At 36.2% G+C, this 72,089-nt stretch overlaps 1 protein-coding gene across 7 annotated transcripts; it reads left to right on the forward strand.

The window, feature by feature from the left end:
• Positions 1-701: 701 nt before the first annotated feature.
• LOC145674852 (uncharacterized) lies at positions 702-47,696 on the forward strand. Of its 7 annotated transcripts, none has more exons than XM_081745082.1 (3): positions 702-858; positions 34,257-34,736; positions 42,581-47,696. In XM_081745082.1, exons 2-3 carry the CDS (start codon positions 34,363-34,365, stop codon positions 43,410-43,412), a joined length of 1,206 nt encoding a protein of 401 aa, XP_081601208.1. In that variant the 5' UTR covers positions 702-858; positions 34,257-34,362; the 3' UTR covers positions 43,413-47,696. The 7 variants fall into 7 exon arrangements, with proteins under 7 accessions (XP_081601208.1, XP_081601211.1, XP_081601207.1 ...); XM_081745085.1 differs by having other exon boundaries at positions 34,328-34,736; XM_081745081.1 differs by lacking the exon at positions 702-858 and adding an exon at positions 29,712-29,846.
• The last annotated feature ends 24,393 nt before the right edge of the window (positions 47,697-72,089 follow it).

Here is a 72,089-nt window from a genome sequence, read left to right on the forward strand (position 1 = left end):
AGATTATTCACAACTCTGTACTGTGCCTTTCCGGCAGTCTGTAGTAGTAGGCGGCCCCCACATCAATTCATTTATTTTCATTTCTACAGACTACTTGTACTCAAAATATAACAAAAAAAGACATTCCCATTCCTCAGTAATTTCTTATTTAATAATTTTTCCCTTTAGTAGTCTGTGAGTAACCCGTAACTTTTCCATGTAATATCGCAAAAGTAATAGTCAGTGTTGCGCCTACCATATTCATTCCATGTTCATAATCAGAAATATCTGCACAACTTTTTTACAACGAATTTCTATTTGAATTTTAAAAAGTTCACATTTTACAAAATGTTCATCAAGTAAATTGCATTTAAAATAAATAAATAAATATTCACATCATTTCTATGCCTCCTGGTGCTTTCATTCCATAATAACCTAAGACACAGTCTGTAGTGGTATGCGTCAACACATTTCATTTATTTTCATTCATTTTTTACAAACAAGACAAAGCATTTACTTTTTCTGCACTTGTAGTCAAAGTATACCAAAAACCACCATTCCATAATAATTTGTTATTTATTAATCTCTCTGAACGAATAAATTCTTCTATTAGTACTCTGTGATTAGTGAATGATTATCCAAGTTTTACTGCTAGTGCTGCGCCCTAACGGGGAAATTCTAAATCAAGCGGTACAGTGCGCGCTCTATCGGTGAAATTCTGAAGTACGCAGTATCGCCGTTGTTTTCTATGTGTGTGTGTGCAATAAAAATATGTAATTTTAAGTATTTTTAATTCAACGAAATATATAGGACTGCATAAATATTAGTTTTCCAAAGTGATTCACAATTTTAAAAGATAGCTGTTCAGGAGCATATCTTGTAAGTACATTGTTTTTACATTTTTTATCATTAATAGTAATCATTGTATTGTACGAGAACTGTCGCACTCCGCATGACCACAAATAATACTGGAATGAATTGAATTGAATCTATGTTCCGTACATTTGTCTGTGCTTTTACGATAAATATGTTAAGATAACGCGGCTCCACTAGCGTTAAAAATCCAAGTACAAATTTTACTTCGTAACTTAAGCGAATCGATTCCGTCTCAAATCACGGAGTTAGTTCAAATTGCTGCTCTCTTAAATTATGTATGTAACCACTAACAAAAATTTTATTTGCTTACTTTAATTCAACTTAAAACATTGAAATCCGTCCGTCAAACACATGTTGCAAAGCATTGTTTGTATTAAACCTTAGATACTATTGCCGAGCGAGCGTGCGCGATTAAGGGCTGGCTAGCATTTAAGTTATACAATATTCTCGCGCAAGCGTGCACAATTGATGGTGGGAGCTATACACTATTGCCGAGCGACCGTACGCGATTCAGGACGGGCTAGCATTTAAGTTATACAATATTCCCGAGCGAGCGTCAACAAATGAGGTTAGGTTAGGTTAGTAATTAATTTTAACAGTATTCCGAGCGAGCGTCAACAAATGAGGTTAGGTTAGGTTAGTAATTACTACAATATTCCCAGGCAAGTGTGCACGATTAATGGTGGGAGCTATACACTATTGCCGAGCAAGCGTCAAGAATGACGTTAGGAAAAGTTATTAAATAATTTAAACAGTATTCTGAGCGAGCGTCAACAAATGAGTTAAGGTTAGGTTAGTAATTAATTTATACAATATTTCCGATCGGGTTGCAGCAAATGAGGTTAGGTTAGTAATTAATACAATATTCCCGAGCAAGTGTGTGCGCAAGTAAATCAATAAAAACATTACGAATAAAGAAAACCATGGACAACTTGTGCTAGTCTGTCCCGTTAATTCATTATTATTACTGAATAAGCGTGTGCGCGAGTGAAGGTCGGTGCGCGAGTGCCAATTACTTTATTATGCAGTATTCACGAGGGCGCGTCAGGAATTGTGGGTAGGTTACTGCCTTGCAAAACGAAAACATACCAATTTTAACAACTTTCAATATGCATTCACGAAGGCGCGTCAGTGGCTGAAGGTAGGCTAGTGTCTTGCAAACGAAAACAAATCAATTAAAAATAACACGAAACAATAAAACTTTCTTTGCGTAAAACACAGAAAAGGTTCCCTGAGCCTGGCAATTACAATAACCATCCGTGATTAGACCAACTAGTTAATTAATTGAATAATCAAACAAGAAATAACTTACCTTTTTTTCAATGTTGAAAATCAGTCAAACTCGCAAAATTTTAGAACACATAAAAACACAATCACTGACTTAGTGTTAATAATAGGGTAGGGAAATTTAAGGAGTTTTTATATATCCCTTTATTTTAATGTGGGCGGGCATTTTTTCTACGTATGGCAATGCACTTTTAACTTTTGGCTGATTAAGAAATCATTTATTGCGATCACTATGCACATTGTTCTTTTTAAATACTGATACAAAATTCAAATTAACTTTAACCAAAAACATTAAACATCTTATTGGGTTACACACACAAAGTGTTCAAATAATTATAAAATTATCTTGTCTATACATAGACCATGCTTGCAATAGTGGGCATATATTTGTAGGGACATTAATCTCTGTATGCAAACCAGAGATGATTAGTATACTTTGATTGATTTATTTACATCCTCCAAAACAGCTTCATGGGGCAAACGAATCATCAAAAACTGCAAATGTTTTTCGTTCGTGATCTGTTGTACAATTTCGTTTTCCAAAGGACAGGGATTTATCTCTGACTAACTTCTTTCTCAATTCACTATGTGTATTACAAACCCAATAAACATTGTTTTTTCTGGAAGATACTGATAAAGCATTTCTCATCTCTTCCTCCTATATCTTTGTGTACCGAGGCTTTAAAAGTATTTTGGTTAACCAATTATCGTGTCAGTTTGTTTACAACCGATTCATCACAAGATGCAAAAACAAGTGATTTCATTAATCTTCACGTGTATATGATAAGCATCGTATCAGTTTGTTTACATGTTCTCATTCAAAAATCAAGATGAGGGAGGTCAAAAGCGTTCATGTGACACATTTGTACATGATTTCATCCTCTTGTGATCATTGCGATTAAGTCACTTAGATATCAGCCATGTAAATACAAAACAAAGTTCATATGATATGTATTTGTGTGTCCTCTCGTGATCATTGCGATTAGATATCAGCCACGCCAGTACAAAGCTGATATGACGTCAACAAACCGAAACTGTGTTTATCTCTCAGATTTTAGATTTCTCACACAATGTTCGAATATATTATTTTAACAAGGAGCTTCTAATGAAGCTAAACAATGAAAAAGATACGAAAGAATAAATAATATGCTTTGCCATTCAATAGTAGGGTCCCTACCATCTTCTTTATAATATTCCAGATAAATACAATGTCATTTTTTAATTCATTGGAGAGGAGGGGGCATTTTTCTATAGCTGATCCCTGGTAAGCAGTGAAGGGTCATGGGGCGTCACGAACCACGGGGAGGGTCCTGTGGGTCGTCCGGTGTGTCCCTGGAAACCAGGGACACTCTTGAAGGACCACGAAGGCCATTCAACTAACTCCAGGAAAAACCCTTCTCCTATCGTAACACTTTTTCATCATCCTCTTTCATCAGCTTCCTGGTTGTGAAATACACTACGTATCAACCTTATCCATATGCAAACAGTAGATTACTTATCTTATCAAGCCGCGGTCTCTTTTGAAGGATACAAAACTAAATGTATCTACTAACTGCCTTTGCTGTGCACAAATCCCCTTTGAGAACAGTTATGAAAATTTACAACTATTTACGTTTCATACTATATATAAGAAATGAAATTTTAATACGTTAGAAACTATGTGATTTAAAAAAATGTTCGAAATGGGTAACATCAATTTCCAGTAATAATCGTAAACTTTTGTAATTTTATTCTGTATGTGACCACATAAAGAAGATTTAAATTTTCATTGTTTTACGGTAAAAAATATTTTGTGAAATGTAACGGAAGCTCTGAAGGGACCTTTGCGAATTTCTTAATATTGATCGATGAAGGTAAAGAATATGATTAATGTTTGTACTTGAAATCCAAAATGTAGTTTGGCTACTACATACACTATGTGATCAAAAGTATCCGGACACCCCCAAAAACATACCTTTTTCATATTAGGTTCATTGTGCTGCCACCTACTGCCAGGTGCTCATTATGAGCGACCTCAGTGGTCATTAGACATCGTGAGAAAGCAGCATGGAGCGCTCCGCAGAACTCACGGACTTCGAACGTGGTCAGGTGATTGGGGCCACTTGTGTCAGAAGTCTGTACGCGAGATTTCCACACTCCTAAACATCCCTAGGTTCACTGTGTCTCATACGATAGTGAAGTAGAAACGTGAAGGGACACGTAGAGCACAAAAGCGTACAGGCCGACCTCGTCTGTTGACTGACAGAGACCGCCGACAGTTGAAGAGGGCAGTAAAGTGTAATAGACTATCCAGACCATCACACAGGAATTCCAAACTGCATCAGGATCCACTTAAAGTACTATGACAGTTAGGCGTGACGTAAGAAAACTTGGATTTCATGGTCGAGTGGCTGCTCATACGCCACACATCACGCAGCTAAATACCTCGCTCGGTGTAAGGAGCGTAAACATTGGACGATTCAACAGTGGAAAAACATTGTGTGGAGTGACGAATCACGGTACACAATGTGGCGATTCGATGGCAGAGTGTGGATATGGCGAGCATATTTTCGAAATACACTCAGCCCTAGCCAGAAGGCATTAGATTTGGCAACATCGCACGGAAATGAATACTGAATTGCATTCTAACTCGTACCTATTATTATTATTATTATTATTATTACTTTTGCTATGGTCTGTATAAGTACAAGGGCAAACTTATTTTAATGAAAGAAGTTTAATGACAATTTAAAAAAATAATCGTTAAATCACTTTTTGAATATTATTTTAATGTTATTTTAACGAAAGAAGTATTATAAAAAAATTTAAAATAGTAAGAAAAACTTTCCTAACGCAGGATTTGAACCCACGCCAACAACGATTTCCTTACTAGTATGTTGGGCTAACCCACTCAGCTACCAGGGCCGACAACACCTGACGTTTACTTTGCGCTATATGTAGGTCATGACTCGTGATCGCGATATAAACGCCATTCATTTTTCCTACATTGTTGCCAAGCGTAACTCCTTCACAATGCCTTATGGCTAGAGTTCAGTGTATTTCGAAAATATGCGTATGGCGAATGCCCGGTAAACGTCATCTTTGCCCTTTTGTTTTATTCCTTCTTTACTCTTGACTTGGCCATTTACTTATGGACTTATTGACACACGCTTCTGCCTCTAACTCTGTTCAACCTCTCTCTCTCTCTCTCTCTCTCCATTTTTCTTTCTTCTCTCTGTAACAGTAATTATTTCACCTTGTAGCGGTAGATCGTTTAACAGTATACGTGGTGTGTGAGGATTAGTAATCGTACACAACACAAACTTAGTAAACGAGCCCTGGTAGCGATAACGCGCATATAAGCGTAATCATGCACACAGATTATAAGTGCTAATAAAAGAACATAGGATATACACTGGAACGTATTTAAATATATTTAGACTATGCAATATAACATAAGACTAATTAGAGTACAGGATGACTTGTATCTTGGCCTATGACAATGGAACCTTTCGCCAATCACAAATACTGTAAGCCATCCGCTTGTACTATGGCAATTCCAAGTAATATATAAGATCACTTGTATAATATAAACTGTTAGGTACAATATATTCACATTTGCGTCTTGGATTATCACTTATTACACCCGATGATAGCAGATAAATACAACGCTACACTGAGAACCAACTCACGGCACCATATGTTTTCGTGAATACATCAAGAATTAAAACTGCTAATGTATAGTAATATAGTAAAAATATATATATTAATAACCTTTGTCACTGAAAGAATACTATATCACGCTTGTATAAGCACTGGCCGAGACGGATTGGTACAGATAACCAATTATTTCATCTTCGCACATAAAGTTTCTGCAAGCAGCACGTTTGTTTCTCTTTCCACCTTACACAGACTATTCAACTGTTTACAGTGTTGCTAACTCGGAGATCTCTTTGCGGGATGAGCAGTGGGACCAAGGTTGGTCACAATATGGCTTCCCAGCGTGGGCGAGCTTAATTTGGTCAGTCCTACTGAGCACTAAGCTCCAGAACCCATGGTGGTATCACCTGTATGTTGATGTTTGTGTGAGCTAGTTCCCCCAGGTTAGCAACACTACTAATCAGTCGATCGGTTTTCACCTGTCGTGTCTAAGTTACTTCTCGAATTCTTGTTTAGGATCTCTATCCACTGTTGCTCAGTTTTAGGTGTAGGATTCCATTTTCTACAATTGTCGACGGATTGGGGTCGAAGATTTTTTCCTGTCAACGGGTCCTTCAAGATCAACACTTTGTCGTCGATCACCTTCTCGCACAAGAAGGGACCTTGGTATACTTGAAAGAACTTGCTTATTTTTCTTCGTGCGAAATCGCTGAGATAATGAGTTCGTAAGAACACCCAATCTCGTGCCTTGATCTCCTTTCGGGAGGCTTGTCTCTCGTTATGGGCTTCATTTCTTCTTTGTCGTTTGGTTAACTTATTCGTATAGGCTTGCAGTAGTCGTCAGTCCCATTCCGCTTTTATGTCTTCCGGATCGAGATTTGTCTGGGTTAGTCCTAAATACCTTTGCACATAGTAGTGTGGAGAATGATTCAACATTAATCCAGCTGGTGTCACTGCTAAGGAGCTTGAAACAGAATTGTTCAGGAGCATGATACATTCCTGCAAATGCGAATACCACTTCTCATGGTTCTCGTGGCAAATATGCCTCAATAGCCTGATAAGCTCTGAATGGTTCCTCTCTGCCCTATTGCTGGAAAGATGATACGCAGTAGTGAAACCTAACTGAATGTGTTGTGCTGCCAGGAAGTCGGAGAGGCGCCCACTTCTAAATATGGTGGAATTATCGCACACTACCACGTCGGGTCGCCCAAGGTGCGTGATGTACGTTGATAGCGATTTGATCACATGGCTGGTTGAGGCCTTGGTGCTGGGATATACTACAATGTAGTTGCAGAAAGCATCCGTAGCTGTCAATACGTATCTATATCCATGAGTTGAAGCTGGCCATGCGCCCAAGTAATCAATACATAGTACTTGACGAGGTCTAGAAGCTTGAAATGCCTTAAGAGGTTGTGCAGGAGGGTGTCTATCTACTTTGTTTCTCATACACTCTACGCAATCTTGTATGAATCTCTGCACGTGTTCTTTCATGTTCCGCCAAAAGAAGTTTTCTGATAATTTCGCGTAGACTTTCCCCACGCCGAATTGTCCTGTACGTTCGTGACTAATCCGCAGCATGTCCGGTACCAGATCGGCTGGAAGGCAAATCCTCCATCGTTGTGGTTCCCGTGGGTGTTTCACCTCCAAAATGCCATTGTCCAGGCGGTAGTTCTCCTTCCAATACTTCCACCTCCTATCATCTTTTGCTACTCGCGGATCCTTGAGGGCTAGGATAATCGGAATTAGGTCTTCATCTTGTTGTTGTTGAAGACTTAATAATACTGGTGTTAGATGTTGGATTTCCTCGCAGAGAGCCTGTACGGTATTCACCCTATACTGGTAAGTTTCCTCATCGATGGCTACCCGTGACAATGCGTCCATGGCTATGTTAGTTTTGCCTGGTATGTGCACTACTTCGTACTCATATTGCTGCAACTCGATGGACCACCTCGTTAGTCTGCTGCTCCAGTTCCGCGCATTCTTCAACCACTTCAACGCTTGGTTGTCACATAATACCTTGAATTTATGTCCTACGAGCCATTTAGACCATTTCCGCACGGCGAACATAACGGATAAGCTTTCCAGTTCGCTGGAGCTATAATTCCTCTCTTGTGGCTTCAACGTCCTGCTAGCATACTGAAGGACTTGTGCTTCACCGTTGTGCTCTTGTTTTAGACAAGCAGCTAACGAAACATGTGAGGCGTCACTCTGGATGATGAATTCTTTGTTCCAGTCAGAATGTGCCAGGAGTACATCTTTTTGCACTTGCTCTTTGAGTTTTGTAAATGCTTGTTCACAATCTTCTGTCCAGGACCACTTGCTGCTTCCTTTCAAAAGGTTAAAAAGAGGTTGCGCAGTCTCCGCAAACTTCTCTAAAAAACGATGTTGATATTGGATCAACCCTAGCCAACGCTGCAACGCCTTCTTCGTCATTGGACGTGGGAAATTGCTGATCGGTCTTACCGCATCCATATCCTTTGTCACGCCTTCTGTTGTTATCACATATCCCAAGAACTTTCGATTTCTTCTGCAGAAGACACTTTTGTCCAGGTTAAGATGGAGATTAGCGAGACGAAAGGCCTGCAGCAACTTCCTCAAATGGTCCAGATGCTCTTCGAATGTATCGTCTAGGATTTGGATATCATCCATGTACTTGATTAACGAGTCACCAAATTTTTCTGATGGGATCACTCGTTGCAGAGCATCATTAAGTGCACTACTACCGTTTATGTAGCCGTAAGGCACGACACGGAATTCCCACTGCTTTCCTTCGAAGGAGAACGCTGTGTATTTTCTGGACTCTGGGTGCAGTAAGAGGGAATTGTAACCCTGCACTATGTCCACCGACGATTGGTACTTCTTCTTTTGAAGTTTTCCCAGAACATCTTCGAGAGGTTCCGTCCTTACTTGCTTCAACTTTACGAAAGAGTTCAGTCCTCTGAGATCGACACAGATGCGAATCTTGTTTCCATCCTTCTTAGGAACCACTAAGATTGGGTTATTGTGGATGGACTGACTGGGTTGGATTATCCCGCTCTTTGAGAGTTTCCTTATTTCCTCTCTCACTTGGTTCTGGTACTTCAGTGGTACAGGATAGGGTTTTCTCACTATGGGCTGATCCGTTTCTACCTCTATCTTGTATATAAAGTCACGGCATAACCCAGGTGTCTCGCTGAACACATCTTGGTATTCCATCAGTAGCTCGTGGAGTTGATTTTGCTCCAACCCATTGAGAACATCAGCGCTCCTGATCGCATCATGGATTCGTGCACTTATGTTTTTCTCACCATCTCCTTCCAAGGCACACACTATACTCAGATAGTTTATAGATGATCCTTCCTGTTCTTCGCACACCTCCATCTCTGGTGGGAGCGGCAGCATGCGGAGAATTCTCCTTACCTTAGTATCGCCCCAACTCAACGTACGTGATCGGAAATCTATCAGAGCTCCCAATTCATTTAACACGTTTATGCCTAATATCAACTCTTCTGACAAGTGCTCTACTATGTACACTTTAACAGAGCACTCGACACCGCACATCGTTAACGGAATCACAGCACTGCCTCTAACTCCGGATTTCTTCCGTCCAGTAAAGTCAACTAGCACCACACCGTCTGCCTTTTCAATTCTAGGCCGGTACACGTCGTGCGTGACTTTCCTCCATGTGTCATAACTCAGGAGGGACGCTTCACTACCAGTGTCGAGCAGAACCGTCACTATTACGTCGTTGATGTGTATTTTAATTCTAGCGTGCGAATGCGTCAGTTTGCCCTTTTCAATTCCCATTTGACTGCCATTGGTTGAGTGAGATGAAGTGCTAGAAACCCCGCACACTAAATATTCTTGAACAGGCCCCCAGTTTGCTTCACTGGTCCAAGATGGGGGGTCTTGGCCAGGACATGTTAGTTTTCCTGCCAAGGTGTTGACGTATAAACGTAACCGTCGCTAGATGAGCATTGGTTTTCTCTTTGGTTCGGGTTCCCTTTCTCCTCTTCTGCTTGTTTTGTTCTGGACCCACTATACGTCTCTCGTCTTTTGCGGCAGCCACATCTTTCGTTCTCTGTCGAGCTGCTAGTCACACTTCCTTTTGCTTGCCTCCGGGTTCGCTTATCCCGGTCCCTCTTCCACTGACGTCTCCTTCTACTTTGATTATTCTGCACTTCGTTTTCACTGGTTCGCTGAGCAGTCTTTTCTGCCTTTACCTTGTTCACTGGTACACTTCGAGCATTAGTTTGTTGCTTTTTCTCACCACTATTCTTGTATTTTCCTTCTGTACGATACAGCGTTTCCAGTCTGTCAACCATAGACAAAAGTTCAATGAGGTTATTGGGTGGATGAAGTATAAGTAGTTCCCGCACACTTCGTGGCACTCGCGATATTAAATCCGCGATAGTTACTTTTTCCGGTACAGTCGGTAAGAGTTCCTTCAGAGTCTGAAATTGTGTTAACACAAACTCACGCACACTACTGTGCACTCGAGGATCGAACACTGTATTCTTACAAGTTACCAGTCGGTTCGCGGTTACGTTATCCGACTCGAAAGTAGAAAGTAATGCAGTCTCAAATTCTGCAAAAGTTTTAAAAGGCTGCGCTTGTAACTTTAGCCAACTATAAGCCGAGTGAGTTAACAGTATAGGTAACATTGGTAATAGATAGTCAGTGGTAACACCAAATGCGCTAGCTTCGTCTTTCAGATGTTGTAAAAATGTTGAAGCACTAATGCTACTAGACTCACCTGAATACTTTGTAAATAATTGTATGTCCTTAGGGTTAAGACTTACTGCATCACGACCTGTCTTGCACCTTGAAGAATTTCCTAACCCGCGTATCCTACAGCATGGTTTCCTTCCCCGATGTGGGATACAGTTTTCTTCACTCCGTCCGTATCCTGGAGAAGCTAACCTCTTTGGTTCGGTGTATTCTTGAGGACTTTTGTTATATTCATCACCTACACACCTACTCTCTGAACCGGTACATTTATATTTCCCGCAGGGCTGGCGTCTTCCTCTCCTTCTACCTCCGTTCTCCTTAGTGGTTAGTTCACCTCTTGCCCTAAGCTTAAGAAGCTCGCTGTCTTCTGACCAGTCCTCCTCCATGCTGGATGACTGCGACACCAAGTCATATGCTAACTCAGTTTCTGATGCGTGCGATTCTTTGCATCTTTGGTTTGAATTACTAGTTAAATACCTGCTTGCCTGCATCGTGCCGTCGCGTGTTTTCACCTCTGTAGCCTGTCCCCTTGTCTGCACGTCAACAAGGCTCTTAACTTCTTTCCAGTCCTTCTCCATCATATAGAACTTGTGCTCGATGGTATCTTGCTTGGCCTCTATGTGTCCAATTTGGATTTCATAGCTCTTCCGTAACTTATCTAGCTCCTGCCGCATACCATTCGTTGCTACTTCTGTTTCCCGCCTTACATCTTGCACTTCCTTGTTGATGTGCAAAATGTCTGCCCGCACTTCTTCTTTAAGTTGTTTCACTTCCTCTGTGACCTGGTTAATATTGTTCTTTACTGTATGTATTTCTCCATACAATTCCGTGACATGTATGGACATGTTTCCTATACTTTCTGTAAGCTTTTCCATTCGGGCATCTGCTTTGTTCTGCTGCGCCGTCATGGTTTCTTTGAGTTCTTTCACACTTTTCAATAGTTCTAGCATCATGTCTTGTCTATCCATCCGTTCTACTGTGTACGACGCTGACTCGCTGTCACTCATCTTGATGGCCCACTTAAAATATACCTGCACGGAACTGTATTGCAATGTTTTTTTTTCTGCACCTTGTAACTGTACGCACTTACAACTTATTTTCTAAGTCTCATAATCTTGTATGTTACGTTAATTATTTCACCTTGTAGCGGTGGATCGTTTAACAGTATACGTGGTGTGTGAGGATTAGTAATCGTACACAACACAAACTTAGTAAACGAGCCCTGGTAGCGATAACGCGCATATAAGCGTAATCATGCACACAGATTATAAGTGCTAATAAAAGAACATAGGATATACACTGGAACGTATTTAAATATATTTAGACTATGCAATATAACATAAGAATAATTAGAGTACAGGATGACTTGTATCTTGGCCTATGACAATGGAACCTTTCGCCAATCACAAATACTGTAAGCCATCCGCTTGTACTATGGCAATTCCAAGTAATATATAAGATCACTTGTATAATATAAACTGTTAGGTACAATATATTCACATTTGCGTCTTGGATTATCACTTATTACACCCGATGATAGCAGATAAATACAACGCTACACTGAGAACCAACTCCCGGCACCATATGTTTTCGTGAATACATCAGGAATTAAAACTGCTAATGTATAGTAATATAGTAAAAATATATATATTAATAACCTTTGTCACTGAAAGAATACTATATCACGCTTGTATAAGCACTGGCCGAGACGGATTGGTACAGATAACCAATTATTTCATCTTCGCACATAAAGTTTCTGCAAGCAGCACGTTTGTTTCTCTTTCCACCATACACAGACTATTCAACTGTTTACAGTGTTGCTAACTCGGAGATCTCTTTGCGGGATGAGCAGTGGGACCAAGGTTGGTCACATCTCTTTAGTTATTTTTAACCCAAACGCCAGGGTGGAGCTTTTCCTGATCTGAGTTGTAATTTCTTAAGGTCTTTTTATGCATTTTTATTATTTTTAAGTGAAATGCAATTATAATTAATTAATACAATTATAATACAATGAACAAACAAGACAAGACAAATACATACTACTACCACACAGTAGCAATAGGACACATTCTCACCAATAATTTTGATATAATTTTGATATCAATTTTAATTAAACTGATATCACGCTATATTACGGGCTTCTAGCGCTGCGGTGTTGCCAAATTAGGCCCTAAAGGGTTGAAATTTCCTATATTTTGCATATTTATAGTGTAAATCAGGCAACATTGTAAGATATAATTAATTAAACTTTAATATCAAACTCTAATTAATTTGATATCAAACTCCTATCAAATTTGATTACCCTTTTAATCAAGCACCTATTAAATTATTCAATTAAAGAAGATTTCGTAGAATTAATTTAATCGCGTCTGATCATATACGTGACGTCTTTACCTTATAGGATTATTTAATTGCAAACGGGTTTAACGTATTTTTGAATTAATAAATTTTAAAGCTAATTAACTTATTGAATTAATTAACGTATGATACTTACCATATGTACATACTTACGTATGATGAATTGGGCTTTAGTATTTGTGGTCTTTGATTGGTGGAAACGTCGTTAAGAGGTTATGTTGACATATGATTTTTCAATATGGCGGCATTGCGTTGTCCTTGAGCAGAGTGTCCTCCATTATCCGAGTTTTGAAATTTGAATACTTGCGTTTACTTGTTTTTTTTTCTAATTTTTGCTAGCCGAGCTAGCACCCACCCAAAGGGTTACGCCCTTTATTTGGGATGCGGAGTTGACAGGAACTTTAGGTGTTGGGCTATTGTCGTCAGGCAAAGGAGATTTTATTAACTTTATTATATCTGAACTTCATTATCATTAGAGGACATTATGGTCTTTAACCATAATCATCAGGTCTGGAAAAAGGAAATGTAAACTGGCGAGCAATTCAACATGAGAGTGGAGAGAGCAGAGCATCGGTGAAAATGAAAATGAAACTATGAGGTGCACTTGATATCACAACACAATACAGAGAAGAGGGTTAGTGAGACGAATGAGTGTTATCTTCTGTCCAGGGGCTGCTCTGGACGCAATGGAGACGAGGGGAGCCCTGTTAGTGCGGGGAAGTCACTGTGCAACATGAGATGGAGTGATGAAGGGTGGGGGGAGTGCAATGAAGAAGTCTTCAAGGAGTTGAAAGTCGGGACTATTTGGTGGGAGAAAGTAGTGGAACAGAGTAAACAGCAGAGAGAGTGGAGAATGCCGTAGAATTGTTGAAGGATTGCGGAGAGTGGCTTCGTGATGCATAGCATCAAAGAGCAATGGATGGTGTGTCTGGAATCGCTTTGTAATGTACCTGAGTCTGAGATCTTCTAGGTGACAGAGAATGTGTGGAAAAGGTGTTCTGTCATATAAGTCCCGGGTAGGGCTGGGTAATTTAATTCGGAAGGCAAGGCGTAGGGCGTGGCGCTCAAGAATTTGGAGTCGGCGGTAGTATGCCTCGGGTGCGGAAAGCCAGGCTGTAAAGCCATAAGTCAAAACAGGACGTAAAAATGCCTTTAGGTGTTAAGTAGGATTTTAGGTTTCAGTCCCCAGGTAGTCCCAGTTAGGCGTCGAAGTAAGTTCAGTCGGTTGGTCGCTTTTAGAGCAAGACTTTTCAGTTGTGCAGACCATTTAAGATGTGAATCGAAGATGATGCCCAGGTACGTGATTGTGGGACTAGCAGCAAGTGGTGTACCTGCAATCTCAATACTGAGGTTGGAGGGATTGCGATGGACCCGACTGCGTTTGCCTGGTGGTAGAAAGATAATGGCTTGAGTTTTATTGGCTTTAAGCTTTAGTCGCCACGTATCACACCACTGAAGGAAACCATCGATGGCAGTTTGAAGAATGTGGTTGATGCGTTGAATGGTATTTGCCGTTGCCAGGAAAACCGTATCATCCGCATATTGAAAAAGGCTGACATTTGGATGGAGAGTAGGGAAGTCAGCTACATAGAGTAAGTAAAGAAGCGGGGACAGAGCAGAGCCTTGAGGAACACCAGAATGGATAAATACAGGGTGAGAGTGAACATTATTAATGGAAACGTAGGTCAGGCGACTTGAAAGAAAATGGTAAATGAAGCGAATATAACACATTGCAGTCGAAAAGAAAATAGTTTATAGAGGAGGCCAAGATGCCCAACTTTATCGAAAGTCTTTTCTAAATCGAAAAGGACAAGACAGGAAGGCTTAGATTGATTAAACTGGGCAGTGATGTACCTGGTCAGGCGGAGTAGTTGATCATTAATACTGTAATTCGGACGGAATCCGGCCTGATAAAAGGGAATTAGGTTGTGATCAGCGAGATGTATGTGTAGGCGAGAGACAAGTATCCGTTCGAGTATCTTACTGAAAACAAGGGTGAGTTGAATTGGGCGATAAGAAGACACAGATGAAGCTGGTTTGTTCGGTTTCAGAAACATTAGAGTTTTAGATGTTTTCCAGTCGTTCGGGATGAAGCCAGTACGGAGGATGAACGTGAAGATGAGAGACAGAAGATAATGGAGGATGTATAGCCCTTCTTTGATATGGCGATACGTAATAGAATCTAGCCTGGGAGCGGTGGTGCGTCTACGAGCGACGGTGGTAGTAATTTCGGTGACGGTAACAGGAGCCGTCAATGGTGAATTGTCGGGTAGAAGATGATCAACATGATGTTGGAGTGATGGTGATTTGAGATTGAGCCGGTCAGTATGATGAGTGCGAGCAGAGAGGGCAGGTCCAAGAGGCGTGAAGACACCTTGAAGTTGGTCAGCGAAGGCATTGGCTTTGTCCAGGTCAGAGTGTAATGGCGTATCATTGAGAATGAGTGGATATGAAGGGCGAGTGGTGTTACCAGTGAGCTGATGAAAGCGTTTCCAGTACTTAGTTGGATGTGATGTATCAGAGAGGGTATTGCAGGTTTTTATCCAGCTTCTGGTCTTGTATGCTACGAGATAATTATGCACTGCCCTTTGGTATTGACGATGTTGACGAAGCGATTCCAGATTGCCCCTGCGAGTGAAATCTCGATAAAGTTAGCGTGAACGACGTATTAAAGGTAATTATTGTGGCAGTAGTTTTGGTCTATAGGGATCAATTGTAGTCTGAGGGATATACTGCAAGGACGCCTGATGAATACTATCAGTGATCTCAGCAATAGTGTCGTATAGTTCAGACTCTGAACTTGGAGCGGATAAAGGTGTTAACCTGTTGGAAAGGTATTCCCTATAGTCAGGCCAACGGGCACGGTCGAAACGAGCCACTATGCGGGGAGTTGTAGGCGGAGCGGGTTGAGGTGTACCGGGATTTTGGAGAGTAGCTTTAATTGGGATATGATCGCTCCCAAGCGAATCAAGCACAGAAAGAGTGAGCTTGGAGAGAATATTGGGTGATGTTATGACTATATCGGGAGTTGTATTCGAAGCCGGTCGAGTTGGTTTAGGAATGGGATGAATAAATCCCGTCGTTTGAGTCTGAATATAATTGCAAAAGGTGCGTTTTTGATTATCTGAGCGGCTATGGTAATTAATGTCGGCCATTATGATGTAGGTCCGAAAATTGTCAGAAATATATTGAAAGAAACTTAGAAGAATATGATGGCCTGGTCGTATATAGATGGTAGCAACGGTGACGTAGCATTGTTTGAAATATAAAGTAGCGATAAGATGTTCAGGCAGAGATGTATCTCCAGTAGCGTGTACTCTATGTGAAATAGAGTGCGGAAAACCAATAGCTACGCCACCGTTAGCACGGCGGGTGGGAATGGTATTATCGTGTCAAAGCATGTGATAGGGTGAGAGTTTGCATAAGATTTTAGGAGTGAGAAATGTTTCGTTGAGAAGAAAACAATGAACATGTTCCTCCAGAAGTAGCTGCTGAAACAAAGACTTTTTTTTTGTAGAGATCGAATATTCAGAAAGAGAAAATGCACTGCCATAATGAAAAATAATGAGAAGAGATGGGGAGAGAACTTAGACTGCAGATTCATGGAGTGTAGAATGAAAATGAGCGTAGTTGTTGGAGTAAGTGCCAGTGAAGTTGACATGCAGGATAGTTTTAGCAGCGAGTTGTACTTGTTGGAGGATATGTTGACGAAGAAATGGATGTATGTTCTGCAAGGTAACAGTGAGAAATGACAAAAATTTGTCGATGGTGATCGGTTGTTGTACAGAACTAGGAGGCGGAGTAGTAGAATCTGTGTTATGAATGCGGATAGATACAGTGAGCTCGGGTTTTAGCATCTCTGCAGCGGGTTTGGCCTTACATTTATAGCTGTATGTAGGATGCTGATCTGGGCAGGTCGAGCATTGCGGTGGATTACTGAGATTGGGGCAAGACTTGGTGGAGTGTGGACGTGCACAGTACCCGCATTTAAAAGGGTTCCTGCAGTCGTTAGTGTGATGTGAGTTATAAGCTTGGCATCTCTTACAACGTACAGGAAGAGGCGGAGGTGAGTGAGACGGTTCCACCCGATGTCGTTTCTGGTATATGTAGGCACCATTGCTAAGAAGATCATCCACGCTCTTGACTGTTTGTGAGAACTTGGACCATATAAGTGGGTCCGGATGCGTTCTTTATGCGAAGGCATTTCAGGATTGAATGACCCTCCAGCTTAAGTTCATCAGCGACCTCGGCATCCGTGAACTGGGGATCTACTCCGCGTATTACAACAGACAGAGCTGGAGGCTTGCGAGGAGGTGGAGGCTGCTTCGCCTGGTTTGATGAAAGCTTTTGTAGGTTTGCCGAGGTGCCAAAGATCTCGAAAGAGTAGGTATTACGGAGAGTGGTTGCCATGTTGGGATCTGTTGATCTGATGATAATACCATTCTTGGTAGGGATTAGCTGCTTGACATCCGATCGTGGCACGTACTTGAGTAGACGTAAGTAAATCTGCTTTAAATCATGGTATTTAACGTCGTAGTTGGTAAGAAGAAAAGAATGGACTACTGGTTTAGATGATCTTCCTGGAATCTCGATATCCATATTACTAGACACAGACTAGGACTCACTCAGTGTATGATGACGTTTGGTTGGAGGTGTCATCTGGAGTGCAGCAGAAAAGGTAGCAGCTGTTGTAGAGTGAGCTGTCGGACTGCTCGGCTCTGACTCTTGGCGGGCTTTACGTTTGTTGATCTTTGCCGCCGTCAGAGAAGGACGCTGAGCAACAACAGGAGGTAGTCCAGTATGACCAGTGCCTTGTCCAGAAGCCATAGCGAAGGTCGTCTAGGCTGCAGGTTCGAAGACCATCCGTTTGGATAGTGGTCTAGGTGGGCCAAAGAAATTTGCCAATAAATTTGCTCCTACCGTTTGTTGGAACCGAGGCAACAAACTTGCTGAGAATAGGCAAACTTGATGAAAGTTAATGCTTTGGAATTTAAAAGTAATTTAATCAATATTGAACTCTCTTTAGACAAGACATTTCATGTTTCTGTCAAATTACCTCCTGATATCAATAAAATATTTTTTCATTTTGCTTTTAATGTGCCCATATTACTCAAAATTACCCTATTTCTAGTCAAAAGATTGGCCAACCTTTTAATAAAATTCATTTCTGATAATTTATGAATCTTCGTGCGTACACTTTGAAGGCTGAGAGAACCTCAGCATGTCGCTGGTGCCCAAATTGATACTGAATTAACACTTTTACTGATATCTCCAACAGCAAAATCCAATAATAATAAAGAAAATGTGAGTTGAGTTGATTTCAACGTCCCGTTCAGCAGCGAAACTATATGTGACGTGGATCTACTGATTAATGTGGAATCCTTACCACAGCAGCCTCCACCGACATCGAACCCAGGTCTCCTACGCCAAAGGCTCGTATGCTAACTGCTTATAAGAAAATGTGGGTTAACTGTCATTGGAATACCTTATCTATACTGAAAAGATTAACAAATCAAGATACTCTAAGAATTTAACGACTAGAATTACAAAACAATTATTTTGCCTGTAGTTCTGTATGGGTGTGAAACATTGTCTTTTACGTTAAAATATGAACGCACATTAAAAGCTTTTGAGAGAAATTTTGAGGGGTCTAGTCAGGTCGGATGAGTGAACTGTTGGCTCAGATCACTTCTCTGTTCGGCTCGATAGTGAATGAGCTGTGAGCTGAGCCGTTGACAACCCCAAACCCGGGCCGAGCAGTTTTGAACCTATTTAGCCCGCGACCCGCTACGACTGACAATTTTTGGCTCGATCCTGAATACTTGCTCGTCCGATACTCAAACCATAACCTCGTGAACGATGTCCCTGCTCTTTGAAGACTTCTAGACGACCGAGGTCGACAGTCAATCAATAAACAAATTGTATAATTTTTAGTATTCAGATATGTTTATACATGTAGTTCTATTATTATTATTATTATTATTATTATTATTATATGTATCATTGATAAGAATGACATTATGTAACTAAAAAAATCGTTTCATATAACAAGATGTGCGGTATCATATGATCATGTGTGCACAACACGATGGACAATATGTAGTGTTGCCATGTTGAGGAATATCGCGGTGCAGGGGATGCTAAATATGCGATTCGAAATGTCATTGGTCGCTGGAAGTGTGACGTCACGCGGAAGTCGCTTCATCTGCTTTTAGCATACACTTTTCGTATGCTCAGAGCGTGTTATATTAATAATTTCGTATGCTTCTTTTTTTCAAACAACATAGAGACAAAAATATTAATGCTAACACTTCAAATACGCAAGTTAAATTGCTATACATATCATAAATATATATTAATATTATGATACACTTACCTTTATTGTATTTTGAGTACTGATAGGGAGTGTTAGTGGTAGTTCTAATTGTAGTCGCCAGAAAAATTTACAGAAGCCGAAATCCATTGTTTGTTTTTCTTCGCATTGGATTTCTTCATTACTTGGGTTTTATATTTTTGGTTGAGATGCCCAACGCGGATAAATGTCCTTGTTTTTACATATGTTTCTATTATTTTTGGGTTTAGTTCGGGATATTTTGAACCTATTTCTGAATGTAAGGTTTTCATAACACTTTTGCACATCGAAATGCTAGAGCGGTGAAAAGCAGCAAATATTATCTCAAAATTTAAGATCTTTTGAAGTCACTTCGCTGATGGAACTGTAAGTCCCTTCCGGGAGATAATACTTATCCAATCTCTATGTTCGTTTATCGACATTTCTTCCGGAGTACCCAACGAATTGTCAATGCTACGATACTTAACGCAATATATCCAGCAAGGTATTTTACAGCATCTGATGGGACATCCTCATTGTCGTTGATGTGAACTGCGCAGTTTTCCCCACTCAGCAATTCAACTTCTACATCATCCTGCACTTGTTCAGATGAAGCTTCGTCTACTACGTCAAATCATAGTTCACTTGTAACGAAATTTAAAAAAGTTTTCTTCCGAGTCTTCTTCTAGTCCAGAAACATTACTAGAGGCAGGAGCTTCTTCGCTCACTGAAGTTCTTCTTGATAATTGTATATCACTGGAATTTCGTGTTAAAATTAAAAGCCTGAGCTAATTCCGGAATTCAAAAGCAGTAGGATTATTATAAAAGATTCCAAGTCCTCTAATTCGTGAAAAAAATCTCCAAACAATCTTGATTTAATTTTGATGTTAACATATATGTCAGTTTCTCACTTTGCATTTCTTCAAAAAGCCCTAAAAGCGATTTGATTGAAATTATGAATCCTTTCTGGAAAGGTAACTAACTCTTTCTGTTTCCGATTTTCATGTTGGAACAAACATCCAAAAATCTCCACAAAGTATTTTCTTGACTCTTTAAATTTATACCGAATCCACTGCGCAAAGGCGATTTTTCATCTTTTGAGATCCTTGAATTTAATACATGATTTACCAATTCAACAAACTGACTCTCCTTATCCTTGTGCAAAAGATACTTTAGTAACTGAGCCGTGCGATGCGAAAATAATTGTGCAGCCATCCTTACATTTTGACGTGCTCGTCCTCGTACATTTAAGTGGGCTTCAGATATATGATGGGAAATCGACAGATCACCTTGCTGGTTAATTATCTATTATATCTTCAATCAGCTTTCGTGTTATTTTAGTCCCATCTGAAAGAGTTATTCCCTCATCGAGTAAATAGCTTCTGAGAAGTTTGAGAAGATAAGGGACATCACAGAAGAGACCTTCCTAGTCTCGTCTGCTGGGTCCGTGAAAAAGGTTCTTGAAGTACTAATTCCCAATTCTTTCAAAACTTTTGAGTTTTTTCTTCTCATATCACATGTTACAGCAGCCACCTTCAATCCTGCGTTTTCCACTTTGCTTATAATACTTTGTAACAAACTGCTAGTCATTGATGTGTCGAAGTCAAAGAATATTGGTTGCTTCCATTTGCTGCATAAACCACCGATCATAACTACTTGTGCATTAGTATAAGGACCAAGAATTATGTCGTCGGTGGAATCATGGCAAATCCGTTCATCTAAATGTATTTCATCAAATGACAAAACTGTTAATTTCTCCAGGGAAGTGAACGTAGCTGCCTTGGACTTTAATAAACATTAAACTTCCTCAAGAATACCTAATCTGCATTTAAAACTTTGACCCACTTCTGAAGTGTAGCACGACATGGCAGAGGAGTTTTCTTTCTTCGGAGGTAAGCGTACGCTTTTGGTGACAGAGCTCTTAAAGCCAAAGCTGTGGCAATATCTTCTGCGCTCCATCGTACGCTCTTCTTCCCTCTTACTAAACATTTTATCTGCCCAGGTGTAAAACATTTCAACAGAATCTTCTCAACTTCTCTAAAAACTATGCTCTTGGAACATGATGGGATAGTCCTACGCTTTAAACGCATTCTATTTGCTGTGGCTCTGGCCTGCTTTAACGCAATGTCACATTTCTTCAGAGCATTTTCTTTAGCTGCATTTCAATTTTGTAGCATTTCAATTTTGTCTTTCAAACGCTGGACTTCTAGATCTTTCTCTACATCAACTAAAGTTTCTGTATTTGTTGTCTTCTCAAGCCTTCTCTTCTTCGGGGATAGTGTCTCAAGATTAGAAATTGCTCTTTTCCTTATGTTTCTTACTTCATTCCTCTGTCCACGATCATTCGAGTCCTAAAAAAGAAAATAATGTTTTAAGATTTGCATTTCAGGTTTGCATTAACAATTATACAGTGGAACAGTGTCATAACTTATGAGGGTGCCTCCTAACTGACCCTATTTAAGCGTTCTTTCGTTCGTTTCACTTCAATATCAAACTTTCTTACTCCATATGATAGGATATGAACAGGAGGGTGCAAATGAAGCATGGAATACATTTATCACATCCAAGTAAAAAAAAAAAAAAAAAAAAAAAAAAAAAAAATCTTTCGAAACGAAGGGAAAAAGGTAAAGAAAACATGTTTTGGGTCAATTTCAGTAAATTGGCTACCATTAGGGTCCCCCAGAAATAATATATATTTGTATCAAATATTGTTTAGTCAAATGAACTAGTAAAAGATGGGATGCACCTATCATGCTATTTCCAAACGAACTGAAAATAATTTAGGATGCTGCTGCTGCCCCAATATACGTTTCTAAGTAAAGCATAAATGTAATATGGGCTCTACTTCAGTAAAATACCAACTTGGGTACTTATAACTAATTACAATGGTTATTGAGCTTTTAAAATCTAGGTAGGGCCAAATTTTATATTTTCCTAGGGGACCAAGTTCAAATTTTCTTCGGCGGGGGGACTACAAGTATTTATGTTCGCGCCGCAGGAAAAGTTCCAATTTACGCCACTGCAGTGGAAATACAATATTATCATAGCAGGATACCGGGCTCACAAAATACCAATATGCATTCATGACGTCCTTAATTTACTTAGAGGTCTATATGCTCTACACTCCGTGGCTTTAAACTAGCAAACAAAATTACAACTAGCAAAAAAAAAAAAAAAAAAAAAAAAAAAAAAAAAAAAAAAAAAACGGATCCCTCAATTTTACATTCAAGCTCGATTTTTTTCATATACCTACGTATACAGACAGCATCGATGTGTGGACAGTCGAGTTCTCACTCCAGACTTTTTAATCGCGTTCCCTTAATGTTTGCTTTGGCTAATTACATATAGCCTATATCTCCCCCATAAATTAATAAATAAATAAAAACTCGTGACGCGTGTTTTAACTGTTAAATCCGGGTTTCGTGTAGATCTCGTTCAGGACAGCTCTTGATTCCCATTTATTCACGATGTTGAGTAACATTAAAAGAAAATTTTAAAAAAGAACAGGGAAATGTGTATTTTCTATATCCAGCGTTCGGAAGTAGAAATATCACACAGTTATTTTTTTTAAATAGGTTACTTTGGTAATGCTTTCTGTACAATATAATGACATAATTTCATTTGTATTACTTATAATCTCTATATTAAATACATTACTGATTTATTATAGGCCTATTAGAACACAGTATTAAGACCCACCTTGATAAAGAGTGGAATATATTTTCGACTTTACGTGCCTCCTAATTACGTATGTGTCAAAACTTTGGTCTACATAAGAGTTTCTCAAACTGTGGTGCGCGTACATTATTTGGTACGTGAGTCGCTTTCGGTGGCACATATGGCTTATGGTAGTATCAATAATTATGTTTCGATGGTACGTCTGTGGAAAAATTTGAGAAGCTCTGGTCTGGACTAAGTTTCCACCAATTCGTATCAGTCTTCGCAAAAATTTCTGACCACAACGCAAAACAAAATATGCGTTAAGAACTTTTGATGGTGAGTCAGTTTTGTAAAAATAAATAAATAAATAAATAATATGAAAAATTTTTAAAATGCCGAGCTACTACTACAGGTCGCAAACGGCAATTTGTGTATCAGTTCAATATAGCCAAAATGATCGCGAACTCAAAATATGCATCAGTGACTCATAGCGCAAAATAGTGATGGGCAGTGGGAATATTCCCGGTGGGAAGAAATTTAAAAATGGGAATATTCCCGGGTTTTTACCCTGGCCTATAAATTCCCGGGAAGGAATTTATTTCCATTTCTTTACTTTATCTTCCAAATTATAAGAACCATATGGCTAACTACTTTATTTTAATATATTATTATTTACTTCCAGGTATTAAAGAATTTTGAGGTTAAAAAATTTTAAATTATTTGACGGTACTTTATATAACTAATAATATTGTTTTTTAAGTTCCATTTCCATTTGCACTAAAAACTAGGGTAATTGTTTAGTATTGGAGGCCAAAACTAGCAAAAAGTAGGATGATTTACGGAATAAATGAGTTGATAGTGATGTTCAGGTAGTCAAGAAAGTATCGAACATTTTTTTTTAAGGCAGTAGGGGATTTATACAAAACTGAAAGGTAAGTGGAAGTGATTTATGTGAGAAAAGAAAGTGAATTGATGGTAACGAAGATAGAAAACAACGTGCCATGCAGGGCTCTAACCCGCCTTCATTCGCTAACGCTCGCTCTGCAATGCTGTCCGAATTTAATGTTGGTAACGTAATTTAACGTATGAAACCATAAAACAACCGCATCGGAATAGAATATCGCAAAACGTAGGTGCAAAAGCTGGCTCCCAATGCTAAAGAACAGCCAAAATTAGAAAAGTACTAATTTAAAAATGATGAAAAGGAACCATTTTGTAAAGTAATTTAGAATTATGTAGAAATAGAGATGAAGTACTATTAATAAACCCTGAACCACCATTAGTAATAGACGTTACGCAGTTATTGGAGGGCAAAGAAAAGGTCGAAACGAATAAAAGTAAACCGCGATATAATCTGAAGTCACAAATTTGTATGCGTAATGTAAATAGCACACAATATCAACAGATAGGTTCACCAGAAGGCATTAGAACTCAGAATAGATTTGTAGTGCTTGAAGATGAAATGGTCAAAAAACATTTTAAAAGCAGTACGTCGCAGAACAGGGAAAGTATTCCGAAATTCTTTCAAGATGGTGAAACCCATAACAAGCTGAAAACAAAATTAGACGTGACTCGACAAAACAACAGAAGAAATAGGAATGCTGAAAAGAGTAATAGACAGGAAAGTGACCTGAAGAAACTAGTTATATTATCAGATAGCCAAGGTCGTGGGTTAGGTACACTTATGAACAACAAACTAAATAAGGTAAGAACAGTTAACTTTGTTAAGCCAGGAGCTCGATCTGAGCAAGTGTTGAAGGACTGCGTACAAGAAACAGAAAAACTCACAAAAGAGGATTATGTGTTAATAATCACTGGAACTAATGATGTATCTAAAAACGAAGCAAATAGTGTAATAGCTGCTTATCAAAGTGTGTTAGGTGAATTAAGTAATACCAATGTTCTGGTTTGTACAGTCCCTCACCGGTACGACTTAATTGATAAATCTTGTGTCAATTTAGAAGTGAGGAAAACCAATCAGGAAATCAGAAAATTATGTAACAAGTATACTAATGTACATATTGTCGATCTTGAGTCTCTCGACCGAACGCACCATACTCAGCATGGTCTACATTTAAACCGCAGAGGTAAGCTTTTCATTGTAGACAAGGTAAATCAATTAATAAGTACTAAGTCCAGTGCAAAATCATATAGTATAGTACAGTACAGAAATGGGCAAACAAAATCTTTAGCCTGCAAACAGGTTACTAATAATACAAATGTAACGTCTAAATGCACAGTTGTAAAAGATGCCTCTAGAGCTTTGAACACATTCCAGTTCTCCAACGTAAGTTTTAGTTTAGCTATGGGGAATGGATTGCTTGAAATGCACAGTGAGGATAGCCAAATGTTATTAGTAGCAAAAAAGATGCTACACAATTTGGGCGTACATCAGTAACACTAGTAAATCTTAATAGTGGGAAGACAGTAACCAACCAAGCATGTAACTTTAAAAAAAGGAGTACAGATACATCTGCATCGCAATCCATGGCTGCTTTCTTTAATGGTAACGCAGAAGGCAATGAAAACGTTTCGGAAAACAACAAAAGAAACGCAGAAGTTCTTCCCCCAATTTCTCTATGCATGACACCACAAAAGAAACATACACATTCAACGGTAGGCGCCCCGAGTAGTAGTATGCGTGTGACCAATCGAAAAAGGCGATTACCCGAAAAACTCAGGAATAATGATTTTTTATGCGACGAGACTATAATATCACTTCTAAAGTAGTTAATGGGGAACATGCATCTAAGTTAGATGAAAATCTAATTATCAAAGAGATTACAAATGATCCACTCATCGACATAGATACCTCTTCTAGGTTAGTATGTTATCAATCAAACCAATGTAATACAGTTGAACTAAAGGTACTGCATCAGAATATACAATCCATTAGAAATAAAATAGATGAACTAGACATACTAATTAGAAACGACAGTGAGCTGATGAACCCAGATGTAATTTGTATTACCGAACACTGGTTGAGGGAAGGTGAAATAGAGTATACAGTCCTACCAAATTATATATGTGTTGGTGGATTTTGCCGGACCTTCAGTAGATGCGGTGGTGCTTTAATGTTTGTGAGAAAAATATTAAAGTATAAAGTAAAAACCAACAGCATGTATCTAAATGAGGAACAGACATTTGAACATGCGGTAATAGAAATCGAAAAATCAGGATATAGGTTCATTATAATAGTAATGTATAGAACACCTGACAGCTCCTTTCCCCGTTTTATTGAAAAATTAGAACAACTGCTAACTCTAGTTAAGAAAGAAAGTAAACCAATCGTATTATGTGGCGACCTAAACATTGATTTCCTGACACCATCAAATCACCTAACATTATTATCAAACACTTTGCAATCCTTCGGCCTACAACACACTATAATCACCCCAACCCGCATTACAGAAAACTCAGAATCTTGTATAGATCAAATTATAATAGATAATGAAACTATATCTTTTAAAACATATAATCTTAACACATCACTCTCCGACCATAATGCAGTTCAAATAAACATAATACTTCAACCCCAAGATCGGAAAATTGATAGGAAAGAATGTAAGTGGGCTAGGAACTTTCATGAAACGAACGTTAAGTACTTTCAATATCTTCTTAGCAAGGAAGACTGAACGGACACATTACTAGAAAATGACGTAAACAATAAATACAGACAGTTCATTAATACCGTTAGGCACTATTTCGAAATAGCCTTTCCACTTAAGAAGATAAAGGTATATTCTCAAAAAACTAGATGCAACTGGATAACACGAGGCATAATTATTTCCTGCATGAGAAAGAAACAACTAGACACAATTGTGAAAAGGACGAATAATAGAAAACTAAAAGAATATTTTAATAAATATAGAAGTATTCTTAGAGGAGTAATAAAAGAAGCAAAGAAACTGCACACGTCAAATAGGATATCTAAATCTGATAACAAGAACAAAACATTATGGCAAGTAGTAAACGAACAATCAACCGCATCAAAACCGCAAAAAATAAAAATTAAAAAAATAATACACCATGGCCAAGAAATAACCAATAAACACCATATTGCAAACCTACTTAATGACTTTTTTGCCAACGTTGCGAAAACATACTCAAATTCTGAGTCTGAAAAGACAAACAACATAAAATTATCTAGTAATTCTGTTTCTATATACTTAATACCTACCACAGAGTTAGAAATAAGATCGATTATTAAAAACATGAAGACGAAAAGATCTTCTGGGCCCGACGACATTCCTTATTATTTGCTTAAAATGTGTGCCGAATATTTTCTTATACCGTTGACTGATATATGCAATTCCTCCCTTGAAACGGGAAAATTTCCAGAAGATCTTAAACTTGCAAAAATAAGACCTATACACAAAAAAGGATCAACTACTGACCCAGGAAATTATCGTCCTATCTCTATTCTATCTGTTTTCTACAAAATTTTAGAAAAAGTTATGTAACAGATTGGTGCCCTTTTTGGAAAAGAATAATATCTTCACGAAGAGCCAATTCGGGTTTAGGAAGTGCAAATCAATTAACAATGCTATAGTTGCTTTTCTAAGTGATATATATAAAGCGAGAGAGAGAAGAAATAAAATATATGGAATTTTTCTGGATCTCACAAAAGCCTTCGACCTTGTTAATCACAAAATTTTATTGAATAAATTGCGTAGTTATGGCATTAGAGGTCATGCTCATTTATGGTTCCAATCCTATTTGACTAACCGCATGCAATATGTAGAAATAGGTCCAAACAAGTCAGAGGTAAGACACATTAGGCACGGAGTTCCACAAGGATCAATATTAGGTCCTATACTTTTCCTTATATACATTAACGATCTCCCCGATTATATACTTCCAAACAAAAGCGTACTTTTTGCGGATGATACAAACATTTTAGTTGATATTTCAAATAACATTTGCTCCGAGGAATTCATACTTAAGAACACGACAGATAAAATTGCAGAATGGATAAAAGCAAACCAACTTAACTTAAATACAGCGAAAACAACTATAATGAGTTTCAATGAAGGAAAACTGAACTCTCTAAATATACATCAAATACGTATAGATGGGGAACTCATGCGGATATCTGACACTTGTAAATTTTTAGGGTTAAAATTAGACTCTAAGTTAACATGGGATGATCACGTAAATGATTTGTTGAGAAAACTAAGCGCGAAAATATATCTTATACGTAAAGTTAGTAAGATTCTAACTACAGAAACATTGAAAACAATTTATTTCGGATTGATCCAGTCAATTCTATCGTATGGAATCATTTTCTGGGGTAATACCTGTTATGCAAAGAAAGTATTTACAATGCAGAAGAAAATGTTACGAATAATGTTATCAGTTCCGTTTCATACACCAAGTAGACCACTGTTTCAGAAACTTAAAATATTACCATTGCCGTGTATATACATTCTCGAAACAACATCATTCATACATATGAATAAAAGAAACTTTCAACTCAATTCGGACCTACACCAATACAACACAAGAACAACCAATCATATTCATATTCAAAATTTCCGTCTAACAAGAACTCAAAATTCGTTACACCAGATAGGAATAAAACTTTATAATAACTTACCAGATCGCATCAAACGAGTGCCAAGCTTGCAGTTTAAAAGACAGCTCAAGTTACTGTTACTTAAACATCTTTTCTATGGTTTAGATGAATTCTTCAGTGTGATCTTTCTTTGTAATATAAATATTACGATTTATTTGAATTTTGAAATAAATAAAATAAGGTACAATTTATATTTTCTCTAAAAATACACTTTTAGTTTTATTGTTACGTATAAATTTATTGTTATTATTATATATATTGTATTATTATATATTATTTTTTTTAAATAACTGTATTATTAATTGTAGCGTTTCTCTTGTAATTATTATTATTATTAATTGTAATAGTAACTGTATCTCTTGACGAAGCCATGAACGCTAAGTTCTTACGGCGGAAAATGAAATAAATAATTAAATAAATAAACGTCTTTCTGTCTCCTCTCTCTGACTCGAATTTCTGAAGAGGTACCCGGACTTCTTTTACATGTGAATTAACGTATGGAATTTCGAGAAATAGGTAGAATGAAAAGTCGTGTATGGCAACGTTACGTGCTAAAATATAAAGATAAGTTAGTATCTTGAAAATTTTGTGAACATAAATCTGTATGCGCAAATGTTGATAAATTGATGAGACATAATCTTCTAGCATTTTCCCAATCTAATTGGTTTATAACATTTATAAATATAATGTGTTTATAATATCAGTAATAAAGGCAAGTTGAGCAGATCCACTTACATACAAATTTAAACTGTTTAGTGGTTTAAAAGTATTAATTTTTTCACACATAATTAATTGATAGAACATATTGTAAATAAATATACATTTATGCGTACTCTCTAAATATAATAAAGTTTTAATAAAGTAACATAGTACCGTTCAGAATATATATTTTAAAGAATACTCTGTGGACAACAGTAATTATATACTGTGATATAAAAATTAATTCACCTTTGAAATCATAATATAGTAATAGAATGCAATTTTCTTTCTGATTGAACATAAATTCCCATTTTGGGAATCTTCCCAGGGAATATCTTCCCGGGAATTTACCCATCACTAGCGCAAAATCAGATCTGATATCAAATATCACAAATTAAAAAGTGAATTTTACATTGCGTTGATGCAGACCGATATGGAATGAAGCCCTAGCCAAGGGCGTCGAATTCTGTAAAATTATTGTTGTTGAGTTGATTTTGATTTTAACGTCCCTTTCAGCAGCAAGGCAATATGAGAAGGAACCTATTGATTAACGTGGAATCCGAACCACACGAGCTTCCGCATTGAGTCGCACCCGGATTTGGTTGTTGGGAGCGGAGGGTGTTCAAGGAGATATGTTAAATGCAAGCAAGTATATTCAGTTTCGGAAGGAAGGAAACTTGGTGGCCCAGACTTTATCTCCCGTTCCCAGAATCGGCGCCCAGGCTCTAGGTATTTAAATATCTTTTAAATTATGTACATTTAAAAATAAATTATTTTCTCTTACCTACTTACTTTTGTTCGTTGTGCTAGTGCTCTCAACAACATATTCATCTCCATGCCAATTTGGGACGTGCAAAGAAGGAATTGCATCAGGGTGGAGCTTTTTTCTTACAGGTAGCCCAAGAAGCTCATGTTGTAAGTCTCTCTCATAATCTTCGGGTAAGAAATTAATAGAACACACACGTGCATTGTTGAAATTGATTCTGTCCGCACGTTTACATTGAGAAACCCATTCTCGTTGTACCGACAATTTCTTTGGAAAACGGTGATACATTATATCTGGAGTCTTCTTTCCCCAATTGGGATATTGGGCAACAGCACAGTTATTATTATTATTATTATTTTGTCTCAACAATAAACTACACTTTAAAAATTTGATGCATCAACAGCTCGCACTGTATTCGATTAAAATGCATTTATTTCGCGCTCTCTTCCACGTGACGTCACATCGTGCAGGAACTCTGGGTATTTTTTTCACTCGATAGCAGAAAATGTGCTGCCTGTAATACTCTATATACATTGATCGCGGTGTAAGGATTCTTGACGTGGTGAGGGATTATGAAAAGATTCTGGTAAAGCGTCTGAAATATAGGTGGAGTTGAGTTGATTTTAAGTTTAACGACCCGTTCAGCATCGAGGCTATATGAGACGTGCACCTACTAACGTGGAATCCAAACTAAATGATCTCTCAGCGGAAGAGGGTCGCGGTGGCTCAGTGGTAGAGTGTTTACCTTTGGTGATTGGGGTCCTTTGTACGACCCCAGCTCGCCCCGTGTGGGCTAGTGATGGGCGGTGGGAAGAAATTTAAAAAATGGGAATATTCCCGGGTTTTTTCCCTGGCCTATAAATTCCCGGGAAGGAATTTATTTCCATTTCTTTACTTTTTCTTCCAAATTATAAGAACTATATCACTAATTGCTTTATTTTAATATATTATGATTTACTTGTAGGTTTTAAAAAATTTTGAGGTTAAAAAATTTAAAATTCTTTGACTACTTTATATAAATAATAATATGATTTTTTAAAGCTCCGTTTCCATTTGCACTGAAAGTAGGATAATTGTTTAGTATTGGGGCCAAATCTAGAAAAAGTAGGACCATTTACGGAAGAAATGAGTTGATAATGGTGTTTAAGTAGTCAGAAAAGTATCGAGCACATTTTTTTAGGGCAGTAGGAAATTTGTACAAACCGTAAAGGTAAGTGAAAGTGATATATGTTAGAAAAAAAGTGAATTGTTGGTAACGAAGATATAAAACAACGTGTCCTGAGGGGCTCTAACCCGCATTCACTCGCTTACGCTCGCTCGGCAATGCTGTCTAAATTTAATATTGGTAACGTAATTTAACGTATGAAACCATAAAACAACCGCATGGGAATAGAATATCGCAAAAAGTAGGTGCACAATCTGGCCCCCGAAAGCTAAACAATAGCCAAAAGTAGCAAAGTACTGATTTATAAAGGATGAAAAAGGATCTATTTTGAAAAGTAATGTAGAATTATGTAGAAATAGAGATGAACTACTATTAATAAACCCTGAACCACCTTAGTAATAGACGTCGGTCTGTCTACTTTCTCTGACTCGAATTTTCGAAGAGGTACTCGGACTTCTTTTACATGTGAATTAACGCATGAAATTTCGAGAATTGGTACGAAGAAATGTCGTGTGTGGGAATATTACATGCAAAATTATAAAAATAGGAAAGTATCTTGCAAATATTGTGAACATACATATTTATGCGCAAATGTTGTCAAAATGGTAGGATATGTGTCTTCTGGCAGTTACCCAACCTAATTTGTATATAATATTTAAAAATTGAATATGTTTATAATGTCAGTAGTAGAGTGAAGTTTAGAAAATCCACTTACATGTAAATTTAAACTTTTTAGCAGTTTAAAGTATGTGGACTTACTATACCACTTCTGAAACATATTTACTTTCATAGAACATATTGTAAATAAGTATCCATTTATGCATACTCTCTAAATATAATAAAATATTAATAAAATAACATAACATCGTCCAGAATATACATTTTAAAGACTCATCTGGGGACAAAAGTAATAATATGCTGATATAAAAATGAATTTAACTTTGAAATTATAATGTAGTAATAGATTGCAATTTTCATTGTGATTGTAAATAAATTCCCGGAAAATTCCCATTTTTGGGAACATTCCCGAAAAATATCTTCCCGGGAATTTACCCATCATTAGTGTGGGCTTTGTGGTGCAAAACACCGTGCTCGTGGGTTTTCTCGGGGTTCTATCGTTTGTTTCCACTTCATTCCACTATTTCATTCATTTCTCTTAATCACCGTCTGCTTTAGCCTAACCTGCATAAGCGTGGGACATAAAACTGAAAGATTGCATTTCATTTTTTTATGCGAAGGTATCCGAAGATGTTAAGAACACGCAAGTAAAGTGGGATTCTTTTTTTTTTTTAATAACTTTATAGCATACTATTTCAGTTGAAACAAGTAAAACTAACCAATATTTGTAAGTAATGCAATAAAATTAAATATAAGTAGTGCAAGAGTAAAATGCTATTTACGAATATGATTTTGACTAAAGAAACGTAATAAAATCCGGATTTCCGGACTTTTCCTACTATGTACATTAACGGGAGATGCCAGTGTTTACCCTCTCCAAAAACGTATGTCCTCATGAAGAGGTATAACTTTCTCCATATACATTTTATTTTGAGTGTTCATTACTGATACTGGGCGTAACTTTTATTCTGTTCAGAAAAGTACTATAATTATGAACAAATCTTGTTCAGTAGATTTGCTTAGGGAAACTCCGTTACTCATTTACTTTATCTATGTGTCCATCCGTCCAAGAGACGAAATAAATTTCAAGGAGTACTTGTATCATCACATTTACCAACAACGCAAAGGATTAAAAGATACAACATAGAAGTTTGGATACGGAGGCAGTATTCAAAATATAAGTGATAGAAACTGACCATTACAAACTCTTGTTCATCACTGTAGAAGATAAAGTTCAACAGATATCGTGAAGTAATTTTTTTTAATGAATTAAACGTTCCAGGAATACATTTTCTGTATCCTTTATTATCTATTAAAACCAGAAGTGATAGAAATCCACTGCAGCTTTTGATTTTAGTATTGATTTAGCGATCTATTAATCTATCTATCTATCTATTAACATTTTCGTTTCAGGGAGAGGTGTAACATTTTTATAACTTCTAAGTTACAGTTATGTTCTTAAAACACCATCAGCTGAACAAATCCGTGTGTTATTTTTCTAATAACAAAAAGTATTCTGCAGTAAAACTAATATACATTGGGACAGAAAGAGAGGGCTCTTTTTCCAGGAATTCTAAAAACCTTGTTCACCCCTCTGGACCTTTCCTTATTAGTCTTCGCGACACGTGGTAGAGATTTATGATCCCTTCTGGCTAAAAACCAATGTTGCCTCGATTCCTTTGCTTTCTTTCCTTTTTCCTAGTTGAAATATTTAAAAAAAAATTGTTGTTGTTAACTGAAAACAGGAAGGAAAGCTGTCTCCTTATTTTACTCAAGTAACTACACAAGTTGATCGGAGGTACGGCAACACTGAGAGCGGTGACAGCTTACACGCTCGCGAGGACTAACCGAGAGTTGTGGGGGTGAAAAGAAGCAGTGGTTGGGGAAAGAGCCCTTTAAAGCTGTCCCGATGTATACCGTCTTTCAGTATGTACACATTATTCGTTTCAGGCGTGATTGTACAAGAACTTGTACATTGGCCATACAAGATCAGTATTGTATCTGTTAACATGAATTACCACGAAAAATCGTAGAATAACCTAGCGTAAAGATAGTGAGATCTAAAGGAGAATATAATACGCGAAAGGAGTACAAACCTGCAGAAAGCAAAGAAGAGTGTGGGCATTTTGTATACATATTACAAGTCTTCTGAGATGTACATAGATTTGTAGCCCGCATCATTCGTACTCAAACTACTACGCACTTATTCTAATGCCACATTGACTTGATCCCTAGTCTTCCGTTGCAAGCGCTGCTATCGGCTGAAGGAATTCCACTCGCTTTCTCTCGCTTAGCAACAGCTGAACCTTTATTGGTTCAACGCGTGGGTGTGTGAGAGTGTGAGCTTTAGTTCGCATTTTTGCCACGGCTCAAGACATTTTGGCAGCACAATAGATGCATTGCGCGTGAATATACCTCTATTACTACTACACATTCATTCTTAAGTACTAATGCCAATTTGATGTAGTTTGGCAGATATGAGATAAAAATTTTCTTTTGTCGTTGACTGTATATACAACTCTCGATTCCATATTATTTTTTTTTACCTTTCCAATCTCTTTGGTAAATATTTTCTGTATTATTTTTGTAGGAAACGAGAAACTTTTACCTGGAAACATCGTTTAATTCACAATCACCTTCTAATTAGTTCATGTCCTTTAGGTGATTGTTAGCAAGTAGATGTTGGAATTGTCACGATGGAAGATGAACATAAACTTACATGTGAATTAATTTCTATGATATCGGAAATTGTGCACGTGGCTGAAAAAAACAAACGTTTTAATGGAAATCCAGTTGGTGAAAATTGTGTGCAATTCACGGATAACAAAGAAGCCAAGCTGACAGTAGACCAAAATGAGAGTCCGATAACACATCAGAACGTTACATCTCCAACTTCGGGATTACTACCCGTAGTGAAGCCTGAGCCAGAAATCAATGATGATAACACATATTTAACCGATTTCGTTGACGAATTAAAAATTGATAGGTTTGCCTCATCTGTAAAATCAGCTGATTCATCGCCATTTGAGGATGGAATTGAAAATGGAAAAGGGGAATCTTATAGTCAAAGGTACGTAATTTCGTAATATATCAAATTTGAAAATCCTGAAAATATTGAATATATATATATATATATATATATATATATATATAGTATTTCTTTGTAAAGTATTAACATTTATTTCTTGAATATAAAATTTAATAAATTTTTATTTTTTCAGACACTGACCTATATATCAGGTTTATCAGAAAGAAAAGTCTAATATGCATGTTTTTCACATTAAAGTTCCGCTGGCACTGCACAGTAGGCCAAGAACCCCAAAAACATGACGAAAACCTCAAAAATGAAAATTCGTCAAAGGGTCTATCACCTAACGCATATCCTAGGAAGTTCCCAATCGTATACAGGTGTCAGTGTTACTGACATATGTTCACTGTTTTGATCAGCAGAGAAAGCCAAAGCAAAACTTTGTAAACGTTCTATGTATTTTCTATGGTACAAAAGGTTAATTTCGCGATATTTTTACGGACATGAGCATCATATCCACTGATGAGTAACTATTGTTTATCTATATGTGTATATTTTAATTCAATGATACATATCTAGTTTTGACATTATATGTAATTTGTCGATTATATGGATGCTTATGGAGAAGTAGCTTGTCAGTCACGAAGAAAAATATATATTTTATGGTTTCTTAGGTTTTCAATCCGGGAAAAGCGGATAGAAGATGGGGATTTTCGCAGTGTGATACTTGAATTATTTATGTTTCAGAAGCAATGAACCATTTTTGCCCGTTTTTGCCTGTTTAGATTGTAAGCGCTTATTTACTGTGGATGGTGTGTGAAATTTTGTAACCAAAATACACCATATTAATACCTAGTTTGATCTCTTTTCACAGCAACACCACATAAAATAACTAATGGAAAGCTATTTGACTTTCTGAGGAATGCAGAAGAGAACATGGAAGCGAAGAAGCAGCAGCTTCTGAGCTTCGTGGAAGATGAAATATTAGATAGAGGTATGTTATGTAGTGATGACCAAAAAGCAGTAGCCACCTTTTCCTATCCGATGTTCCATAACCTCGACAAATGCAATCTCGAGTACGATAAGGTAGTGAGAAATTATGCGAACTGGCTGAGTACTGATATTAATCTGGGTGAGAGTGAACCATTGCCATCCACCTCGGCAAATATCAAACTCCCAAAGCAGACTTAGTAGAAAGCAGTGAAAGACTAAAGAGAAGAAAGACAGGCAATTCAGTCATCCAAGAATGAAGACACTCTTGTTTACGCAGCCACGATAAAGTGCAGAGAACAAAGAGAACTTGACAAGTCAAAAGTACTACAAGAAATCTAGAAGTTCAACTACAGCGAACAAGATTAGTAAGTTCTGGACACAATCTGTAAGACACACTGCAACGTCGTACGATTCAGGTAAGAGTCTGACGTTGAATATATGGCGTTTCATGTCCAACACAGGATCCATTTGACGATGCTAGGCGGCAAATCAGCAACGGTATGACCACGCAAAAGTCTACACAAACTTGTTATTTATGCGTCACAAAACCTAAAGATATGGACAGATAGAAGACTTCCATCAGCAAGCCTAAAAATCCCGACTCCTTCAAGTTTTGTCTTTTTATATTATATGTAGTTATTACGTTCCTGGGGTGGCTTCTTCATGTGGCCTGAAGACTAGATATAAAGAAATGGCAAGTTGGGAAAGAAAATCAGAAAAGCACAAAGGAAAGGAAGTCAGACATATAAAAGAAATTGAAAGCTTAAGTTAGCTCTCATACTTGATTAACCAAAGCCGGGCGGCAGCGGCACATGAAAAGAACGCAACATGGCTGGAAGGTTTCTTCACAATGCGGAAACTGTAGCTACGATAATAGGACTCCACACGAAATTCATCGAAAAGTGCTCTGTGTTACTACGAGCGTTATCTTCAGGACTGGATATCGAGAGAGAGAGATTTAAAAACTGTGCCAATGATATCCCGGAATTGTATATTGCATATTACCCGTTATTCTACATGCCATTATCAGTTCAGAAGATTCTCTCTCATAGCCAGTGTATCACCGTTCATGCTTTGCTTCCAACAGGACAAATGTTCGAAGAGGCCCGGTTGTACATCAGCAGTACCGAGAGCACATTAAACAGTACCAATAGCATTACTCACGTAAGTGCTCGAAAGAAAAGGCAGTGGAAAATATTATGTTCCGACTATTTGTGGCACCTGATCCCCTAACTTCCACCTTCCGACAGGACATGTCTCAACGAAACAGAAGAAAGCACCGCCAGGAAGTCCTTTCTCTCCTGAAGCCACACATGCGTGCAACAAGGATTGAGTTTGATTCTGAATAAATAGCCATATAAGTACCTATGTATCTATTTTTCCACTTTCCTTTTCATTCAACCTTGAGGTTAATACAGTGATGAGCAATGTGAATTCTACGATGTGAAATGAGAATATTAAACATTTGAGCACGGGAAATCAGACAACATATTCTAAAAAGAATCAAGCTGGGAAACAAGTGAGTAACCAGAGATACGAAGACAATCAGCACAGAAAACACAAACAGTTAAGTGATATAGGTCGTAGAAAAAAGTGGCTGCGATAGTTTGTGACGTTTCGAAGCATAATAGTGTATAGCAAGTATGATTTCACTTGTTGCTAGTTTCAAATCCGTTTGTTTCTGAATATCTATACTCATATTACACACACACACAAACATATATATATATTTGAATTTTTTTCCACCATTTTCCCTTTTAGTATCAAATTCGTACTTCTGCATACCAAGTTCCATAAAAATTAAAAAACGACTTCCTCTTTTCGCCAAGTTTTTGAAGTTTCTTGCCCACTGTGCACTGGTGTAATGAAGTTAACCCTTTCGGACCCAGATCATTTGCGACGTTTTCCTACATTTTCAGTTAGTGACTTATTGCTCAAAAACTATTTACTCGATTGATGTAGTTTAGTAGGGGGATGTGGCTATTTTTTGGTGTAATTTACATTGCGGTGTTGCAAGTGGGAGAGAAACATAGGAGTGAAAATTTACAAAAAATTCCTTAACGAATTTCAAGATTTTTTGGACTGCCACTACTGTTCCCATATGGTGGAAGTCACTTAAAAAATTCTTTGGTATGTTGACATAGAAAATCTGAAGTCGCTGGCTGTCTTATAAAAAGAGGAAGAAAGGTCTCTCTCTCTCATTGTACAGAGGATATTTGTACACTTTTCCGTTTTAGAAGCAAAAATCAAGAGTTATACATGTGCTGCAGCTTCCCTAATTGTCCTATTGAAACATTGTATGCTGCATTGTGTTTACCAAGAACGAGGTTTTCAGATACTGGTACGGTTATTCCAATGTCGCTAACAAGAAAGAAAAGTGGGATATTTTGCAATTTTTACACCTAAAATCAAATAATTTTGTGATTGGAAACATTGTTACTAGACACGTCTGTAGTATCTTAAAATAAACTCTGGTACACCATTAATATATCCTAGAAGTATCATAACTATATCTAATAAACTAAGCATGTCATTAAAAAATCTCATTCTAGCGAAAAAGAATAACAATTATCTTTCAACTTAGGGAACAACGGGTACTGTAAACCTCAAATCTGTTTTCCCTAATTATCGTATTGAAAGTTTCTATGGTGCGTTATGTAGGGCAAAGGTAAAAGAAAATTCGAAAATTCACGAATTTATGAATTTGAGCTGAAATTTAAGAAGGAATTTCGACAGTCAGAAGAAAAAAACTAATACGGTAAACTGTCCAACCATAATTGGAAAAAAAAAATTATCCCGATATATTAATTAGTGTCAACACAGGAGGGGATTAAAAAAGTGACATACCTGTGTGTGTCTCTCGCCACCTGAGTTCGGAACGGTTAACAATCATACATTTTCGGTATCACCTCCAATTGGAAACAGTATATGATAGTTCAACTGTAGGTATAACGTGTCATACTATTGTAGTTTCAACTTTTTTTTTTCATGTAATGATTGTTTGCTTGAATAATTCCATTTTTGAATTAGTTGATTGATTGGAGTTTAAGGGAAGCTTTAACTTCTTGGTTTGGTCAGCAATCGCTAACAATTCTAATATATCAAAACAAGTTTTCTAAAACGCATTAATGCAAAATAAGTTCAGAATAAAATACAAAATAACGTTTGCGTAAAACACGTGGAGTGATCTTGATAAAGTAAGACAATGAAAGAAAGAAAAAATAAGAATATAACTAATTAATTAACAATATGAATCAAGCATATAAAGGGAATTCTCTAAAATACACTTCAGAAAACCTGATGCATTTTAATCGCAAGAACATATTATGAAATATGAACATTGAAAAATTAATAAAGATATGTATAATAGTATCAGATGGTCATGAATGGTTTCTTGTGTATCAGTATCCCCCCAAAAATTTTCGTATACTCAGATATATATATATATATATATATATATATATATATATATATATATATATATATATATATATATATATGCATGTATATCACACATAGTTTAAAAGTAAATGTTTGACTAATTTACAAAATTTCAATGCAAGAGAGAAATGTTTGATGCACCGGTGTTCCAGAAGCTTTAAAATTAGTATAGAAAGGTGATTGCCAATTATGTTAACATGTTTAACAAAGATGAATTTATTTTCATTTATCTGGTTCCATTCAGATTGTCAGAAGACCACACCCAATAAAAATAATTACCGAATGTGGGGAAGGGGCTCTACTAGTGCAACGGCTCTCTATGCACCATTCTTAATCTCCAGCAACCAAAAGCCAACAAAAGTATAGTTATATTGCTGCAGCTGATTTCATTTAAACAAAATTATATCTAGGAGAATGTATATTCCAAAAACACTTCCACAATTTTATTAACGTTCTACAGGTCAATTCTGATAAGCACATGACATGGTGTTAGCTGAAACGAGTGTTTGTGAGCAACGTTATTTTCGGTTATTTCGGTTGGAAATACCGAACACATAGTACATGCCAAATTTTGTGCTTTCTTTCCGCATGCCGAAAGAATAGCCAAGAAACTGCTTCTTCCCTGTGCCGTTCGAATACAACAGAATAAAGTTAGAATAATTTTCTTAACATTTCAATACATTTCTTGTTGCTTTATTGCTGGATTGCGTATGATAGTAATCGACCGTTTTTTTTTTTTTTTTTTTTTTTTTTTTTTTTTTTTTTGTGGCTTCAACGTAAATATTGGACAAGTTCAAACATATGTCAAGCATGCAGACGGCTACGAAAATTTACCTGCGTTGAGGCTCTCATAACAGAATGCCTACATCTGACGCATAGTTCATAAGCATGACATATAGCCATGAAGCCTGTCGAGAATGGTTACTACGAAGAGTGGAGCTTTAAGGATAGAGACATAATAAGCATAGTAAACTGTAGTTTATGAAAAGTTTGTAAAATAAATAATAACATGTGCTCTTTTTTTTTTTTTTTTTTTAAACAGAAATCATAGGACCAGAAATGGTACGAAGTATCTCAGTAGCTTTTGAAATTCTGATAAGTTGTTTGAAGTTGTTCCATCTGAAATGAAAGTTCAAATGATTGAATAGAACCGTAGTATAATTTGCATCGAATCAAAAATATTACACCTTGAACACTTCCATGATGATATAAAATTACTACAAGCACATTTATGTCGAAGAGTTTATTAAGTGTCTACGGTAAGTTATGACGAATAATTATACCCTGAATTCGGGCCCTATGAGCATACAAGTTTCTAGTGTCATTAAGGTAACTGTCTGGTTCAACAGGGGAACTTTTTGAGGAAGGAAAGAGGATTTATTTAAAAAAGACATGCATGATACGATCAGCAAGCAAAAATATTTAAGCTGAAGCCGTCCTGCGATTAACGAAGATATTTGAAACAGCTACAAGTGACAATATCTTCAAGGTAATCTTTGCGGGAGTTAAGAACCGGAATATACTTCGTAACTTTTTGAAAGTTAAAGCAAATATTATAATACGGAGGCTGATGCCTTAAGGAAAAACCCTGTTAATTGCAGGAATTCTTATAAGCGAGTGCTATCGCATTGCAATCTGAACTAAATTGATTTCTGCGCTATGTATCCAGTCTATGGTGCACCATACTTCTTTCTGACGTAAAGCGAAAGAAGGCCTTTATGAAAAATACCTTTGAGGTGAATGAAATTGTCAGTAGTAGATCGGAGAGAGCTAAACAATACTAAAATTTTCTGGAGAGAGAGTTATAATAGTAACACATATCGCGCTAGTTCATTAGCACTCAATTTGCTTTGGGGGAGGGGCGCTATGGCTCAGTAGTAGAGCATTCATCTTTAATGGTGTCCCGGGTTCGATCCCAGCTCCAGCCAAATGGACTTGGAGGTGGACAAACACCGTGTTCGTGGATTTTCTCGGGGTTTGCCCATTTCCTCCCACTTTCTTCATTCCAATATTTCATTGATTTGTCATAATCAGCATCTCATTTAGCCTAGCCGGCGTTACAGTGGGACGTAAAACTTTAGATTTATTCATTTTAAATTGCTTAGACACAATTCTTTCCTCAATTGATGTGCTGCTTTAGTACGGCTTTTGGATTGGAACGATCCGAGCCTAAATTCATTAAGGTTGAAAAGTTTTTGCCCATGTAGGATTAAAGGGTTGCAGTAATCCAAGCTTATTATCAGGAGAGGAGTTCTGCAATGTGATTAATACTCCATGATTCATTTCATACTAGGCACAGTAATGGGACGAAAATGGACGAACTCATCAAATAATATCGTTAATTCAAAAATGATATAATTGTCTGTTAAAATTATAGGCTTCTTCCGGATCAGTTACTCAGCAGGACCTCCGTTAATTTATTTAAAAGTTCGCATGACACTTCAGCACTGGTCAATTCATGACGCAGGCGTCAAATGTCAGTTGCGATTGTCAGACTCTTTGGGAAGTAACAGGAATTTCTAGCTTTACGCCTTCTAAGATTTATTGCAATTTTGCTGTCTCATTCGGAAATCAAAAGGGGTTAATAATTGGGACCTCAAGTCTCCCGACAAACGTGATCAGAACGCGGCAAAGAACGTGAAGGTGCTCATTGAAAACAGCACAAGATCAAATGATTGGCTGTCTTGGACATGCTCCACCATCTTCTGAAGTGGAACTTCAGGCAACATCTATATTAATTTTCTCAAAAAATAGATGCATGATTACTCGTGGTGGTTTCATTACGAGGATGAATATCTTTATGTTTGTGAAATATTTGCTGATCAGTACGCTTTCAGAAATAGGGTCGTCGTTAAGAATTAACATCAACATCTCCTTAATGAAGCGTGATGGGTAGTATCGTACTTGCGCATTTTAGCTTTGTGAGCATGGTACGGTTAAGTATCTTGCACATTCTTAGTTCAAAGAGTTTGGAAACTAAAGACAATCTGCTGCTGGAAAGGTTTATGTAGCAAATTGTAATCGGTCAAGGAAAGAAAACTCTCACGCCATTTAATTACATCAGAAATCAGGGTAATAAGAAAATCATCATGTGCATTTATTCTGTCATTACTGAAATTGAGATACTGTTACGTAAGAGTGACATGTTGATAAAGCGAAAAGGTACTTTTACCGCACATATCCAACTAATAATCTCACAGTGACAGTTTTGTTTCCTTTCATAGTTAATTTCCCCTGATAACCTTAGAAATTAAGGCACAGTATATTATTTCGATATCAGCGTGTAATTGTTATATTACTCAAATAATTTATTAACCAGCAATGAGTCTAATTTTTTTTACCATCGTTATAACTCCATTTTTTTCGTCTTTTGTTACGAAGAATGGTATCCAGTCGGTGTCTCCTATTCAGTAATTGATTTTTCTGTCACACGTATATTTTACATATTTCAGATCGCATAGCACGCCTTGGAGTGGGTACAAAAATACACAAACAGCTGACCAAAATTTCGAATTGACATTACATACTTCTGTAAATCATACGAGTGTGGAAATCGATAGCCAAAGGTCCGCTTCATTAATTCAGGTGCCAAGTGATACCAGATGTTCCTTACGCGGATATCCTATTGATGGGACAGAGCACCCTGTAGAATCTATATTTGTAAATGAAACCGTAACACATACAGTCGAAACAACAGAAACTTCTATTGTATGTGGAGAGACGTGTACTGCAAAACGTGTGATAAAGACTCATAGTGTTACACATAAAAGTACAAGTCCAACTACTTGCCCACAATGCTCCAAAACGTTTACCACTAAAACTAAATTGAAGACCCACATGTTTTCTCATACAGGGGAAAGACCGCATACCTGCACTTTTTGTGGAAAGGCTTTTAGTATGAAATATAAATTGAAACTCCACTTGAGTACTCATACAGGGGAAAGACCACATACCTGCACTTATTGTGGAAAGGCTTTTAGGCTGAAAGATATTTTGAAATATCACTTGCTCACTCATACAGGTGAGAAACCGCATGCTTGCACTGTGTGTGGCAAAACATTTTCTAAAAAGTCTGATTTACAGAAACACACTATTACTCATACAGGTGAGAAACTGCATGCTTGCACTGTGTGTGGCAAAACATTTTCTACAAAGTCTTATTTAAAGAAACACATTATTGCTCATACACTCGGAAAAATACATGCTTGTCCTCATTGTGGCTTTGCATTTCGTACAATATATCATTTAAAGGCTCATATATCTACTCATACAGGGGAAAGGTAGCATACCTGCACCTATTAGTGGAAAGGCTTTTAGTACGAAAGGTAGTTTGAAACGTCTCTTGCTTACTCATACAGGAAAATTATGGCATACGTGAACCTAGTGTGAAGAAGCTTTTAACACTAGAAGCACGAAGCAGTCATTTTGACTGCTCCATGAAATATAATTTCGTATAACTTCTGTAATGTTTTCGCTAAGGCCCTGAAACTCGTTGACTTTTAGTATTTTTGTGTCCACTTGTTGATAATATCAACAATAAGTTTATGTCGCTTTTCACAGGGGCGCTAGTGTCAGTTATACCTAGAAGCACGAAACAGTCATTTTGACTGCCTTATAAAGAGTATGGAAAATGTGTGTTTCTGTCTGTGATTTGCATATGGCAGCATTACACACTTCTTATTTCTATACAAGAGGAAAATTTGTAACCTTTATTGATTGTAATTTGAGACAAAAAGCTTATTGTTTTCTCTAACAACTTCATAGTAGATTTTTCACTGTCTTACAAGATATCGCGTAGTGTGTTATTGTAGACAAACAAAATTAGTTCAGGTACATGCGGTCAATAGTAAGTACGTATAGATAGTTGAGGTGAACCGCGTACATGTGGCATTTTGCGATGAGACCTCAAGAAATACTTGATCTCTTAGAAATTGAGTCTGAAGAAAATAATGAAAATTTGCAGGATTCTACTGAAGGGTATGAAAATTTGAGTGTTTTTCAACCTGAAGAGAACATTTTATATTCAAGTGATGAAAAAAAGGAACAATGATGGAGAATACAACGAAAATAGTGGGCACAGTTTCATTGCTCCGGATGGAACAATGGGAACAAAATTGGATTTGGGACAGGGTGGCGTTTGCCGCCTATGTAAGCAGAATATTGTTCGCGAAGCTCCATTACAGATAAATTTTGGCATGAAGCAAGTGTCTGAGGAAGAATGTAGTAGTGCTTTTCGTTTACTATTTGATGAGCCAATGAGGAGGCATATACTGAAGTGCACTAAAGCTGAAGCGTATACGTATTCAACTGAACTCAAAAACATGGACTTCAACTCTTTTAGAACTACAATATTTTTTGGGTCTTATTTACTGAGGTGCTAATAGTACTTTACAATATCCATTAGGGTCTTGTGGAAAAAACAAACAGGCCACTAATTTATAGGTAAACAACGAATAGGGATAGGTTCTATGATACAAAACGGTACTTCAAATTTGATGAAAAGGGAACAAAATCTGCAAGACTTCAAACGGACAATTTCGCACTCGTGTCAGAACTTTTGGATGCATTTACTGAGAAGTACACAAAATGTTATGAAGCACATGACGTGATCGTTGCCGTGCAACTATATCCCACGAATGTCAGATGTAGATTTCAGCAATATATGCCAAATAAATCAGATAAACGTGGCGTCAAGTTCTGATTACTTGCCGACATGCAATCAAAGTATGTCCTAAGACTTTCCATATCTGGGCAAGGATTTGGAATGCCCTGCTGGGACATAGTTAAGTGAATTTGTAGTGTCTAGTTTCATATATCCATTCACTAAAAGGGAATAAGTGTTACATGTGACAACTTCTTCACGACAACGAAACTAGCTGAATGCTTTAGTGATAAATGTGCTAGTTTAGTTGGGACGATAAAGCAAAACAGAATAGAGCTTCCTAAAGGTTTTGCAACTTCAAAAAACCTGATGTTTACCATGATCAGAGTGGTAATATATTAAAGGTCTACAAATGTAAGCGGATCAAAAGTGCTTGTGTCTTGAGTTCCATGCATAATAAGTATCAATTTCCGCGACACCAAAGAACACGACCCAAAACTATAACATTACAGTCAGATAAAGTTTGGTGTAGACATCGTGGGTCAAATGGTACAGCAATACACAGTGCAATGTGAGTATAGACGGTGGTCAATGTTCTTTTCAACTTGGTTGATTTTACATGCTTGACTTCGTGGATAGTATACGAAGAAGCTACTGGAAAGAAAATCAGCTGGCAACAATATCCGCAACGTTTGGCTAAAGAGATGATAGTCACTGTCCTAATGGCAGTGACAGCGTATCTGAAGATAGGGAAGTTCCTTCCACACGCAAGCGAATACAATGTCAAGTACGATTGTCAAAAACTACAAAACAGCAGAAATGTTTCAAATGTCGAAAGTACGTTCGTGGATATTGTACTGCAGAGATCCGAAAGCGAATTATGTGCACCAAGTGAAAGTGGCACTATAATGGCCTCCTCCTAATAAGATATTTTCGAAAGACACCATAGAAAGTATTATTTTACAATAAACATTTACTATGTAAGACTTGACAGTAATCTTTGGCTATTTTCATTATTTTAAAATCTATGATATTAACCTTATTTTATTCATAAACATTTTGATATTACATATTTGATGTGCTTAATGTTTATAAATAAACATTATAAAATAAATAATTTGCGAGATGGGGTTACTTGTATATGTGTCTCAATAAGAAAGTCACAAAATACAGTCATCCTGCGACACCATTATTTTCTTTTTTAGTCAGAAACGGAAAGCAGTCAATTTGACTGCTTCGTGCTTCTAGGGGGTTCAAACTTTCCGTGCTTCTAGTGTTAATCCGAAAGGTACTTTTAAATGTCACTTGCTTACTCATACGGGGTTTACATGGCATACTTGGAACTATTGTGGAAAGGGTTTTAGTAGGAAAGGTACTTTCAAATGTCAATTGCTTACTGATATAGGTGCAAGACCACATGTTTGCACTCTGTGTTGCAAAAAATTTTCTAGAATGTCTGCTTTAAAGAAACAAACTATTACTCATACAGGTGCAAAACCACATGCTTGCCTTCATTGTGAAAAGCGTTTACTACAAAATGTGATTTGAAGAAAGATGCCATTACTCATACAGGTGTACGTCCATTTACTTGTACGCAACGTGCCAAAGGGATTTCAACGAAAACTCGTTTGAAGACTCACATGCTTGTTCATAGTATTAAAAGCCACATTGCAACACACAATGGGACAAAACCTTAATTCAGAAAGGTTGTTTAGGGGTCCGAATGCGTACTAATGGATGTGAAAGAGCAAACGCTAGCACTTAGTGCAGTATGTTGTTCACTGTAGAACGTGTTATAAATACTTATACAATTGAATGTCTATTAGTTGCACTGTAAGCAGCAAAAGAATTTCAAGCAAAACTTGCATAAAGATCCAGATGTTCATTGATATAGGTGAAATCCAAATCTAAGACCTTTTTGTGGCATGCCTTTCAATTACAAAAGTAATTTGTTAGTCTGCATTATTACTCATACATTTAAAATTGTATATCATATTAGTTATTGCGCCAAGGCTATTATTTGGAAAAGACACGTCGCTGTGCTTATTCTTAGAAGGCGATTGCTTAAAAAGGAAATTAAAGGTTCGCGTGTTTATTCATACATATGATTGATGACATTCTTAGACTAATTGTGGCAAAATGCTTATTTATTGGAACACCTTGCTCATGCATGTGAAAGTTACCATTCTTTCAAGTTTAGCAAAGAAGTAACAGAGAAGTCATATATAGGAACTCAGTTTTTTTCATATAGGAGAAGATGAAGCTGTTGCGCACAATATGTCTAAGGTTTTACTACAAATGTCATGTTGTAATTCTGGTTTGAAATAACGGGCTGTAGCCCTTCAAAACTATCCACTTGCTTACCCACAAGTTTCTCAAAATTATTCAGTTGTGAATTTTTTTTATTATTATTTCAAATTGTCGATGAAGAAAGAGAACGTCACAATAATGCAGAGTAATTCAAGAGGACATTTTATCTTACTACACCCGGACTTACTTTATTATGTTACTAATGAAGTAATTTTGATTAACATTAGTAATCCGAAATCTACTATGTGTTATGTAAATGGTAATTTTGCTCATTTGGATAGAAAAAACATAATTTGTAACCCTGGGAGTCCTATTACGAACCCATTGTTAAAAACTTTTTCTACATAAGAGAAAACAATATTTTGTTTTCAGTATAGTAAGCAAACGCAGGTGAGAATATAAAAAACATTCTTAAATACTTTCTTTGAAAATTTTACTGTACAATATCTCCGGTTCCAAATATTGTAGAGTAGTTCCGAAGGTTTGAAGTCGTACGTCTATTCGGACAGATCATATTCTAGGTTTTACTGTAGAAAAACATTGCTAAAGGCGATTTGAGGAACGAGCCACTTATACATTATAGTGAAAAATCACATCGTAGGACTTACTGTGGAAGACTTTTACTCATAAAGCTACTTCGAAAAAACATATTTATTTATACATTGATAGACATGTGTTCTGTTTGGCGAAGCGTTCTGTACGACAGTTCGTTAAAAAAAAAAAAAACATCCCTATTAGTGCAGGCGAAACGACGTTTCATCAATTATAGTACAGCGTATATAACGAAACCTTAAAAATAATCTATTGTTTCTTCATACTGGCAGACACCCAACTCGCTGCATTTATTGTTGCAGGACTTACTTGAAAAACTGGAATGTAGTTCGCATGGTTAATTGTAGAAACAGTTGAAAGCAATCATATTTGCCCTAAGTGTGGCAAAATTGTTGACTGATGAAGTAGTTTTAAAATATACATGCTTATTCATAAAGCTTAAAATACAAACAGTTTAAAACAATGTTCTATTTGAGGTGCCTACTAATAGCATATATTCCTCACACGCCTATCCTAGTAATAGGAAAGAACACAATTAGGAATGTATTGGAAAATAAAATCTTATTAAGCAGCTGAAATACCACATATCTGTGCTCAAAGGATTCACTAGAGAGCATGCCTTGAAAGTACACATCGCAAGTCATACACATGAATGGTCAATCATTTGCAGTGACTGTGGGAGAGCCTTTTATAAGTGGAGATTTTTTAACGTCCCGTATGCTCATCCAGGAGAAAAAAAAAACATTTCTTCGCTCAATGCTCTTAAGCACAATGGTCATTTCAAGCTCCATGTGCATAATCATAGACGACAGTAATTACATCCATGCACTGAGTATGAGAAAGGTTTTTGCTACAGGAATTGTTAAAAGTATCACATCTTTACTCAAAGAGGAGATAGATCATATTTGTGCGCTGAGTGATGGAAGGCTTTTGCCAAGAAGAGTACTTAAGCTCGTATATTCTTACTTATACAGCAGAGGCAACATAAATTCGCTGAATGTGCCAAAGCATTTACGATGAAGCCTTACATCATATCTTACCATCTTAATCATACAGGAGTGAAATAACGTAATACCACTGAGCGTGGCAAAGGTTTTAAATACAGGGGTCATTTAAGGTACCATATGCAAACTCATACCGGAAAGAAGTCATTTATTTGTATTGAAGGAGGAAAATGTATATAACTCAAAAAGCTAGATTGTAGTACAATACGCTTAGTCACAAAGTGGAGTAACCGCGCCTGCTGGTATTCGTGTGACAAAGCTGTTGAGCACAGGGGTCTTATAAGGTCCCATATGCATAATCATAAAGAGGACTAATATACTTGCAATGAGTATGAAAAAGCTTTCCGGAGAAAAGATTGTTTAAATTCCCATGTGTAGAAACGTAATATTTTTGCTAATGATATATATTTGCGAAAAGTTATAAAAATGCGTATTTAATTAGAAAACATCAAACTTTTCGTTTCAGAACCAGAAGTCACATTTATATTATCACGAGTTTTTGCGAAATTCGGCGTTACACCCGATTAATGCGAATAAAGACAAAAAGCGGAGTTATTCTTAATAGAAACTAAAAAAGAGGTTTTTCAATATTGTTTATCTTAAAAATCATTGTGTTTACTCGAAAACGTGTACAACACTAAATTAGGTACATAAAATCCATAAACTACGATGGCGTAATGTCTCTTTCTGGGGTTTAAAGTTCCTTGTTGTGCGTCACTAAGGGTCTTTATACTCCTCTAGTTGTCAGGAAGACGAAAAGCTTGCAAAATGAATTAAGTCAACACAAACAGGAAAATTTGTGTTACTGCAGAGTAGATTTATTAAAGGTAGTGCTTCTAACGAGGCTAAAGTTAAAGTTGAAAATTTGTGTGGCAAAAAATAAATGAACATGCAAATTCAATGCAGCTGCTAGTCCAATCATGAGACAATGCTTTCTCTCAGAAATAAGAAGATTAAACTATTAAATCGAATGTAGGAAACCATTTATTTTATAGAGGTCTTCAGAAACCACTTTTAAGTTTTGGTGTGAAAGCACTTTGAATTGCGCTACTTCAGGCAAGCACCCTTGGGCGAAAAAAAAAATCAATTGGAAATGGTTACTTATAAAAGTGTTACCCTCGTTTGCTCTGTGTATCAAACTGGTTAGTAACAAAGGCACTTCACAAAAGCATATCAACCTGTACTGTTGAAAAATTTATTTTTGCATAAAGTGTAGCTAACTTTTATCAAGGGAAATAGTTTGAAGTCTCAAAAGTGTACTTATGTTGGCCAATATCCACACAGCAAAGATATCTTTTAAAACGTTTCTAAAACGTGACATTTTCCTTCAGTAAATGTATCCTACTTCCCTTAAGGACATACATTCCATATGTTTTTGATAACATTTTCCAATACTGAAGATATTCTCGTAATGCACTAAGAAACGTAGAAATATTTTATACATCATTAAAAAAGTTTCCAACATTTTTTTTCTGTGGGATTTTGAAACGTTTTATACAATGTTAACGGAATAGTTTTTAAAATGTTTCGCATGGGATATTTTAAAATGGCTTGCAAAAAACAGAAAATAATTAATCAAGGATGAAGAATTTTTTTTCTAAATATTTTTACAATGTATTGAGTAGGCATATTAAAATGTTTTCTGAAGATTTTTAATTCATTTTTAACAAAGATTAATGTTCTGTAAAATATTTGTTAAAATATTTCCCATAAATAATAGAAAATGTTTTCTGTACAAGAAAAAAAAATTAGTGAATGTTTTCTGTACATGACAAAAAGTGTTTTGAAATTTGAAATTTGAGGAGTAATTTTGAAAAAATCAAAACTTAAAGATTCTCGGAGTCCTCATTTGATTTTACTCCCTACTTTCTTAAGTTAGTGTTATGTCCATTAATTAGTTGTAGAGAATGACGTCCAAACGAAGCATCTCGCCGAATATTTACATCAAAATATGAGCGCCTCCTGCCTTTTTTCTGCTTCTAGCTAATATTGCTAACTCCCTCTAATATAAAATTCACCAAAAATTCCCCCTCAACGTTTTAATAACTAATGATAAAAATTATGTGGGAAAATACTGTTTTAAGTTAAATATATCCCTTTAACAGGCCTAATACAACAAAGAAATGGGATTTTAAAAAAATAGAATAGGAGAATGTAATCCAATATAATGGATAGAATTCTCTCGTTACACTCTTTCCAAATTATAAAACACTTGAAAAATTAAGTAATCTGGTACCTAAGCATTACAAATTTACATCTGATTAAAACTTACAAGACATGCCCAAATGAAAAGGACATTTCTACTGTGGCAGCAGTGTATTGAATCACAGAGGGTACATATGATCTTAGATAGTGCGGTGTGTTTTGCCGATAGAGCGCGGTGTGCAGATTGCAGGTTTAACGAGGAGCTTAGGACCTTCTTTACTCGGTAGGAGAAAGTTGTTTCGCTGCATGGAGGGGTGCATCATTGATTCCTCCTGATCAGAGCAAGGAGCTGTAATCCAATTTCATCGTGCAGAAAAAGTACATCTTAAAATGTGATTTCCATCTCATCGGCCCCTTAAAACAGTCGCCAAAAGGTAAACAGTTCACCTGTGAGAAATTAGCTCCGTAACCCTAGTGTTTGTACGCTGAAAAAATCCATTCACTTCTTACGCACTGGGATGAATATTAATGGCAATTTTGTGTAGGTATCATGTTCAACGTTAACTGTACTTTGCATATTATGTATTGCACATACACACACACACACACACACACACATTGTAAATGAGTGTTCAGCTATAGTTGAAGCCTTTTCATTCGGGCCATTCTTATACATTAGTAAAAACAGTACATTCTAGAAACTCAAAATTATTTAAAAAATAAATATCAATATTGTTTTGAGGGTTGAGTAAATTTTGGTTCCTATTTCCGTTGCAAAAATACAAAAGAAGAATAATTAGTTTTCATATTGTTTTTTTTAATTAATATAATCCATATTTCTGAAATTCACCAAATAAAACGTGAAATTAAAACTTACAGTATTGTTTATCGATATTAACATTATCAATACCCTTTTATTCTTAGTAATATTGCAGATTTTATTAAAATAGTAAAATGTTTGATACTACAAACTGACACGAACAAATGAACGAAATAAAGATAACTGTAAAGAGGAAATAATTCAGAAATGAATTCAAAGTATATGGACTGTTCACTCTTTTATTAAGGACTAATAAAATAATTATTGAGGAAGTAAAATATATTGCTTTTTCTTGTGAACTGGGTAAATAGGTCTTCTTTAGAAAAAGTATATTGTTCTGCCGTTTTAGAAAATTTATAATAATTAGAAAGACATTGGTATTATAGTAACAAGATCTTGGATAAAGCTACCATTTTATAATACACTCGTGTGATAATTTTCATTAGATTGTATTCACGTTACCTTTCGACTTAACCAGAAAATCCGGGCGAGTTAATAGAAATATTACGACCTCAATGCAAAATAAAAACATAGATTTAATTAAGTTTCGAAAACAACAATTAGAATTAAACTTTAAAACATTACAGAATTTAATGATAACATTTACCTTGTTTCCTACATCCAGTTCATATTAACCGCAATAATTAATCCCCGTGTTCTACGAATTCCTAATTTCAAGCTATTCGACAATAAAAAGAAGGTACAATAAACGATAGCACCATTTCGGTTAGTATTCGGAACGCAATTTAAATCTAAATTCATATATTTCTAAAAAATACTGCGATCTCACAATTGCTATTTTTGTTTAGATAAGAAGCCGTAAGTTCTTGCTAAGGATACAATGCCATGAAGCCACTTCGCTAAATTATGAGAAAATGTTTAAATAATTTTACATTAATGTGTTATGGTCTAGTATTCATTTACATAAGCAAAGAACGAATATTTCAATTTGAAAATAATCTTTATTCAGATAACTAGAACAATAGAAAATGACAAAATGTATAACCATCACCTCTCATGTATTTGTTTTGTTAAACATCAATAAAACGATCAATTTGTTAAATAAGACTATATGTTGATACATACATAGTTAACATTATGATATAATCAGTGATGTAACTATCAAATATTTTTTCATATGCGTACATAATAGTTCTGACAGTGAGAAAAATAAAAGAACTATCAAAGACACTTTTGTACCTTGACAACTATTTTCCTTTTAAGTCTTTTGACAATAAAGTTTATGATCAGGACATGACAGTATTATCCAGGATAATTTTTACTAGCCCTGGTATTCAAGATTTTCTTTCACACAATATATATACAATAGCACTTCACTTTGCATTATGCTTAACTCATTTCTAACGCGAGTTTCCTTGTAATCATTTCAAACAGAGGAAAAACATATTTACTTCCACCAATATTTTTTTCATCATAATTCCTCACGAATAAGAGCCTGTTTCTTTTATTTCTCCGGAACCTTGATGTGACGTATTAGACACCGACACAATATATTCACACTACGCGAAACACGTACTTAAAATAGACTCTACATAAGACACGCCATTAAATAACACTATTTAAGTATACATAAATTATATAAGCCACTGGATAACAAACTCTAAATAAGATATTATTAGCAATAAAAAAATAAGAAATACGACTCTCGAAAATACTTGTAGCGCCCCAGAGGATGGCCCGGAACTTGTGAGCGCTTCAGAGCGGAAGGCATCTAACGTACTTGAAACGCAGACTAAAGAAAATCCAGAAAACTGAGTATCAAGGGGTTGCCAGTCTGTGAAAGGTGATATGGCAATGAAGTATAGGGCGCACAGACAACGTCCGACAACACGAGGCTTGCCCACACCAGCTCTACGAGAAGGCATGAGCAAACCCCCCTTCCTCTCCTTGCTCCTGCATATACCATAATTCAGAAATAGCTAACCTTAAATTAAACTTATCTAGCTACTAGGGACTTGCACTTGAACAACAACACTAAAAATGGAGAAGATTATTTATTATTCGATCAAAAGCTGGTATTAGGGCCATGGAAGCCTGATATAGAACAGGTACTTCATAACAGATACATATACTATCATGCACGAGAACATATATTCGTATATTTATAAGAACTATAAAAAAAAAGTCATTCGTGAAGATATTCAGTTACTGATGCATGATTACATCAAAATTCCTGCAGCTATAAACAATTGAGGAGGGACAACCATCTTCACCTCCCTCGTATAATGATTGAAACATTAACACACTTCATAATAATATGCAAGTTAGATTCTTACCAAATTCCAGAAGAATTGTCACTTCTGAAGATGATGAATGAAATAGTTTAAATTTATTATGTAAAAGATAATATCGTATCATAATTGTTAATTGTTATACATGGCAACTAGACTTCCAGAATAATAATATAGCTATAAGGTGCCAGCCAGCGTATACTCACAATCGGGTGCGCGCCGGCAAGTGCACTATCCAAACATAAGTGCAAAACTCGGTATTAAAATTGTTACCACTAAGAAAAGGTATGCAATAAAATTATACACATTCATCTAATACCCATTGAGACTGATTACCTGTCACTATGAGATTTACATTCCACATATGGGCATTCTGTGCCCTTTTCCTGATTGAACTGGCAATATTATGCTCCACCCTGGTGAGAGTGAAGCTGCCGTGAACACATATAGCATTAAGTTTGTTTATTCAACATTGTGATTCTTACCTGAGGATATGCACAAAGCATACTCACTAATGAATGATGCATGTATTCAGGATTGATGCTCAGTAAGATAATATAAGATAGGGACACTTTTGTGTAAACAACACAACTGCACTAAACTGCGAGTGGCCAACATTATATGGAGATAATAAGGGACACCTAGCACCAGTGAGAACCCAAAACAGCTATTCGTGAAGTAGCACTGACAAAACGCAGAGGATACAGCTTACTGCAGCTAAGAAGCAGCATAGAAACAAGATAATTAAGTAGTACACCACACTGGTAAACACAGTTCTTCAAGGAACACCATAGAAATGAGCTCGGAGAGATAGCTGGAGGATTCACTATTATTATGAGAAAGCACTAGCTCATATGCCACTTTCACTCAACTCAGAGAGCACTGAACATTATAAACACTAAAGAGGGCTTAGAAAAAGTGAGCTTTCGAAGAGCTTAACTGGGCCTGATAAATTAACAGGCTATATCAAAGATGAGCTTTAATACGCACAAACACGCTCAAACATAATTGAACATAACTAAAATAACGTACTCGTCAAAAATGACTAATGTGGTTGCTACGAAGGCAACCTTTATCAGGAAAACACCTTTAAACTGCTCATCTTCATATACGAAACACTAACACTACAGCATCTCATCTCACCACCAGTTGATCCTGAGCCAAGGCTGGGCGGAGCTAAACCAAAGGGGGCTCCAAGGTAACTCCTTAATAATGGAAAGGAGTATGAAAAACTCTGGAGAAATGTATTATGGTGTAAAATAACATGTTCCAGAACTGCATTGTCGCTCTACTAAACACTGAGCGAGCGGCGGCGAAAATAACGGGTAGATTCTTCATGCTGCTCATTCACCTGGGCTATGGGCCACTAAAATGTCTCTAAATTATTCCAACTGAATTTATGCGCTTGGCATAAATTCTGCACCACTCTACAAGCTGCTTGTTAACAGACTAACACTGCTCACTTAAGAGACTGCACTGGTCCACAACAACGCATATGAAAGGATATTAGTTTGACATAAACATGCTACTTGCTACTAAAATGCCATAAGTAGCTATAGAATCCAATACTTGGTGCAGTAACAAGCACACCAGAATGTAAAGAAGCTATATTTTGTTGAAGTACATGTTTAAGTTCAAGGAAGTAGTGTTGTAGCAAATGTATGAATAGGAATCAGCATGTAAGTCGTTTGCACGTGAAAACCAAGTTACTTCCTGGGAAGGTACATTGCTGATTCGTTGCAATCCTTGTGAAGATCTGGACTCTTGATAATTCTGTGCTAGAGGTTGAATACATTGCTTCCTTCACTGATATGATACCGGACAGAGCGTGCATGGGGCGGGTTTCCACAGAAGTTTTTAGTGCTTCATTATGATTTCATACATTATCACAACTAAGAAAAACTTCACGAAAATTGCTATTATAGTATTAAGTGGAGAATGTCACTAGGACGATCACAGAAGCTTAAAATATAATTAATGGTGAGGCACACACTGACAGACAAAACTTGTAGCTGTAACAGAACACGTGGGAGACCACTTGCTCTTCTTTATAAATTCCTCTTGGAAATTGCACACCACGATTATGATGAAAAAAAGCAACCGTAAAGCTTCCCTTGCACTCAATGTTGCCCCGTCAAATCTGTTGATTACTAATGAAAGGAGGATGGCTACGAGAGGCCTAAATTAACTATAATTTTAGGCTTCATTTTTACAGATATCGAGAAGCCATGCGGTACCAATCTCTTTTTTCGTAGTACTCCTGAAGTCACCCGCTCGTCTTCCCTCCACCGAAGCGGAAGCATCAATGTTGCCAGATCTTACAAAAGAGAGTTAACAATATTACTTAAAAATATTACCATTATAAAATAACACAATTACTAAGGGCACTACATACTACCCTCTTTCTTAGGCCAATAACTGGCTAATAGCACTGTCTCCAGCAATAGCACATTTGTTTAATTAAAATGGTAGGAATGGCCACCTAAAGGTTTCGTTCAACAGTCGACGAGCATCAAATAAAACACACAGAGAATGATCTTAAATAACTTCTGTTAAGTACTTTAATATGAACTGATTTTATCACGGATTAAATGTCGCAGAGCACTGAGGGAATGTGTTTTGCAAACAATTAAACTGGAAAAGAAAGTACACATAATAACTGTGCATGTACCTGAAGGAATTTTCAGTGTAACGTTTTCAATGTTACCAAACGTTGATAAAGTAGATTTGGCACGAGAGATCTACAAAATTAGATTCTCAAATATCTAAGGGATGGAACAACGCACCTTACTTCTATTGTACAAATCTATCCTTAGATTCACCAAGTATTATTCTCAATTTCATAAAGACCTGAACACGTTTTAGATTTAAGCCGAAAGTGAAACTGAGTTTTACAATTTAGGTTTTCATTTTAGCGAAAGATGTTTTGCATGAATAAAGTTATTCACAGAGATGATTCTAATAAGGTATTATCAACGCATCTTTCTCTATGTAGTCAAGAATGGCATATGTGACTTAGCTAAGCGTCTAAAAGTAAACATAAGGATGAACATTGCGACTTGTCTACCAAATGAACCTAGAATTTAAAAATGATTTTTTAAGGTTACTAATAACTGCAGCTTTTCGCAGTTTCAGAAAATCACTTCCCACGCAGGATACGTCAAGTCTTCACACTAAGAACAATTTGCTGAAGTAATTAACTAAATTAAATTACAGGCGTAATCTCACCAGTTAGTTATGTGGATGAGAACAAAACTTTGGTACTCTTTTTACCTACTAGAAAATAGGAATAACCCACCAACTCTTCACCATTGTAAGATCAAGAGAATTCCCTGATTCCTCAACAGAACTACGGTGTATCCCACACCGGTCGTTTGAAGTTTTCGTCGTTCCTATTTTACAATTTTATGTGAGACAAGGTATGGAAACACGCTGTTAGTGATCAGTCCTAATAGTATTGATATAAATTTTGTCAAGCTCCCAGACTGTAACTTGTCTTAGGTGTTCCTAAGACTTATTTTCTGCTAGGCTATAAAACCCAAATATTGTAAACTTTTTAAAAATTTCCAAATTTGTCTGTGGAGCTTTCACTAGCTGATAATTTACTGCAAAAGCAAGGTTTCATAGCAAAGCGTCAGTTGTCGATCGAAACAGCACAAACGAAAAAAATACTCTCAACCAATATATAAATATATATTTCAAAACAAACAAAAAAAATCTCAATTTCCGTATCACTCACCTTAAATATTATATCTCCGAGATTTATATCCCCAATTTCTATTTTTTAATTTTATCTACACTTCCCGGCTTTTTATATCAATCTGCAGTAAACTATTAGATTCCGAAGAGCATGATTGTAACCTTGGTTTTGTATATGAGCCCCTCTGAGCAATCTGAGTTATCCTTTTCCTTCCACGAACGACTTGATGGTAACTGTTTTCATACGTCTTATAAAACAAATGCTGTGACCTAAAATTTTTCGTCGGAATTAAAATGCACCGGAATTGAGGTAAGAAATATGATGTTATAAATTAAGATATCATATTAACAGATTTGACTTCATTTATACCAGGATTAGAACTTTATTTACAAGTGGTAGTTTATCTCGATAATATTTCGAGTGTCAAAAAAAAAAAAAAAAGATTCACCGCGCAAACTTACAGAAGTGGTTTCTCTCATCAAAATACGGGAAGAAAAACATGAACCTGTGGTCAAAAGTCCATAGTTTCAGAGCTATAGGCTGCCGAGAACTTGGACAATTGCACTTTTAAGGGCACATAGCTCTCGGACTATTATGGGACGATCGTAGTCGGGTGACCACTTATTGAACAGTATGTGCCCTATTCAGTGGCGGCGGTTGGACGTTAAAAGTGAGGGGGCAAGACATGATCTGAATATTTGTATATAAATGTTAGTTTTCCTGGTTGTTTCTAACATTTTGTTTGATGAAAGGTTGTATAACTAATAGGATACTATATTTTCAGTTAAAATACCGTATATCGTATATAATAGTTTATTAAGTAAATTGAGAAGAAAAACGCAAGGAAATACTAGCCCTTTGCACTCTTAAACAACGAAAGTGTAAGAAGAGATTTGATTCCTTGCTCATGAACATCTTAAAATTCTGTCTGGAAAATTGTGTGATCAGATTATTTAATAAATTTGCAAAACAAATAAATAGAAAGGATAATATTAATCATAGTAATGAATAATGATGCTTGTTTTGCAAAAGTTATATTGAAACTGAGTATTAATGAAAAACTTAATATTTAATTCCAAACATGATATTAAATGTATGTTATTACTCTTAGAAAATGAAAGACAGTAAATACTACAAGCATATGCTACGACATTTAAAGAAATATTTGCTTTTGCAACTTCTTGAAATATGTTCGTTGCCATTAGGTGCAGATTTCACTTTCTTGGAACACATCAAAACACAACAATACTTACAATCCACACTTCAGTTATACAAAATAAACTTAAAACCTAGAATTATGTTCAATTTACTAAATTTTATTGTATATACACTCGTACATCCTTAAACACAACACTTCACTCGTATATTACACTACAAAACAATGGAAAAGGTAGAAGTTGTTTCTTATCACGCTCCTTTTAATCGATATTCCTTACTTTAGAAAGAAGAAAAGACATTTTAGGAACTGTCAATTTTTGTGCAATTAAAGAATAACTTGTGAAATAGGCCCTACTTTTTTGCATAATGTTCTTTCGATTACCTTCAAAGCGGCTCACTAACATATCGAGCCCTTGTAAGAAGAAATGAAAGTATGCTGAAATTGTGCTCCAATAGGTTATTTTTTGTGGTTATTTTCTGTGGCGATTAAAACGCAATTACTGTAGCTTTCTTTACTCCACGGGAAGACAACCAATACATATTCACGCAACAGCAAATATTATATGGCAGCATTTTTTCCTATTAATCAGTAACACATACAAAATCGTTACATTTCCAAATGAAACTATATACATTAATTGGTTACTTAAAAAAATTGCGGGGGCAACTGCCCCCCTTTGCCCCCCCTAATCGCCGCCCATGGCCCTATTCATATATCCTGCAGCACTTGCGCAACGAATTGTATTGAGGAAGTTGGAGTACGAGGAGATACTTTTAAGTACTAATTAAGCACTAATGGCAATATTCATGTGAATGCCATTTAAAAATCATTTCATTTTACTATTAGTAATCGAAAATTACTAATTTTATTTTTTCGAACCGAACACTGACAAACTAACCAAGTTGATAATTAGCAAAATTTACAGGAAATTTTAGGTGGTTTGAGCACCGTTTTGTTTCACCAATGTGCATTGGCTCCGGAAGCTTCAATATGATATCTTCCAATGCAATGGAAAATAAATCATCGTTTTCCTCAAATATAAATGTATCCATTTTCGTCATCTTCTTCAAATATTTAACGTCATATTCATCACCCATATTTCGTTCAATTCTTGCCACAAAATAGTTCTTACATTTTTTCCTACAATTTTCACTTACACGCAGTCGCCAGTAGCAAGAGAAATATGTCCATTAACTGTCGAACACTGATATTCCAAATCATCAGCCATGATTTCTGCAATTGAACAAATTTCATCATTCGAACTATCTTCCAACTCAAAACTTATATCATCATCGGTGCTAGAATCAAAAACCAGGCTTCGTTTTCCTTTCTTATTTTGTTTAACACGTTTGGGCACTTGTTTGATGCGTTTCGGTTTACGAGACTTCGCTTCCATTATCTTTTCCTTCTCTGGTGTGTCTGTGATAATTCTCGAGCGGGCTTTTCTATTGACTATTCGATAGCTTGGTCTACAATCTTCAATACTAGGATGTGGTCTTATCAATTCAGGTGTCACTCTTACGCCAATAGATGTAGATGTGGAAGGGTTTCCAATATCAATGCTTCTTTGTGGTAGACCTTCTGAGTGTGACATTTCTGGATGATCATCTGATTCATTGTGAATGATTTCAGATGAAGATTCTTGTGTTTCAGCTCGATTTTCCAAAGAATTCCTCTCATTACTGTTAGAGCTTTAGCCCCTGGAATTTCAACTGACACAAATTCATTATCTTGAAAAATATTTGAGTTCAAGGGGAAAATTCCCGTTACTTTAAAACCACTTAGTATATTCTTTGGAGTAAATGCTAATTCGTACGCCGTATCCGCTAGACCCGCTATATCATAAATAGTTACAAGTTTCCCTGCATTAGAGGAACAATTCATCCAGTCAGCTACTCCTTTGTAATAAAAAGTTCTGAGAGGACCAAAACAGTTGCATCCAAGGCTGTAGCTTATGCGATTTATGGGGTGGTAGTGTTAAAATTATTCCATTTGCATCTTTGGCTCTGTCGATGAGACGTAATGAAATATGACTATCGTGATTGTCTAGTATTAAGAGATGTGGTCGATTGCGAGAAGGTCTCGCATATGTAAGGAAATTTTCAAACCATTGAAGAAACACTTCTTCGTTTGACCAACCATTGTGAGTTGCCGCACCAGATGAACCAACAGGAGCCCCTCTTAGCATCGTATCTTAAAAATGTACCCTAGGGAACACAAAGAAGGGAGGAATGCTATTGCCGACACCGTTAACTGAAGCAATCATAGTAATGTTGTTACCTCTTTCGGCTGAGGTGATAGAGCCAACCTGTTTCACACCCTTTGGAGCAAATACTTTTGGTGGATTGTGCACAGTAGATAAACCTGTCTCATCCGTATTCCAGATTTCATGTAGGTCAAACTTGTATTTTTTAAGAGCTTCTGTGTAATTTCCAAAAAAAAAAAAAACTCCGCGACCGCAGTTCTGTTAAATTCCAAAGTGCGTGACAGACTTGTTCCTTCAGGCTTTCTCAACGACACATTAGTATGGCGTCTTCTAAAGGTGCGCAGCCCTCTCCAGCCATTTTAATTGTTTCCCACATGGGAACAGTCTTATTGTTTCTTATAGCAAACTCGTACGCTAACTGTCTCATTCCTACTTTTGTCAAACCATGTTTCAGTCGAGCTGCTTCTATGAGATAATTCACTAGCTGAATTTCCTCTTCTTTGGAAAACACTTCATGGACGTAGTAATTGGGATTGTAATGAAATTCTGTGTTAGAATTTTTAAATTTACGTACATAACGAGCAACAGCAGACTTCGATACTCTATGTTGAAGTGCAGCATGCCTTACAGATGCTCCATGAGACAACACTTCTTGAGCAGCTGCTTCCATACATTCTTTTGTTGGAATTGATCTCTTGACACTACCTCTACTTCTAGGCATCCTTTTGTGCTGAAACAAAGTAAAGCAAACTCATGAAATTAAAGAATTATTGTCACTATTAGTCTAACATTTTAACATAATTTCCTCAAAAAATTAAATTCTGCATAGCAAAATGCGTGAAATTTGTGTTCCGCGTGTAACTTACCACCTTAATACAGGAATTTTCTAACATGGGTTTTTGTGCTAATAATTTTTCTGACTTCGAGATGTCAGTGTTGCATTAAAATATCTTCATAGTTTTTTTTTTCATATACCGTACGCCTATCATACTCGTATCTTTTGTTTGCTTGCAAACTATGCGCTATGCAGAAAACAATATTTTGGAAAATGAATCTTATTTTAAAGTGATGTACCAAGAAACAAGGAAAACACTGTCCCATGGTACATCAAGCTATCATGTCCCGTGGTACAACAACCGTTCCATTTGTAAACGGAGGTAAATTTTAGAAAAATTAAAGTTAGCTTTAAATTACCTGAGTGTTCAGTTAGTAAATGGATGTCCTAATTACGTTGTAGCCTTTCTCCTCCGCTTCAACTTTTGTTCAGTATGACAGAACATTCGAAACAACACAACAAAAAATTAGTTTTTGATACCGAAAATCGATTAGGCCTTCCTTCGAAGAGGTCTCGCCGCCATGTACAATTCATTCAGTGTAGCCAAATCACACTTCCAATGATGACTTCAATAATAAAATGAAAAAAAGAAACGTTTCATGAATTCAGGACCGCTGAAAGCGCGTTGTCCCTTGGTACATACTGTCCCTTTGTAGAGCAACTTCCCCTACATTTCAAATCCTTACTTGAAGTTATTTTTAATAAAGTAAACTCCCGATTAACCACAAAATTGGGTTGTACGGTAATCGTGGATAATCCACAAAATGGACCAAAAAGACACGAACACAAATAATTTTTACAGTGATATTCACTTACAGCAGTGGTTCTTCACACGCAATTATGACTTAATGGATTAAAACAAAAGTTGAATTATAATCAAATTACTCGCTGAGCGAAGCAATACATTTTATTATAAACAGCAAAAAGGTGTAACGTTTCACCAAGCAACTATGGCTTTCTCAGACATTATCTAGATGCCAAAATGCATCTAGATCACACACCATGCACCCAAAGTAGTGAGTTGGTAAAACTACGTTTTCAGTATGACATAATAATCCCAGATAGGTGAACACGTCTCAAAACTGTGTTTATTCATTTTTGTACAGTATTCCTTTAGACGATAGATTTGAAAAAAGTTTGTGTGAAGTAGATAGGTGATGAGCACTGGTAATCGACTCTATTACTCCATGACGCAATGTTTTGAATCATGAGTGTTAAAAGCGTTAAACCAACTCAGGCTGATGTCTCTTTATGATTCCAGCAATACAAAAAAAGGGATTTATGTAAATAAGATTAAAAAATTGATATATAACGATACCTTAACTCAAAATCTTGAAAATTGTTCCGTCTCCTGAGATGCATAGGATTAATGTTCTTCTTTTCAGACATCAATTTCCTCTACAATCTGTGCAAACAAGCTTTAAGAGTTCCTTCCAATGCTTCCAAAGAATCGAATTTCTACAATTCGAAAACTTACTTTAACCGGCCACAAGTGAAGAAGAAATTCGGTCGTTGCTCGTAACGTCTGAGTCTGAATATGGGACATAGTACTACCTAAGTAATGTCTTGATCCGACTTCGATCGTTCGCTTAATAGTAGAGCTATTAATCTTTAAAGTTCGTTTTCTCAGATTTCGTAGTATATTGATTCTTTATATTCTTAATAACAGGCCATGTTCTATAATTTTGCGTAAGATTCCACTCTCTAAATGCTCAGTGCCGAACTCTTACATGCACTTACAAAAAAGTTTGCTCTCTCTTTAAAATACCTACCAACAATGCACATATACTTACGCTTTCTATTATAAGAAATGTTGTATATCAACACAATTGAATTCAAATTGACCAAGCGACAACTATCTGGTTTCTTGCATGAAAGTTTGAAGTTATCATAAACAATACAACTGTATTGTGGAGACTGACGTGATGAATACAAAGGACCATGTTCGTGTTCAAACTTTGGAAATGTATCATTACATTTCAAGCTTTTGGCGTACCAGAAAAAAAAATGTTTTCTTTTTGTTCACATAGCCTTTTCGCAATTTCTTCCAAAGGTTTTTTGCTTTTTATACTAGTCGTTTCAGAAACTGCATGAAATTTTCGAGCTTGAAGGCATTGCATACATCTAATGGGCTCAATCAGGATCATTTTCTGCTAAATAAATAAAACCGTGAAAGTTGTAAGTTAAATATTCTTTACCGTACTTAGATCCAAATTTCAGTACGTAATACTGAAGCACCTGTTACAATAATTACGTTTCTCTTCATTGCTATAATGCATAGGACTAAGCAAATTTGTTATAGCCACTTGGAGAACCAAGAAGTGATTCTATGATTATTCACTAACAACGTCTTTCGAAACAACTACTCCAAGGTATAACAAAAACGGTCAGAATTCAACGGCTTTCCAACGATGATCTGCCAAAGAACGAGGTTTCCTGTTGAATTCAACTGGTGCACAATGCCTGAGACTTTCCATTCTAGCCGAAATAGTCTTTATGTGACTTGAGGAAAGCCTTACACTAATTTTACTTGTTGTTAACGCGTATAAAAGTATTCTAAGCACGCCTAAACATACCAGGTGCATAAAATCATACGCAAACGAAATCTGAATGTGAATAGGACAGTGTAAATGTGGAAAGTGTCAAGTTATATTTCACGAAATTGAGAAACTTATAACCGAATTGTTAACCTATGATGAAAATATACTTGAATTGTTGCTTAGTGATACAAGTCAAAATAGTAAAGCACGTTACATGGAAGAGTACAACAGCGTGGATAGTTACCGGGAAATGTTGGACGAAGCGCGTGTGGAACATGAGAACATTATCGTTTTATATATTTGAAGCTTCAAATTCTTCGACAAAATTCGCGACGACAAAAGATTTTGAACCGAATAGTAACACGAATTCCCTGCTTTTAGTCGACATTTAATTTCTTCGTGAATATAATTTTCGTCTGTTAATATTGATCCTAAATATTTGAAAGTATCCACTTTATCAAAAGTATTATTCAGTATTTTAACGCCTCCACAATTTGCCGTATTACGGTCCCGACGCACTTCCATGTATTTAGTTTTCTCTGCATTTACTTCTAAACCCATGTCCCTGTAAGCGTTTAATAAGATCTCTGCATTTCTTTGTATTGTTCTCCTATCTTTCCCTATTAAATTTACATCATCAGCATATGCCATAAGCTGGTGAATACCCTTTAACTCTAGGACCTGGTTGCTATCTTTGATTTTCCTTATGGCGTATTCCAGCACAAAGTTAAATAGTAATAACGACAAAGTATCTCCTTGTTTCAGGCCATTTTCGACATGAAAGCTCGTGGACAATAATTTTCCTACCCGGACTTTATTTTGGGATTCATTTAAACATAACTTAATTAATCTACTTAGCTTTCTCGATATTCCAAGTTATGTAACAACGTTGCATAATGTTTCTCTCCTAACCGAGCCATTCGCCTTTCTAAAATCAATAAATAATTGATGTACCGGGGTATTGTATTCCCAATTTTTTCGAGTATTTGGAGAATGGTAAATATTTGGTCGATAGTTGATCGATTTCGTTTAAATCTGTTGATAATCTCCAATAATTTCATCTGCGTACGGGGTCAATCTTCCTAATAGAATATCTTAAAGGATTTTATAAGATGTTGACAGAAGGGAAATGCCTCGATAATTATTACAGTCAGTTTTGTCGCCTTTCTTGCGAATTGGAACAATGATTAATTCTTTCCACTCTTGTGGCAATTCTGCCTTGTTCCAGATAAGGAGAATGAGTTTGTGTATCTTGTTCCCCAATTTTTCGCCTCCAGCTAAAATTAACTCAGCCGGAATTCGTCTACACCCGGAGACTTGCGTTTCTTTAACTTCTTTATAGCGGTTTCTACTTCTATTTGATTGGGTTCTGGAATATACGGTTCTGCGGTGTGTATTTCCCTTTCTCCACGCACATTACTTTTTGGCTGCGTGTTCAGCAAATCGTAAAAGAAATCTTTCCATCTATTTAAGAGGCTATCCGTATCAGTGAGAACTGTTCCGTCATCTTTATTTAATATATAAGCACCAGGTTGATAGCCTTTCTTAAATTCGTTGATCCCCTTATGCATGTCCCGTATATATTTATTTTTACTATTATCTTCGAGTTCCTTAATTTTAGCTTTGAATAAATCGCGTTTCTTTGCTTTAAGAGTTTTGGAAGTTTCCCGCCTGATATCTGCAATATTTTGGTAGTTATTTCATTCGGATTTTGTACCCAGCGTAATTTTGCCTTTTTTTCTCTTCTCTGCTAGTTTAATGCATTCCTGGTCGAACCATGGTTTGTTCCTACGTATTTCCGCGTGTCCCAATTTTTCTATTGCTGAACTTTTAATGCTATCTCTAATTTCAATCCAAGTATCCTCAACACTACTGCACTCCGAGGCTTCTAAAACCGAGAATCTATTTGAAACTTCAATCTAGTATTCCTCTTTTACCTGGCTCTCTTCTAATTTCTTTAAATTAAATCTCTCCGTTTTCGGACATTGAATATTACTTTTATTCAACCATAATCCCTCTCGGATTATCGCTACTACCACGTAGTGATCAGTGTCACAATCAGCCGATCTAAACGACCGGACATCAATTATGCTAGATTGCCTTCTTCTATCTACTAAAACGTGATCGATTTGATTATGTTTTTCCGTCTGGTGATTTCCAAGTATATTTATGAACGTCATGATATGGGAAGTTTGTACTCTTCGCGATTAGGTTTTTGGATGTTGCAAAGTTGACGAGTCTAACACCGTTGTCATTACTTTCCTTATGCAGACCTTCGTTTCCTATAATCGGTTTGAAAATGTCCTCTCGTCCTACCTTCGCATTAAAATCCCCTAATAGAATTTCCATATGGTATCGCGGGAGTTGGTCAAATATCCGTTCTACTTCTTCGTAAAAACTGTCTTTTATATCGTCACCCTTATCTTCAGTTGGAGCATGTACATTTAAAACAATAATGTCACACCACCGTCCCTTAAGAGTAATAAAAGAAAGTCTTAGTAACAAATTCAACCGTTTAATTGCTGGTAATATTCGTTTCTGAACGAAAAACCCTGTTAATAACTGGTGATTTTTATTTCCTTCCCCGTAAAAGAACGTAAAATTTCCGGAATTCATAGATCCATTTCCTTTCCACGAAACTTCCTGAACTCCCACTAGGTCCATCCTGTATTTCTCTAACTCACTCGTTACAGATTTTAACGCGCCTGCCCTATAAAGACTTCTAATATTCCATGTTCCAAATCTGATGTCCATTTTCTTTGCTGAGGTCGTGCACAGTTATCAGTCCTTGTCCAAGGCTTTTGTGAATGTTTCTGAACAAGTTCCTTTTTTTTACAGGATGAGATTGTTATCCTTACCCAAACCCCCAAGCTGGCGGACCACTCCAAGTCTTCTGGCCGCGACTGCTTATTCAGTATATTCGCAGCTAACCTCTATATCTAGAGGCCTTCTCCTCGATCCGCAACCTAATGACGCGCCATGCCGTGGTGACAGGAACCCACGTTACACGGAATAACCTATTACAAGTACGGCATAATCAGTATGATAGTAAAATGAAGAAGAATCTAGATTTATCAAAACATCTTAAGATTGGTGATTCAGAACGAATTAGTTAAACTACACATACATTTGATAAAGGATAATCCAAAACTGGACTTGGGAAATATTTAAAGTGAAGAAGATAATGACTACAGATCCTCCTCTTTATGAAATAGGTGATTTAAACAAGGAACCACTACTGGATGAATTTTTATAGAGAGGAATTACAACCTGTGACGTTATCAAAAACGTTTTACATAGATAAAATCATATTGACAAGAAGAAAAGAATATCTTGTTCATTGGAAAGGATATCCTTCTTTCGATTCCTGGATACCTGCATCATTCGTAAAGAAGATCAAGAAGTACAATGGAACCTGATGGAGATATTTACGTTATGCTTCCGGAGTAATAGTTTTATGGACTATTTTCCTGACAATACCGTAACATCATACCTACTGAACATAATCAAAGAATGGAATTCCCTGAAAAGTGGGAAGTGGCTATTGTTGAGATTCATTATCCTCATTCAATATTAAATATTAAACAAGAAAATAATTTTTTTTACAAACCTAAAACAGTGATGAATGGAAGTTTTAATTATTAATGTACGTTATTATACAGATATTTCAGAGTTGGTAGTGGTAATTAATACGCACAACAGATTCACAAATTTACATATTTCCATGGGTGTAGCCAGCAGTTTTATGTAGGAGGGGCCTGTCGTTTTTAGAGAGGGGGCAGCTACAATGTACAAAGGCAATGAAATTGTGTTGCAGCTAGTGCTCTTGAGGCCTGGAAAAAAACCGGAAAATTTTAGTTTCCTTCTGGAAAAGTAAAAAAATGGTTTTTAGATTATTATTATTATTCGTTTTTTCCATAAATTATATTCCAGGTAGTTTTTATTATGTTTAACTAATAACTACTGTCCCCGCCAAACGTTATACCTTTCCCCATAACTATTTTAGTTTAAGCCCTTGCATCTTCATAAGGGAAGATGTTTCACTTAATTTCTTTAAAATTTCCTGGCAAAATATTTATTTATTATTCGTCACTAAAAAAACATAATTTTAATTTAAAGTTATATCTCAACGGCACTTCTTTCCCCACACAGCAATGAAATATTTTCAAAACGTTTCTAAAACGTACCATCATTTTCCTTCAGAAAATTTATACTACTTCCCTTAAGGAAATATATTCCATTTGTTGTTGAAAACATTTTCCAAATAATACTGAAAATATTTTCGCAATATACTCAAAAACGTTGTAGAAATATTTTATACGCCGTTAGAAAAGTTTTCCAAAAAATGTTTTCTGTACCATTTCCACACATTACTGAAAATGTATTTGAAACGTTTTATACAATGTTAACGGAATGGTTTTTAAAATGTTTCGCATGGAATATTTTAAAATCATTTGCCAATAACACTGAAAATCATTTGTCTAAAATAAATTTTTTCTAAATATTTTTACAATGTATTGGGTACTTAGTTGAAATGTTTTCTGAAAATTTCTAATCCATTTTTAACAAAAATTAATGTTCTGTAAAATAATTTGAAAATATTTTCCACTCATACCAAAAAATATTTAGTGAATATTTTCTGTACATGACAAAATATTTAGAGAACATTTTCTGTACATGACAAAATATTTAGAGAATATTTTCTGTACAAGACAGAAAATATTCAGAGAATATAAGGTAGACATATCAAAAACATTTTCAAATTAGTTTCCTTGGTGTTTTGTAACAGTAGAAAATGTTTAGAAAATATTAAACTAGTTTCAGATATGAATTTGTGCTAAGAAAGAAAATATTTACGATTCATTTTTCAAATAGCAATTGATATGTTTTTGATTTGTTATTGTATGTAGTTTCAGAACGTACTTAAAATACTTTCTAACGAATTCTGGTTTTCACATAGAATATTTTAAATTCTTTCTGAATATTTTTTCGTCACTACCACGATAACACCTACAGTTTGAAATACATTTCTCTTTTCAGAAATGAAGGAAATGCATACTGAACAGTTTTCCAACTCTTGAGAGTTAAAATATTTGGATTTCATTTTTACAAATTGATGGGGTGGTAGAAGTCTGTGTACGTTGGAACCGGTTTAGAACACACGGAAACTTCTATCATCACATAAATTTGTGGAAATAAATTCTAGTATTATAACTTATAGGTTTAAAATATTTCTCTGCGAAAACCAGAAAATGTTAGAAAATATTTTAAGTACGTTCTGAAACTACATACAATAACAAATCAAAAACATATCAATTGCTATTTGAAAAATAAATCGTAAATATTTTCTTTGTTAGCACAAATTCGTCTGAAACTAGTTTAATATTTTCTTAACATTTGCTACTGCTACAAAACATCAAGAAAAGTAGTTTGAAACTGTTTTTGATATGTCTACCTTATATTCTCTGAATATTTTCTATCATGTACAGAAAATATTCTCTAAATATTTTGTCATGTATCCGGGATCCCTTAATATTACAAGGCGACACCACAGGGGGCACTGTGCAGTATAAGTGGAGAAAAATAAATTATCTCGGACACACTACATTCTATATCTATGCCAATATTCATTGAAAAATGATATGGAGGAACAATAACAATCGGAACAAATCACATGCATTTTGTGAAAAGTATTCTTAATGGAACTCCTAAAAAAATGCTATAGTACAGTTACTTACAAAAGTATTAAAAATATACGAAACTTACAAACAGGTGTATATAATGAGTTTTTCTTATAAAGAATCACTATAAAACGTGATCGTATCACCATGAAACCATTTTATTGCACCATGACTCTTAACACAAGACGACGTGGACCACTCAGATGTTCAGAGTCGAGGTGTCTTATTGTGCTCTTCGTTGTATGTTTTACACAACACTAAAACAGCTATTGTAGTGCGTAGAATAAATGACAAGAGCACAAGAAAGACATCCCAGGTATCAACATGTGAGTGGTTCATGTCGTCCTTGTGTTGAAAGTCATGATGAAATAGCTCGAGTATAAAGAAATCAGCTCTACTAAGCTAAAGTACATAATTACAAAAGGAAAGAAAATGCAAAACTGGACTAAGATTTGAACCTGTAACTTCAACTTACCGTGTCGATGCATTAACCACTAGGCTACTCACTGTTTCCGAATAGTCATTCATTCTACCACTCCTGAAGTCAGTGCTCAAGCAACCAGACCGCATTGACTATACCGCAACTTCTGAAGTACTTGGGCAACCAGTGTCTATACTACAGAACCCCACTGGTGGTAAGATTAATACATGATAAATGGGGAAAATAACTTATTTTATATCATGTAAATATTTAATGCGGTATACAATCGATTATTTCCTTGAGTTATCGTATATAATAGAGAAATTATCCTTAAAATGATCTAAATTCCACCATCCTACATTACTTATGATTACATAAACCGAAAGCCAAATAAAGGAATGAACCTTTAAAAGACAATACATAAAATAAAATCCTGTAGATTTATTGAGAATAATTACAGTAATAATTACTTAACTTTACATTAAGTATACATTTGTAGTGCACAATATATTTAATGTGAATACATAAACCAAAAGTCTATATTAATTTAAGTCTACTAATTGCATACCGTACATTATAATAGTTTGAAAAGTATATACACCTCATCAGTGTATCAATTTTAACAAGTGTTATATAACATTTTTAAAAAAACACTTACTTTGTAAGAAAAGTTCGAATAGAGTTGCACCTTACAAACTCTTCCCCACCCTAGTATTGTAGTTCAGAAGATGACTGTACCAATCACCGAAAACCAAGCAGCAGAATCATGCGTTTACTTACATATCCCCTTCCCTCAACACATACAAAATAAGTTAAACTATTTCTTGAAAAGTTCTCTGTCACCTTCATCTAAGAATATATTTAACGATACGAAGTAGGTATATTATACATTACTTTAGAATCTGAAGTGTGATTTAACTGCCATAAATTAAAACTGAGCATAATATGCACGCAAATTAGCTTAAACGAGTACCATACACATCACACGCAGAGAGCTACGCCAATAAAAAAAAAATCACAGTGAATAAGAATTAATTAGATCTTCAGTCTAGATTTTTAAATTGGTATTATGTTGACGCTATGAATTTTGGGCTTCCTACACTAAATGTCTCTATGCCAAACTCTATATATAAAACGTTTTTGGTCGAATCTGCAAATTGAGCAAGACGCGCGCTAATGATGGGAGGCTGATGATAGTTCATCACATGGGAAGACACTTTGAAATGCTTGGTGAGTCACAACACTTTCTTCCTTTTTCTGGGATTCATCCTTACTTACGGTCAAATTTGGTACCGTCTATGTAGTACCTGTGTGCGGCGTACCTTGAAATCATCTCGGTTGATAGCCTCCAAACACAGTGGACTCCTAAAATAAAGCAATTGTTGTAAAATTACTATTTGTAGCATGTGGGGCAAAATTTAAAAACGAAAGATATCTCAGAATCAAGGTTAAGTCAAATGAAGCGTTTTATGTGTTATATATATACCTCAGGCTATCCAAAATACTAAAACATTGTTTCCTATACTTTTGGAAGTTATATACTAAATATCTTAATAACTGTCACTCAAATTTGGTACGCTGAATAAAGTTATAGCGTAGATATAGAATTGAAACTATGATCCAAACTAAAAATAATGATATTACAGAATACAATAGGATGAAAATGGAAACTGTAGATGCATGAGTATTACTGAGCGAAGGAAGGAAAGTAACTCAGCTGGGTTACGAGTTTGA

This window comes from Thermobia domestica, chromosome 18 (genome assembly GCF_964235325.1).
Source record: "Thermobia domestica chromosome 18, izTheDome1.hap1.1, whole genome shotgun sequence".
NCBI lineage: Eukaryota > Metazoa > Arthropoda > Insecta > Zygentoma > Lepismatidae > Thermobia > Thermobia domestica.

Coding starts and splice junctions, on each gene's coding strand:
- LOC145674852 (XM_081745082.1), top strand. CDS start 34,363: ATGGAAGATGAACATAAACTTACATGTGAATTAATTTCTATGATATCG. Junction 34,737..42,580: donor GGGGAATCTTATAGTCAAAG/GTACGTAATTTC, acceptor TACATATTTCAG/ATCGCATAGCACGCCTTGGA.